Source organism: Electrophorus electricus, chromosome 18 (assembly GCF_041902795.1).
Source record: "Electrophorus electricus isolate QZ-2024a chromosome 18, ASM4190279v1, whole genome shotgun sequence".
NCBI lineage: Eukaryota > Metazoa > Chordata > Actinopteri > Gymnotiformes > Gymnotidae > Electrophorus > Electrophorus electricus.
In genome coordinates this window covers 19,328,064-19,400,152 of record NC_137514.1, presented here as the reverse complement: position 1 = coordinate 19,400,152, position 72,089 = coordinate 19,328,064, and the positions used below count along the sequence as shown (strand labels likewise).

General features: G+C 37.8%; 2 protein-coding genes and 2 pseudogenes across 2 annotated transcripts; 3 read left to right on the top strand and 1 right to left on the bottom strand.

The window, feature by feature from the left end:
• The first annotated feature begins 16,163 nt into the window (after window positions 1–16,163).
• LOC145651983 (uncharacterized) lies at window positions 16,164–17,380 on the top strand (annotated as a pseudogene).
• A 1,584-nt stretch (window positions 17,381–18,964) lies between these two features.
• On the bottom strand, window positions 18,965–31,841 carry LOC118242701 (NACHT, LRR and PYD domains-containing protein 3-like; annotated as a pseudogene).
• A 27,690-nt stretch (window positions 31,842–59,531) lies between these two features.
• On the top strand, window positions 59,532–60,770 carry LOC145651982 (uncharacterized). Its single transcript, XM_081700877.1, has one exon. It carries the CDS (start codon window positions 59,532–59,534, stop codon window positions 60,768–60,770), a length of 1,239 nt encoding a protein of 412 aa, XP_081557003.1.
• Window positions 60,771–66,942: 6,172 nt separating this feature from the next.
• On the top strand, window positions 66,943–68,812 carry LOC118242736 (uncharacterized). The gene is made up of 2 exons (XM_035535077.2): window positions 66,943–66,946; window positions 67,306–68,812. The coding sequence occupies exons 1-2, from the start codon at window positions 66,943–66,945 to the stop codon at window positions 68,559–68,561; spliced, it is 1,260 nt and encodes a 419-aa protein (XP_035390970.2). The 3' UTR covers window positions 68,562–68,812.
• Window positions 68,813–72,089: the final 3,277 nt, after the last annotated feature.

Below are 72,089 nucleotides of genomic sequence, written 5' to 3'. Positions count from 1 at the left end.
AGGTAGACTTAAAGCCTGAAAAACCAGCCTCAAAGAAGGCTCACACCTGTCTGACCTCTGGTAGTGAGTCCTGAGTTCACTCCCATCATGACTACAAGGTTCAAATCCTCATCTTCAAGATTTGTCCAGCACGGCTGGCATCAAGTGGCATGTCTAGCAGCTTTGAGTAGAAAAGAACACAAATATCAAAATCAGATGTGAGGCTAAGTTCATTTGAGAAGAGCAAAGTAAATGAGTGAGCACAGTGAGAGGAGACGTCCAGACCTAAGATCCAGCATCAAGATGGCGGACCAGAGGACCGAAGAGGAGGATGGACACGAAGATCTTCACGGTCATCCTGCTTGGGCAGGAGTGGCACCTCAACCTGGGTGCTCCGTTATCCGTGACTGCTGCGTCCTCAGGAGGGTTACGAGGTGCAGCTGAAAGGGACGTGACACATTCTGACCCTATTCCACACCAAAGCGTGTTGGTTGGTCATGAATTGTTTCTATCACTAGACTGAAAGCAATATCTCATATTGTAGGAACAACTGCACATTTGTGTCGAACTTGATGGCTAACAGATGTACAGGGGGGTAGTGGTGTTATAGCAACTGCTCACTTCAGACTTTTGTTATAGTTAAAACTGAATGAAAGGGCAAGGGGTTATGTAACAACCTCAAGAGGGATGCCAAAACAATGAATATGGATAACAGCACTATTGGTTTTGAAGTATCCCTGTTTTGTACACTTTTGTTCTTGCTCCAAGACTAGCACTGGGCAGCCAGGATCCCCGTCTCCTAAAGTTTCAAGAACTGCCTGGTCACTTGGTTATTTATTCAAGCTTGAGCTATGTCTGTCTTCAAATGTGAGCTACTCAGTATTTTCATCTCAGAAGATGAGTAATAAATAACAAAATAATATATTTTTAAAAGGAAAAATACATTGTAATCTATATGACAATCATCATTTAAAATTAAATTAGTGGTACAGACCTTGTGATGTTTGTTGAGAGAATCTATATAAAAATGTCCTTAACTCATTCATTCTAGTTTGGCTTGTCTGCTCTTTTTCTGAGTTATAAACACTTACACTTTTTTTAAAAGCATGTTTATACTTGCTGCCTATAAAATGAATACCTATGATATGAAACTGATAAAAAATAAAAAATAAAAAAAAAGCAATTTATGTGAATTTATTTCCCCTAGAAATAGTGCCATTAGTTAATGTCTGGGTATTTACCTCCTTTTATTTGAATCTTGACAAAAGTCTGAAGTTAGCCATCGCCATAACACTAAAGCACAGGCCCGTTCCTCTTACAGCTACACTAACAAATCCAGTTAGCTGGCTCCTACTTATCATGTTTGATGCAAACGTTATTTATGTATTTGTTTCTGCAATATGAGGAACTTGTTTTCATTAATTTATCGCTAGAAATATGTCACGTCCGGCCAAATAACCATAGCTAGCTGGCCACCTTTGGGTGAGCTTTGTTTTGCAGCCAATTATCAGTTAGTTGTCTCTGTATAGTGTTTTACCAGTTTATCGGACTCGGCGATTAACTCGTTTACAATGGCCCTAACCTCATTAAGGACTGAAGTACATCAGCTCCAGGATTGTGAGTTAATAGTAGTCGAGTGCAGCCATCACTCGTCGTGTCCGTCGACAACGCAAAATGAAGTTCCTCTTTACCTACAGCTGGAAGATGGCAATGGTGCTAACTCACTAACTAAACTTCTAGGTAGCTAGCGAACCTACTTGGCTAACCTAGTTAGCCAATTGCCTACTTAAAGTCCTTGTCCATTTAAAGTATGAAGTCCGAAGTACCTAACCATTGTCTCTATGTTAGGCGTCATAAACTGATAACTAGCTAGCTATCAAGTGCATGAAGTAATACATAAATTATTGAGCAAATTAACAAATATATGAATCCTAAAAAAATAAACAAACTTGAGCACTGGTTTATCAGCCGATAAGACCTGTAGTTATCTGGTCTGGTCTGACCTTGTTCGTGAGCGACTGGGTGAAGAAAGTGCAAGACTATGTTGACCATCAAACCCTGTAGGTGGAGCTCATTATCTTTCTATAAAGCGGCGCTTTCAACGCTGTTCCTGGGAGGCAAAAGCGGCATAAAAGTAAACTTACCAGCAATACGGGACGGATGACCTAAAAACTGCATTGTTCTGAGGGCTGACATTTCCAAAAGCGCACATTTGGAAGGTAAGCAGACGCCTTTTAAAAGTTCTGCATAGTTGGAAATTTCAGACCTTTGTTCACCGAGTTGTGTGGTGCTTGAGGCAGGCTGAGTGTTGGTGAGTGAGAATAGACTGTTAAACGTTAGAAACATTAAAAAATAAGTAATGGCTAGAAAAACAGCTGGTATACAAAAAAAAAAAGAAAATAAAGTGAAATGAAAACTGAAAACATGCTATAAAATTGAAAAGTTATAGAAAAAAAAACATGGCTTGATAAAAAAAACAGGTAACTGGAGATGAGAGCGCAGAGAGAGAGATAAAAAGACAAAAGCTCAATGCAAAAAGTGTGCAAAGAGATAAATGTTAAATATAGTTTGGTTTATTTATCTAAACGTGAAGTAAATGGCCTGTAAATGGTAATCTAAATGGCTTAGAACTGTTCAGAGACTTATTTTTCAGTGTATAAGGTTATTAATGTGTATGGACAGTTATATAATACACATTTTTAGTAAAGAGGAAAATTGTGGACCCAAAGGAAAGTAATTGATTAGGGTTGAATGTTGTTTGGATCTGAACAACATTGTCAAGGGATGACTGATTCAGCATACTCTCTTCCTTATCCTTTCAATTACAAATTTTGTTTTTCTGGCCATTTTAAGGTAAAGCTGCCCAGAAGAAGGAAACCCCCTGGCAGCACACTGATGTGCAGGTGATGGAAAGGCACATGAATCGATTCATCACATCTTGTATTGTACCAGCAAAGAGTGACACTGAGAAGTGTTTAAGAGCTGAACCAGAAGGTCTTAAAAAATAAATAAATAAAAATCGGGATTGGCAGAACCTGAGCTTGTGTCTATAACTGCATATTACAGCTTATAAAAGAAAACTGCAATGTAAATAGTGTGAAGTTTACTCTGGTATGCAATTTTTTACTTACATGTGTGTGTTCAGTTGAAGTCCATTTGACTTCCATTTGTTATGTTCATTTTGAAGTTCTGTTCTAAAGTTGAATACTATAAATTGAGTTTGTCTTGATGTTCAATTAGTAGTTCATTTCAGTACAATAGTATTTAACTGCTGGTAAAATTCTAAAAAAAATGTTTTTATTTTTTTAAAGTGACTGAGAAAACAATGAAAAATGGAAGCATTTGAAGGTTTGTGGGTATGTTATGGATTGTAAAAATTCTACTCTGATCCCTTTGTACATGAGTTAATATATTTCACTACTTCATCTATTAATATTCACTTTAATCACTAATATTCCAATCAAACCTACATGCACAGGACTAGTTGTACTATGCAACTGATGGCACCATTTGCAGACTTCACTCTACATTTCTACATTATTTAAGAACAACTAAGCTTAGCTAAAGTTTAAAAATGTACTCCTTCTGTATGTTAATTCTTCATATAAATGCTTGTCATTAGAAATACACTTATTGTAAGGTCCCCACTAATCAAATCTAAGTGTGTGAATTATGCAAACAAATATGTAAATGAGGTCCTCATCAACCAAGTTAACTAGTTTCTTCATAAGTCCCCATTTAGCAGTAATTACTTGATCAATTCCAAAGTTTGAAATCCTGTATAAGCCAACAACGTGCTAGTTAGTCTACATTATGTTTTTTTTATATAACTCTAGAACCTTTAGAAAGGGTGGTCCCCACAGGTGATGATCAAAAATTTGGTCCACATCCAGCATAGAAACCCGTATGTGTGTGTTTCGTTTCCAGTTCCAGATTCCATTACAGAGTTTAATGTTTGCAAGAAATCATGAGATGAGACTCTGCCTACCCCGAGGAGTAATAAAAGGAGGAAGAAGCTAGGGAGAGAAAGACTGATTCATTTGAGATGTTTGTTAACCCTCCTATTATCTTTGGGGTCAATTTGACCCCATTCAATGTTTCATGTCTTTAAATAAATGATTGACAATTTTTTAGCTTCGTATTTTATGACTTTTCCTAATTTAATGGAGACAATTGGGTAAACATAAAATTAACATGTTTTCATTATCCTGTACACATGTTGTACGCATGGGTGTTCTTTGGGGTCAATTTGACCCCAGGCTGTTTTAGCTGACTTTAGGGCCCTAGGACTTTAGAGCCCTAGCCTAACATAACCATATCTGTAGTAGTATGAGAACCACTGATAGTTTACACCACATGGGGAGGGGAAAACATTATTCTCGCGAGAACTTTGATATTCCCCATGCTGTGGGGGTGGGAAAATATTTTTCCTGCAAAGATATTGATAGTTCACACAACATAGGTGTGGAGCAAACATATAAAAGGTTTGCACAGCACCCTTATAAGTCATTTCTGTTGGCGCTCTGTGTGCTCTTTCTTTCTGCTCTCTTTCAACCAAAAATGACTTCTAAGGAAAGGTTTTCTGTCAATGAGGTTTTGTCACAGACCCTGATTATGAGGCATCCTCAGTGTTGACCCTCCTTTTGTCTCCCAACCACCAGCAAATACACTACCTTCTAAAAATGGAAAGTTATTATTGTCCCTCTCCCCACCTGAACAACATGGTAGACTGAAAGCTGCTAATATCGTCAAAATGATTCCAGGCCCCACCAGATACGCTGTCAGCTATGTCCAAGACAAAATCAGCTTTTGAGCTTTTCATAACACCATCAGTTGAAAAGGATATACATGAGATGACAAATTTAGAGGGGAGGCACGTGTATGGGGACAGTTGGAAAGACTTGCATACCTACATTGGGTTGCTCCTTTTGGCAGGAGTGTGCACTGCTCACAGTGACTGATATTAAACACAGAACCACGCTGACAAAGTACAGACTCAGTGAACACCGATATATGAAATCATGGCTTCCCAGAGAGCAGAGACTCTGCCAGCATTGCAACAAAGACACTGGCGAGACAGAGGTGCACTTTCTAACAATGTGAAACAATGAAATTTGTCAAAATTACTTCATAAAATTTGAGATGATCCACACCAACTTTGTCACCAACACTGACCAACTGCCCATCCTAGTGGGAGAAAATAACACTTTAGGTGGGTGATACATATCTGTCTGCCATAACAGAAGGGACAGTGAGTAGCCCACCCAAACACACACACACACACACACACACACACACACACACACACACACACACACACACACACACACACACACACACAATTGCCCAGTTTATAAACACCTTTATGTACTTATCTGGCATTTGCCAGACTCAACGAGGCACCAGTTGAGAAGCCTGTTAAAAGAGCTCTGGATATAGAGGACTGTTTTGTGATGCGTGAAATGAGCTAGGCCTTAGGGAGACCAGCAGCAGTAGTTAGCTGTATACCAGGGGGCAGAGCACCAGACATTGCAGGTAATCTCAAGGTTTTAGGCAAGCAGAGGTTCTCCAAGATGGGTATTCACATAACGGCAATATACACCTTTGCCAATCAGATTACAAACAGTAATATTGAAAAGTTGTGATGGTTCGCAAAGGCGATATGCGATGCTTTGGTCCCATCCTACTGTGGTGTGGCAAATTAATATACAGCCAGTTATCTTTGCTGATAATTTGCGACTAGGATACCCCCAAACCACACGGAACTTGATCATATAACTGAACTCTTAGAATCAATAGTCTGCTGCACATTCAATGATGCTGCTCCACTTAAGAATAAAAAAAATAAATAAATACCTGGGTATAATGATCACATTCACAATTTAAAACAAAACACTCAAAAAATAGAACATAAATGGTGCCACACTAACATTGTAGTCTTCCAGCTTGTACTGTACTTCTCGAGTATAGAAAAGCAATTATTACCACTCGAACCGCTTCTCTCTCACCACTAATAGAAAAAAAATCCTAGATTTATTTTTAGTACAATCCAACTAGAAATGAAACTGATACCAATGCTCAGATTACATCATACAGTAGTAATGAGTTTATGAATTTCTTGAATGAGAAAATTAACCACATTAAAGATAACATTAAGAGTCTTAACACGACATAAGGCAGCTACTTAGAGATCAGAACAAGCCAAAAATGACTATTATCCAAGAGCCAGAAATTGCATCTCTGATCACGTGCTCCAAAATCCTCCACTTGCTTTCTATATTCACTGCCCACACAATTTCTTAAGAAAATCCTACCTGAAGTAATTGAATCTTTATTAAGTTGAATAGGCTATGTTCCTAAATAATTCTCAGTGTTTTGCTGGTCATTGTTGTTTGATATCTGGTTCTGTTCTATTGTTTCTGCCTAACTTGCATTTTTCCTGCCTGATTATCATTTTGTGTTTCTCGCCTTGTTCTGTTTCTTTGCTCAACCTGTTTTATTTTTCTGCATCCTTACTCTGCTGCCTTCCAAAAATGCCATAGTTTCTGTGTACTGCATGCATACAAGTGGATGATTACAGGAAGTTTAAAAAGAAATACATATATTTTCAACTGATGTGCCTGGTTTCCTTACTCTCAGATATGCATGTAAAAGGATGACCCACTAGGGCCTCGATATTCACAGGCCCCAACATATAACTTAACAACAGTAGATATAATAATATTTTGTATTTGTGTAAAGACTCAGACATTCAAGTATCATTTAATAATAATGGTTATAATAAAAATAGTTATTTATGCACATTTCATACTGCCCCTATACTATCTGAATTCTACCCACCACCATACACAACTGGAATTTGATAAAAAAATATTCAAAAATAAACAAACATTGTCCCCCAATGTGTTAAAGAGGACACAGGAAAACTTTCTTCATGTCGTACCCAATATAGCTAGTTAGCAGATGTTGCTAGTTGTCTTAGCTAACTCTGTTAGGTGGTGTGTTGGCAAATGTTAACAGCAGAGACACTGTTAGCTAACTTGTTAGTTCGAGCTAGCAAATGAAACACGTTACCACACGCCTTTAGCTAGCTAGCTTGATGTGGGATCTGAGAACAATGGTAGTTGAAGTTACTCGTCTCAGTTAGCTAGCTAGCCGAATTACTCAATCTTCCCAGAAATTAGGTTGGTAGAATGAAAGGCCAGATTAAGGACTAACCTACCGAACTATAAACTGCCACTTTATCATCCAAAACACACAGGATTTTATGCTGACAAGCAGCCCAAGCTAAAACTTAGCTAGTGAGCTAATTAATGCAGATAAAAGGAAAACGTAACATGAAGTTATCTGTGAGCACAAGACCCTTTGGGAGAAACTGCTCAGAAGACCCAGCAGTCTGCAACCAGAGAGAAGATCATGTACTTCAAAGACATCCTGGACATGGCCGTCAATGTTAGCGATGAGTATGATCATTACCTGATGTTCAAGTCTATATTATTCATTTTGTTATTGTAAATGAGAACGTAATTTAAGCATATATGTGCTAAACATGGGCAACATGTTTCCAGAGAATGATGTCTTTGAAGAAGGATATGCCAAATACGACAACCAGACAGAAGTTTGGGATTTTGTGTGCGACCATTGTGATCTCTGTCACAAAATCTGTATCATAACAGCTCTTATTGGTGCACTTGGGATAGAAGCAGCTCTCAATGCAGAAGAAAAGCTGAAGAAGGAAACGGAAGCAGCTTCAAAGGGTTCAACTGCCATGTCTGAGAATGCACAGCACAAAAGGGTTTCTTATCCGCTCCTCCTCAGTATTTAGAGCAATACAGAAGAAGGTTTTGGGGTTTTGGGTAGTTCTTAGGCCAGTCTTGATATCTTGCTGGCCCATTTTTGCTTGGGGAAGAGACACTGCTTAATTATTATGCACACCTTGTTATAGGGTGTTAATCTCTTTAGGCCACCCCCTCCCTCATTACACAAATACACATTGCATGATATGCTTAAATCTAATAAGCATTCAAGTTTATACAGCTTGGAGTTGGAAAATATGCACAAAAATGATGATATGGTCAAAATACTCTCTTGCCTAATAATTGTGCACACAGTATAGACATGTAAGTATTTTATTTAGATTTTTAGATCACACACAATGCTCATTCTGAATTGATTAGCCATGTTTTCAAGGCAGTGAGTATTTCTGTAAGATGTTTGAATGTTGGAGTTTGTTGGGAATTTATTTTAGTTGAGTAGGTAGGTTTTTTATTTGATTTCCAATTGCTAAACAGATCAGTGGGCATTTTATGTTGAACACCTAATTTTTAGATCCTGGCCAATGCTAATCCTGAAGTGATTAGCCATGTTTTCAAGATGGCTAGTTTTACAGTAAAATGAATAGCATGGAGTCTATTTTCAATTTGATTAAACAGGTGTTTATCTTTAGCTTCCATTAGTAATTAGACAGGTAAGAATTTTATTTAGAACTCCTGATTTTTAGATCACACGTATTTCTCATTATTGTAGGGAAATGACAGCAGTTACGGAGCGACTAATCGGGCTATAACCCTGGAACAACAGGACAGCACACATGGAGCAACACACAAGAGCAATAATACCACACAGATAACAGGGAGGAAAATTTGGAGTAACAGCTGGCCCCATGGGTCTCACTGCTGCTGAAGTTGAGATACCCAAGATTCTACTTCTGGAGGGGGAGGTATACCGTCCTTCATGGCTGTAATTAAATCGGTTAAGTTGTGGTGAGCATCTGGAATATAAAAACAACAACACCTTGCACACTCCCCCTTCCTTTGCTAGAACAAACCTGTGTTGAAGGACAGCAGTGTGAATGGAGAACAACTCCCTGTCTATTGTTCCTAAAGCCACTTCAAGTTTGTTTTCTAAAATTTGTCTGCCTTGCCATCCTATTTATTTTTTGCAATTTAGCAGCGATGCTGCCGCCAGGTAGTAGGGCCCAACCCATTGTTGTCCCTGGGGTCGTCCAGGGATCCCACATATGATATCCATGCCAGGCATGGTCGCTTCTTGTTTTGTCTTACTTGAGCTTTTGTCCTGAACTGTCTCTGATGGAATGAGGACTGACTGGGGGAGCTACTAGTCTCTGGGCCCATCAGCGCCAATAACGCGAACGCTCCACTCTCACTGTCACGTGGTACAGCCCGCTGCATACAGTGGGAGTTTCTACTTTGATTGTAAACATGCCTACATGTCTGCACACACCTGCACCTAGTTAGCGTTGTTCTGTGTTTATGGATTTAAACCTCTTGTTGGTATGTGCATCAATGTCGGCCATTGCCTTTGTTCACACTGCCTTTGTTCGTGTCCGTTTTCACAATGTCAATGCCCTTGTTTGTGTTCATCGTTTACCTTGTAAACCCTGCGACACTTGGGCCATTACACTACAGTTATAGATGTCACAGAAAACTAGTTTTATGATGGTAACTTTAGGCCAGAGGCTAATGATTAAAATGTAAATCTTGGGTTTGAGATATTTGTTTACAATGCCATCAAATGAATCTTCAAAATGTTCATTAGGTTATCCATGATACAATTGTTACCAATATTAAATATCTCCATTTATCAAAATAGTATGGTCTGCAATTTCCTACATTGGACCACTTCAGTTTAATCCACACTGAGGATGAACAAATATACATGACCGTTGATAAATATCTTTTAAACCCAAAGTGTTCCTGTATATTGACAAGGCAAGAGGCAGGTTGCAGGTTCGAAGAGGGAACTTTAATAAATAAAAGCAAATACAAACAAAACCAAAGAATGTAAACCAAACGAGGCAATATGAAACACTTGGAAAATAGACTATAAAACCTAAGCATATACATAAATAAGAGTCGGGTGAATAAATAACATACAAACATCAATGAAGAGCACAAACTGCATAAGAAACCAAACGTGCAAAATAACCGACAACTTGGGTGACAGAACGCAGGGCTTAAATACACGAACTAATAACGTAACAACAAGACACAGGAGAAACAGATAACAGGCAGAGAACTAAATAGGGGACAGAGAAAAAAATGAAACCAAAACAAAGAAGCACATGTAACAAAGACCAGGCAGAAAACAAAACAGAACTCATAGCGGTGAAAATCGCAACGCCAGGGAGAGGGGGCAATCATCACAGTTCCATTGAAGTTTCTTATTGCTATGGTAACTGTTGGTAATGTTGTCACGGAACGCTCGCCTCCCGCGAGTCACGTGGGTTGGCCCGCCACGAGCAGTGGGGGGGTCGTTGTTTGTGACCACACCTGCACCTTGTTTTGTTTATGCATTTAACCCTCGTTGTAGTGTGCAGGATTGTTGGTTATTGTGGATGTAACGTTTTGATGTAGTGTTCCTTATGTTATTGCTAAACGTATGCATGTTTATTGTGCTTGTTTCTTGTTAACCGTTTCATGTTCATGTTAATGTTTGTAACGCTTGTGAGTAGCAATATCGTTTTGTGTTTATGTAAATAAATGTACTTCCCAGTCGCTGGATTCTGTGCGTCCTGCCCCTCGCCCTGCGGCACTCGGGCCACCACGCGTTATAAATGTATATGTCTCTGCATGTATTTCCAAATAATATGTCTCTCACTAAGATGTTAATTTAAAATTAGCTGCTTTCAGCTAGGTAGCTAATTAGCTAACTTGTTTATAAATGCAAAACAATTAGCTACAGTGGTGGGAAAAAGTGTATGAAAAAAAAACACTTTTCACACCACTCTAGGTGGCTACCTAGCAAGATAACTTATCCAAATTAACGTGCGTTTCAAATAGATTTCTTACTAATATATTAATAATTTATTCTCTTTGTAAATTACATTATAATTCCTAAAAATAATTTAAAAGGAATCTAAGATACACATTTACACACCCATTCTCCTGCCACCATCGTGACTTAACTCGTGTTCTTGTCTGGCTTTTTTTTCCCAGACCTGAGTAGCTCCCTTTCTGTTTCGCATTGCATTGTGGGTTGTTGTTGTCCATCCAAACCATACTCAAAAACCAACCAGTTCTATGTATGCTTTGTGGATTTTTGAGTTTACCCCACATTGACACTATTAACTCTACTGCATACTACATATTCAAATACTAGTTATCATCGGTAATTAGTACACAATTGGGATGCATCCTAACTTAAAAGCAGGGTAATGGAATGGCACAGAAAAACAAGCAAATCAGTTATATAGATAATATGCAGCAGTGTGTGTGTGTGTGTGTGTGTGTGTGTGTGTGTGTGTGTGTGTGTGTGAAGGGGCCCCTTCATCCCTTTACACTGTGTGCTCAGGAGAGGGGCGCCTGAACACAATTGTTGAGCTGCATGGCTGCAGCTGCTCAATGCTTCTCTCTGCGCCGGTCCAAGGGCCTGCAAGCTGAACAGAGCCCCCAGTGCCTCTGTGCCAGTGGGAGGCTGGGAACTCCTAGGTGACCCCACCCTGCTTCACCCACCATGTCCCCATCAGCACAGAATAGAAGCAGGAGGAGCATGTTGGATTTCCAGCAGGAGTGGGTGGGGTTTGTGTAGGACAGAGTGTGCTTCATTCATATTCATATTTCCTCAGGTCACTCATGTGTTCTACAGTGGTTCTAAAACAAATAAAACTACAGTCATTCCTCCTGATCTGCTGCTAACAACTAGGTGTTGCTTATGGTGAGGACAGTCTGTGTGTGTGTGCATTTGTGGTACTCAGTGTATGAGTGTTGCCTATAGTGTTATAGGTGGTATCTATGGTCTTCTGTGTGTGTATGGTACCTAAATTGTATACTGTTTCTGTGCAGAAGTGTATTGTGGTGGTGGGGTGGGGTGTAAATGTATTACATTTAGCAGAGAATAGTCAGGTGACTACTGATCCTCAGATTCTCAATGTTTATTTATTTATCTTCAGATCAATTTTTTTAGCATTAGTATGGGACAGCTAGTCTACTAGTTTAATAAGTGTGCAATAAAGGTGCTTTTATTTCTTTAAATCTTCTAGGTCTATCACAATTGGCTTATGTTACGCTTCCGACAGGAACAAGGCAAGAGGTAGAATGCAAAATGCAGGAGGTGGTTTATTAAATGAGGAAACATGAATGGTAAAACAAACAGAGGCTAAGGGGTGCTGGGGGTAATCTAACACACGGCTGGAGTGCACAGAAAAGCAATGATGATGATGACAACTATATGCTCCAATCACTTTGTCCAGGTTGTCTACACTTTTGTTTTTGCTGTAGTCCAGGATCATAACCAGCTTCCTGTCTTCACAATGTCGGATCTTAGCATCCTTGTGCAATGTACTCATGAGGATGATGTTTTTGTTTGTCTTTGGGCAATAAGAAACAAGCATGGTATTGGGGTGAAGGCAAACTTGGAAGAAAATATGTCTCTCTGCTTTGTTGTAAGGAGTGCAGCAGGGAGTTCAGGCTTGTTCTTTCTAACTGTGCCTACCATGCTTATCTTCATCTTCATTAAGTACTTGTCAAGTTCATATGATGTAAAAAAAAAATGTCACACGTAACAGATGTCAGACCTTCAGTCTTATCAAGAACAACACAAATCCCTTGATTCATCTCGGGGGCTCCACCCCTTGGCTTCCCTGTGTACACTTGCATTTTCTAAGTGTAGCGGCATTGTGTATCACAGGGAAGCCCAGATCTTGATTCCATACTTTGCTGGCTTGCTAGGCATGTACTGTCTGAAAGGACAATGACCTTTTGACAAAGAGAGACAGATTTCAATATCAGGGTCACAAAAAATGCAGAAAATTGCCCTTCCACTCTCAGCATCCTAAAGACGGGATGTGGCCTCCCCTCAGGATTTGTATACACCACCCAAGAATAGTACACCTATGTAGGCACGCAGGTCAATGGCATCCATCTTCTTCCAGTTTTCTCCATACTTGCGGAAACCCTACATATTTGTCATTTCAAGGATGATCTTTTCAATGTCTGGTGTAGTAAAGAGGCAGAAGGTTGAGGCAAAGTCCTTGGCATTGGACATAGCTAATCTTGTAAGCCCTTGAGTCATCTGCATTAGATTGTGTGCTGCCAGCCTGCCCTGATCAACAAAGAGTGATGTGGACCACAGCAAAGCCTGTACTTTGACAAAAATATCTCTCCCAGCTTGATGGTCTTCAGGGAGATCTTCCTCACATGAAGCTGAATCATCATCATCATCATCATCATCATCATCATCATCATCATTATCATCATCAGATATCACTTCTTTATCTCATCCATTATGACTTTGTTCCTCCTGTACATCTTATTAGGTCAGCAGGTCAAGGTCCTGTTGGCCATTGTAACATGTGCTCTTGGTTTCAGCAGAGAAAGAAACTGGGGTCCTGACATGAGCCTTTTATAGGAATATGACCACCGCGCCTATTACCTATTTCGTGCTAGAAAACGATGCTCTCCCAATGAGTACTGCTCTTACTTTGATACATTGTATGATAGTGTATGAGACAGGTGTGGGGGTCAGGTGTGAAGTTGGGCAATGCATAACACTATATATTCACTGGAAAGTTTATTCTTGAAGCATGTATAATTATATTTATTTTCTCTTATATCCCTGTGTGTATTAAAATTTATTTGAAATAATAAATAAATTTTATATTTTATTTATATGTTTATATTTATACTGTTTTTATCTTTTTAGTTGTTATAAATAATTTAGTAATGGTTCAATTTGCCTACAGATCATTGTAACGGCTGCCCGAGTGCCGCAAGGGCAGGACGCACAGACTCCCTCGACTTGATGAAACATTTATTAACAATTAGCATAAAAGACAATGGTGGCATTCATTCAATATCAACGTTAAACACGAACACACTTCACACGTTTAAACAGACCCTGTATCTAAGATAATAACAGAGGAATAGGTTGTCTTTTGTCTTGTTTTTGAGAGGTCCCTTATCCTTAGTTTCACAGACTATTCAGATATGCAGATCTATGAATCATTTGCGTTTGGCTAATAAGAACTGTTTTTCAACACAGACCCACCCCCTGCGGTTTCACCTGTGCATTAAATTCGCGGAAAAAACAGGTTCTTGTAAATAGACTAGTCTGTACAGGAGTAATGAATACATGCAAAAAGACATATGCGTCAGTGATAAGTAAGTAAAAACTTAAAGGTAGTTCCATTATTATTATTATTATTATTATTATTATTATTATTATTATTATTATTATTACAAAATAATAAGGTACAATATGTACACTCAAACAACACAATGACTTCAGTTTATTTGTTATGCACAGACTATAACTGTACATAATGAGCTGCCTTACATTTTACAGTGAATAGTAAGTTATTTCAAGGCAACTAATTAGATTTTTAATTAGATTTTTTTTTTTTTTTCTGTGGCTTGAAACACAGCTGGTGCCGCTATTATACTCTAAACTCATCTGACTGTACCAGAGTCCTGTAAACTGTTTGTATTGTGTATTAGTCTTCATTAATAATCTGGTCTTGACCAAGTTCAAACCAAGACTCGTTGCATTCAGACTACCCTTATACTTCAACATACCTTTATATTTGTCACTAATCCCCACTAACCAAATGAGAAAAGAATAAACTAACGAATGGCGTGAGAAAACGAACGAGTTCTGCAAGTTTCTCACTGGTCTTCGTAGTCCGAAATTTAATAAATGGGTATAAAGTACTTCTTAGTTTACTGCACCCGTGGACCAGATGGGAACGAGCAACTAGACGAAAACTAATCCATTTCACAGATTTTCGCTGGCTTGAAACACTCTCTTCAGGAGCTACTCTCCGCGGCAGTACTATCCGATTAACTGCAGTGCCTTTTGCATATCCCGTTTCTATAATGTATTTTTGCAAAGGTGGACAATAGCTGTATGGCTGTATTTAGGTACTGTATTTAAATATAATTTTGGGCAATTTGCAGTTTACTCAGGCATTATTAATGCTGAATAGGTAATCATGCTAAAAAGTGATTGCGTACATTTTCATTTAGGCCTTCAGAGTACAAAATTACAATATTATACTTTCCAATAACAATTTTAAATTTTAAAGCGCCCATAAATGTGGTAAAAAGCGTGCTTACGCATTTAGTCTGTCGACAATTTTCTGCCAGTTTGCATCTCTACTTTTATTAAACTAGAGATTATTTCCTTCTAATAATTACTTAATATTCTTCATGAGTAATTCCTGCTAATTCATAATTCATAAATATTAAAAATATTGCTTGCGCGCGTGATCTACCATTACAAATGCCTGGCTTGAAAAAGAGTACGGAGAAACCTTAATTGCATGCACGTTACAAAACGCACAGAAAATAAGAAATAAGGGAGACGCTGTAAACAGCATCATTGCCATTATTATTAGGGGTCCAGTGCTGTAACCCTATTATATGTTAGAGATTTGTTTAAGAATTCTTATTCAGATCCATTACTAAAACCAATCGCCCAGACGAGAACAAAGGTCCAACAGACATGAAATTCGGTAAGTAGGTAGCAGTCCCCTCCACAACGCCAGACCGATTAGATGATAGGTATGACTATAATACAAACGTATTCCATAACACTGTATATCACAGAGTCAAAATCCGCTCCCCCACCCCCCACCCCCACCCCCCAAGCTTGTAAATCCATTTCAACACTACTTGGATTCCACATGCCAATCAAAAACAGGTTGAGTGTGCATTGCATATCTTGTATATCTGGTCCCAACCCAGCACTGATAGACACTTTGGTACAGCTATTGAGTACGTGTATCTATGAAATGGCAACTCAGTGCACATACTTTACCCATAAATGGGTAAGTATAATGTCATTTATAGTAGAACGTTTGTTACAAGTACAACCTGTTTAGATTTTAGTGGTTAGTTCATGCTGAGCTTCTAATTCTAGGACAATAACAAGCCTGCTCACATCGCAGAACATTTTTTAGTCCTTGTTATTTTTTAATTCTTTAATTTTTTTGGTCACTAATTTTCCCATTATAGTGGAACATGTGTATACACGTGTATTCCGAAAATAAACAGAAACTGCTTGTAGTGGTTGTATTAATGCAATTATTTTGTTTCAATCTGCAGGTGTTTTTTTCTGGATAGTGGATTAAGATGGAAAAAAAGCAAGTCCCTCTTTTTGTTTTGATTGTAGTTTCTGTGTTATTAGGGGTCATCCTTACTCAAATGTTTACTGGATATACATTTATGGACATATTGCCATCTAGATTCAATGGTTCTGAAACAAACAAATTCAATTTGTTTTCCATAACCCCCATTAAACACTCAAAACATTTAATGGTGTCTGCATTCATCGATCACAGAATCAATAAGGCCATTCGAGTTATCAGCATAATCAGAAGGGACAGTCTGCAGCCTCTTTACTGCATCTACTGTAACAATGACCATAACTGCCAGACTGCTGAGGCTGAAGTCCAGATACACGTTGACCATTTTGGCTTTCCATTTGGAGCCTCAGATGTCCTGTGTCATGGCGCACACACTCAGAGTGCAACACGTGTAGCCATTTCAACCACTGCAAACATCTCAGAGATTCATAATGAAGATTTCTTGCCCATCAAGAATGAAAAGACCCATGAATCATTTATGTTCAATTTCACTGTCTGTATCTCCAGCCTTTTTGATAGCTACAATAATGTTTTGCAATTTGCCCAAACAGTGGAGATATACAAACTTCTAGGTGTTCAACATATAGTTATCTACAATACGAGCTGTGGACCTGACCTGGAGAAACTCTTACAGCATTATAAGAGGGAAGGAATTTTAGAGATTGTTCCATGGCCTATTGACCATTTCCTTAACCCATCTAAAGGATGGAACTTTGTGGAGCATGGTGGAGACCTTCACTATTATGGTCAGTTGGTAACCCTCAATGAGTGTATTTATAGAAACATGTATCAGTCCAAATATGTTCTTCTGAATGACATTGATGAAATCATTATGCCTTATAAGCATGCTAACCTTCCATTACTGATGGAGGATCTTCAACAGCAGCACAAAGACATGGGTGTGTTTTTCATTGAGAGTCACTTTTTCCCCAAGACACAATTTGAAGAGAGTGATCGATTCAGTCGGCCAGAATGGAGAAATATACCCGGTGTTAATATTATGGAACATATTTATAGAGAACCAGATAGAAAAGACTTAGACAACCCCAGAAAATGATTATCAATCCAAGGACTGTAGTGCAAACATCAGTGCACTACGTACCCCAAAAATATGGAGATGTCTTTTTTGTGCCTTTTGATGTATGTCGAATTGTTCATGTAAGATCACCACGACAAGGGACTCTTACCAAAGATCAACTGGTTGTTGATAAAAGGGTGTGGGACTTTGCCTCAGAACTCATACCAAACATTGATAAGACTCTACAGGCATCTGGTTTGATGGAAATTACAGATTGATATGATATTCATTTTAGTGTTTCTTTTTTTTTTCTGTGGCATTGCCTATGTCATAAATATATGTAAATGTCTAGAATAAAAAAAAAATATGTATAATTGTGTTACCAACATTTATATATGGCCTATATTGTAAATGTTATTTGACTGTCCTTTTACACTTTATTATCAACTTTCTTAATGCCACAAGTAGATACTCCAACCTTAGAAGGCTGCTCCCCGAATTTGAATATATATTACACATTTTTTTTCAAAGGCTTTTGTGTAGTCATTGCTGTCTCCTGCATGTATTAGCAAAATTGTTACATCAGCAAAAATTCCTTATGTATCCAAAGCCAGACAATAATTTCATGCAGTTTCTTCAATACATTAGATTGTAACAGAGTACATTTCAGAGGTCTGTTGTTGTTCTTGTATTCAGAAAATAATGCATTCATATAGCTCCCATACATTATGATTACATTTATATCTTACCTTATTTAACATTTGGATTTCAATTTACATTTTGGACCACTTTATTTAAAAAAGGGGACATTACAACCATGTGTAACTTGTTCATTACTCCAAAGTTTCATTGTGTTTATTTCTAAAAAGGTTTGCCAACACTCATTTGTTGAGGGGTATGCAAAATCAAGATTATCTAAATTTCAGTATTTCAAGAGAATCACAGGGATTGCTATATATGTACAAAAGGCCAAGAATAGCTTATTTGAAGTTCAGATTAATAACTATTTTAATCATTAAGTTACATTTTGTGGCTATGCACTAGTATTTAGCAACAATACAATAAATTTAGGCATCTGTTTGACCAGTTGACCAGGCCAATTTGTGTTCAGCTCGGATCACTGCCAATTGGTCCAAACTGTCACTGTTCACATTTGACTGAAGGTGTGTTTTGATACCTTTTAGCTTACTGAATGATCTTTGAAAAGATGCAACTAGCAAAGGCATTCTCATAAACACTCTAATTTGGACCAGAGTTTCCTGTAGCAGATCATTTAACTTGTCAATTGTCTTTTGCTGCCCTTTAAACCAACAAATGACTCATGTATAACTGACTTTTTGTGCATATCTGTGTGCTCATACCGAATTGTGATGGTGGCCTGTTACTGTTTTGAAATATCAAGTATGCAGTCAAGATTTTGCTAACAATGTACAGTCATGTCCAAAAGTTGAGACTAGCACAAATTTAGCTTTTCACAAAGTTTGCTGGCTCAGTTTCAATGGTGGCAATTTGCATTATCTCTAGAGTGTGAAGAGTGATCAGATGAATTGCAATTAACTAAAAAGTCAGTCATTCTTGGCCATGAAAATCAACTTCATCACAAAAATTACTCCATTCCAGCCACTGCATTTCAGCCCTTTTGCTGAATGCTTGCTCAAATGTTTGCTTAAGAACACTGCCATGAACAAGGAATGGTATCAAAACATCCTCCAAGAGCAACTTCTCCCAACGATCCAGGAGTAATTTGGTGATAAACAATTTTTTATTATTATTATTTTTTTTTCCAGTATGACGGAGCACCATGTCTCAGATCTCAATCCCCAGATCTCAATCCCATTGAGAACCTATGGTAAATCCTCAAAAAGAGGGTGGGCAAACAAAAACACAGAAACTGCTATCAACTCCAAGCAATGATTAGGAAAGAATTAGTTGCCATCAGTAAAGATTTTACCCAGAAGCTGATATCCAGCATGCCAAGGTGAATTGCAGAAGTCTTAAAAAAAGAAGGGTCAACACTGTAAATATTAAGTCTTTGCTTAAACTAGATGTATTTGTCAATAAAAATTTTTTTATAAAAAAACTTATCTATATCATATAAATATCGGACAAAACAACTGAGGCAGTAAACTTTGTGAAAACCAAAAGGGTGTGTGTGTGTGTGTGTGTGTGTGTGCGCGTGTGAAATATGGTCTGACATATCTACTAAGTAGTCTGAAAAATTGAGTCTTGAAAAATATTGAATTTTGAATCCTGCTGATACAAGATGTCCACAATATAAAGTAAGGTTTGTCTGATATTTCCCTGCACAACACAAGATATTCTATCTCACTCGCACTGAGGTACCAGAAGACACAGCCCAAAACCCAAACCCTGCATAGAGGGGCTCAGTGAATGTGGAGTGGAATGTATATAAATGGGTCAATGTATGTGTGTCCAAGGAGACATTGTAAAAGGACAGAGTGCCTGACGGCCAGTCCAGATACACTCCTACTCTGTTGGACCTGGAGGTAAGGACAGGTAAGAAAGTGTGATTCTTATTATGCCTGGCAATGTAACGCTCATTAGAGCAGATGAGACACCAGGACTTGTCATTGTATCCAAATGCACAGTCAGTACTGCCTCCTTTTGAGTTGATTCCTTTATATGCCACTGCTACAACAGACTCTCCACTCCCCCTCCACTCTGCTTCCCAGTAACAGCGTCCAGACACAGTCTCTCTACACAGCACCTGCTCACAGCCATCAAATCTCTCTGAATGATCAGGATATGACTGCTGCTCCTCCATCCATGTCACCTTACGGTTTCCCTCAGACAGATGGTGATGGGGGTGTGCTGTGTTTGGATCCAGTGTGAGCACACATGCGTCTGTGCACAAGAAGAAAGGTTAAAGGCAAGGACACAAATTGAGTGTGTGTGTGTGTGTGTGTGTGTGTGTGTGTGTGTGTGTGTGTGTGTGTGTGTGTGTGTGTGCATACAGTGAACCTACATTTTTTAAAGCCTTCTTTGATTCTGATCATCCCTGCATGTTCCATTCTAAAGACACACAGAAACACACACACACACACACACACACACACACACACACACACACACACACACACACACACACACACACACACAGTTTAATAATAATATGTAAGAATTATTAATTTCTTGAAAAGTATTTTCATTGACAGCAAGTTTTTATTGATCTTCTCACCCATCTGTCATTTCTCCCAGTGTAGTTCAACTATTTATTACTGCACTCATTCAGTATAGGTCTACATTCAGACTGTGGTTAACACAAACACACAGGGCTACATTAATTCAGCTTTTCCACTGGGAAACTGTTTAATTACAGATAGGGTTGGACGTATGAATTAGAACCACAGAGTCCTCAGTACTCAGGTTACATTGTAGAGGCATACACACATGTCCTTCATTCCAACCATTTTAGTCTATAATAGCAGTATACTATAATACTATAATAGTATAGTATAATAATATTATAATTTACCATGATAATTTAAACACATGCCAGTAATTTCTAAATTATTATTTCAGTGTTATTTTTTCTTTTTCTTTTTCCTTTGTGGGAACATGTCATTATCAATCAGCTGATATGTTTGTGTAAAACTGCATGTTTGCAGAGGAAATTAATTTGTCAATACTGTTACATTATTTAACTTATATAAAACATACAGCAGGCATGGTGGAGCTTTTCAGCATCCCCACTCTCCTGCTCCCCTGCACGTTCTGTTGCTTATCTCCAAGTTTGTAATATTGTTTCGCATTAACAAAAGGTTTGGTGTTGTTTTGTGCTAAATTAATAAAATTAAGAACTTCTGTACTTTATAGTTAAGATTTATCATAATCCTGTCTTACATAAATCTTTTTTTATTTCATTTTTGTCATGGTCATAGCAATAATAATGTTAAGTAATAGCCTATATAAACAAGATGTAACTAACTAATATTTTGTGGAAAGAAAATTGAAAAAATAAAAAATAAACCTACACATTTACCAGACTTTATATCATGTTTGCGGACCGGAGCTTCTCCTGTTTCCCTGGCTTCATGATCTCTTCCGTGTGTTCCAGTCCTTAGTTTCGTTTTCTCCACCTCCTCGTTTGTTTTCAACACCCGTCATTGCTTTCACCTGCTCCTTGTTTATATTCTTTTTATCTTTGTATATTTAAACCGTGTCACTGAATCTTAGGGTTGTTGGTCATTTATAATTTCATTTCTAAGTATTTTTGATGTTCTGACTCTTCTTCGCTTATGGTTACGCTGTAATCGTTCTTGGTGTTTCAAGTTAAGTTACTCTCTCTGTTTACTATTGTTATTCTCCTGTTAGTGTTATCTTTTGTTTGGTTCCTACATGCTTTCTCTTGGTATTCTAGTTTATGTTGCCTTCTTTGTCGATATTGCCTTGCCGGTTAATGTTCATTAAGTTGATTCTGATCTCCTGTCCGCTATAAATTATTTCTGTGTACTCTCCTAAGTTTCTTTCCTGATCTATAATCCCACGCTGTAGTCTAGTCTCTTTCCTTGTCGCTTTGCTCCCTTTAGGTTTCTTTCCCCTTCCTTTTTGTTTACCCTGTTTGTTTATGCTTCCTTGTTATCCCGTAGGTTCCCCTTCAATATTTAGTCTCTTTATTTATCCAGTGCTCACCCTCACCCTGAATTGGCCTCTTATCTTTTTGGTTTGTTCCTCGTGTTTCTGTTATTAAACTAGTCCATTTCTTTACATTGACCTGTTTATCATTCTCGATATGTCTTCCCCTGTTTTGGATTCTGCTCATTCTCAAGTCCAAGTCGCTGGTACTTTGCATGTGTATTCGCCCCCCACCTCACTCCCATTACACTTTAGATTTTGGTCATTAATGCTGGCATAAGCTTCAGTACGAAGCTCCTGAGAAGAACTGTGCTAAAGTATTCATTTTACAATAATTTAACATTTGTAGCAGCATGAACACTTCAATAAACTGGCAATTAATTATTTTAAGAGTGTTCAGTGCACCACCCTCATCCTTGTAATGCTGGGAGGCTTGGCAGGATGCAAAGACAATCTCATCTAACAGCACAGCTACACTGATGCTCACTCAGACTGTGTTATCTTGTATCTATTATTGTACAATAAATCAGACAATTCACTGACCAGCCAAAAGCCAAACCCAAATTTAAGCATATCATTGACACTACATAAAGTAACCTAAATAGACTAGTATCAATTTGAATATACCCCCTTATACATTTATACGGACACCACTATAGTTTCACATACTTAAGTGTGTCCAGTTTGCAGAGTGGATCTTCCAGTCTAGCAGAGAGCAGCTTCATTCCTGAGTCTCCTGGGTGGTTATAGGTCAGAACCAGTTCTTTTAGATGTGAGGGGTTTAAACTCAGGGCTGAAGCCAGAGAAGAACAGCCTTCCCCTGTGACCAAACAACCAGACAATCTGCAAAAAAGGAGAGGAAAACAAATAGAGACAAATTCAGTGACATAATTCACATGCTTCTCAGGCTGTACTGTCTAACTGCAAACATTTTTTGTTATGAAATTAAATAAAATGTTAAAATTAATAAACTTTTTTTTTCAACACTTATTTGTGTGTAACCTTAAAAACCAAGTCTAACCAAATATGGGTATTTTTGTTGTTATTTCCATGTTATGTATTTTAAAAGGCATAATGTATTTATATAGTTTTGTAGGACACCATGTTCTGAGAAAAAAAGACTTATGAGGTTGAACATATATCATGTGTCATCATAACACACTGTATGCTTAGTTGATACTTCCAGTCTTCCCATAGAATCAGTTAAACTTTATGATTTGGACTACAGCCATCATATTATCACTAAGTCTTTTTTGAATGCTACTGTACTAAGTGGAGCACTTGGCGAACTCTTCCAGAAATGTATGGGCACCTCATCACTGGTGTGCAGGTTACCCTATGTTTTACAAATCAAGCTTCGCTCAAGAGTTAGAACTTAAGTGCAGAGCAGAGACAGAGAATGAACAGAAATTTAAAAAAATAAATAAAAATAAGTAATAACCTAGAATATATCAGATAGAACAAAACCAGCTGAACATAACCTACAGCCATGTCATTCTGCCATTTACACGTGGTGCCATTTTATTTTGTTGGTTCTTGTATGGAGAACCAAAAGTAGCAAATCTCCACCTCCTTTAACATCATGCATGTACATTTACATGAGTATGCACAAACCTTGTTTTCCTCTTTCTCACAACACACACACAAGCTAATTTACACTATAAATAAACAGATTGTTGATTCTATTGGTTTTGACTTTGAGTAGCTTGTGTGTTATTAAATGTATAATTTATTTCCACCAAGTTGTCCACTAATGCAACAAGCTTATTGTTCCTATAGTTATTATTATATAGATTTTTGTAGTCAACAGTGTTAAAAATGGAAAACACTGTAAAATGTTGTCTGGCTAGCCTTTCACTGAAATACTCCCTCACTGTTCATTTGTCTTTTTTTCCTGGCTGCAAGAAATATGATGAATGTCAAGTTGGATTAATGCAAATTGATTAATTTTGCCACATTTGAGATATTGATCCGATTTTATGACCACATATGAAAGTGGCCCTAATTGGAAATGAACATAACAGAATAACTGTGGCTTTTGCTGTTCGTGCTGCTGTCCAAATTACAATTGTGCATCACATATAGAGTAAAAGATCAGATTTGTCCCATATTTACCTGCTGTGTGAATGTGGCCAAAAGTAAAGCACACTTATTTAATCCTTCAGAAATGAAATAATGTATGTTACTTTCTTTAGTTAAAAATTAAGGATTGTGATCAATATGATTTGACTGACAAATTAAGACTGATTTATTAATGAGATTAATAATTATGAGACATACAGTGGTGTGAAAAAGTATTTTCCCCCTTCCTGATATCTTATTTTTTTGCATGTTTATCACACTTAAATGTTTCAGAACATCAAACAAATTTAAATATTAGACAAAGATAACACAAGTAAACACATAATGCAGTTTTTAAATGAAGGTTTTTATTATTAAATGGAAAAAAAATCCAAACCTACATGGCACTTTGTGAATGACACACCCAGGCCTGATTACTATCACACCTGTTCTCAATCAAGAAATCACTTAAATAGCATTTGGCTGACAAGGAGAAATAGACCAAAAGATCCTAAAAAGCTAGACTGCATGCTGTGATCCAAAGAAATTCAGGAACAAATGAGATACAAAGTAATTGAGATGTATCAGTTTGGAAAAGGTTATAAAACCATTTCTAAAGCTTTGGGACTCCAGCGAACCACAGTGAGAGCCATTATCCACAAATGGCAAAAACATGTAACAGTGGTGAACCTTCCCAGGAGTGGCTGGTCGACCAAAATTACCCCAAGAGCACAGTGATGACACATCCAAGAGGTCACAAAAGACCCCACAACAACATCCAAAGAAATCCAGGCCTCACCTGCTTCAGTTAAGGTCAGTGTTCATGACTCCATGAAAAAGAGACTGGGCAAAAATGAAAGAGACTGGGCAAAAATGGCCTGCATAGCAGAGTTCCAAGACAAAAAACACTGATGAGCAAAAAGAACATAAAGGCCCATCTCAGTTTTGCCAGAAAATATCTTGATGATCCCCAAGACTTTTGGGAAAACACTTTGTAGACTGACAAGACAAAAGTTGAACTTTTTGGAAAGTGCATGTCCTATTACATCTGGCGTAAAAGTAACACAGCCTTTCAGAAAAGGAACATCATACCAACAGTCAAATATGGTGCTGGTAGTGTGATGGTCTGGAGCTGTTTTTCTACTTCAGGAGCTGGAAGACTTGCTGTGGTGAATGGAACCATGAATTCTGCTGCCTACCAAAAAATCCTGAAGGAAAATGTCTGGCCATCTCTTCGTCACCTCAAGCTGAAGCGCACTTGGGTTCTGAAGCAAGACAATGATCCAAAACACACCAGCAAGTCCACCTCTGAATGGCTTAAGAAAAACAAAATGAAGACTTTGCAGTGGCCTAGACAAAGTCCTGACTTGAATCTGATTGAGATGCTGTGGCATGACCTTAAAAAGGCAGTTCATGCTTGAAAACCCTCCAATGTGGCTGAATTACAACAATTCTGCAAAGATGAGTGGGCCAAAATTCCTCCACAGTGCTGTAAAAGACTCATTGCTAATTATCGCAAACGCTTGATTGCAGTTGTTGCTGCTAAGGGTGTCCCAACCAGTTATTAGGTTTAGGGGGCAATCACTTTTTCACACAGGGCCATGTAGGTTTGGATTTTTTTTTCCCCTTAATAATAAAAACCTTCATTTAAAAACTCCATTTTGTGTTTACTTGTGTTATCTTTGCCTAATATTTAAATTTGTTTGATGATCTGAAACATTTAACTGTGACAAACATGCACAAATAAAATAAGATATCAGGAAGGGGGCAAACACTTTCACACCACTGTAGTTACTTTTATGTGGCGTGAGGGGGAAAAAAAAACTATAATTCTATATTTATACTTATATTTTATATTTATACTTAATATTTACATTTTTAGCTCACCTGAGTATCTCCAGTTTACAATGTGAACTCTTCAGTCCAGCAGAGAGCAGTGTCACTCCTGAATCATGCAGATCATTGTTAGTAAGGTCCAGTGCTCTCAAGATTGAGTTTGTCAGTTGCAAAGCTGATCCCAAATTTTCACAAGTCTTTTCCCCAAGATTACAGATAGGTAGCCTACAAAGGCAGATCAATATGACAGATTTTACAATATATTTAATGACTCAGAATTATAATTTTGCCAGATGGTAAACAAAGGTGGTAAAATGACCTTAAGGACTGTATATTTATTTTTAGTCCAAAGTGATTTGTACAGTAACTGTTGACCAAAATTGGTATGAAAGAGTGATATGTGAAAGCTTTATTACCAATTCATTAATAAATAAGCAAATATCAGACTTTTTCTGTGCAGCCATAAAAATAACATTCCAAACAGAACACTCGTATGCCAGGTGAACACTTGAAATATATGAAATAAGACAACATATCAAAGAACAAAACAAAGCCAGTAAGTAATAAAAAAACATACAAATGAGGAAGGCTTATTAAGAAGGTGTAAGTATGTAACACGTAATCTGCTTAGTACAATAGGAAAAACATCTATTTAATGTATTAGGCTGAAAACTAAAGTCAAAAGGTCAAGAGTCGGTGTTTGTGTATCACTACTGAATGCTAGTGGTGCCTTTTATTTCTCCTTGTACAAGCTACTTAACTGACTGTACAATTAAAGTAAAGAGGGAATGCACTGTTGCCTAAAGAGAACAAAATACATTTAAAAAAAACAAAAAACAGAGTGACAAATTTATGATTTGCTTATAATGGTCATTTATTTTACTTTCTGATAGTATGGGAATGGAGTGTTCAACAGTATGGAATTGATGGGAGTGTTTGTATGGTAACAGTAAGAAAGAAACACACCACCCCAAATCTGATCATTCACTGTCCAGACATGGAACCATCCAGGCATCTGGAGCTTTAAAAATAAAATACTACCCCTCTCCAGCTTTTCAACACATTCATCTGTGTATATTTAACCCCAGGATGACAGAGAAATGAATGACCAACATTTCCCATTTAAAAATGCATTTGGAGACCAAACAAATGTCTCCATCTTGTGGATGTTTCAGAGAACAACCACCCAGCCATTCTATCACATAACTTTTTTTTTTTTTCTTTTCATGGGACACATTTTACGCAGCCTTGAACGGTATAGCTTGTTTACACTATTTTAATGCCCCAGACTGAACATACATTAAAACACAATACAAAAAGAGGTCCAAAGCCTGGAGGACTGTTACAATACAGCCCCTCCCTCCTCCTCAAACATCTGTGTGTGTGTTTGTTAGTCTGTAGTGTCACGCTGTCTCTTGTCACCCACCTGATCTGATCCTTGTGTGTAATTGTCGAGTGTGTGTCTCTTGTGTCGTCATATGTTTGTTGGTATTTGATGTAATATAGTATGTGTGGTGAGTGTAGGTGTTTTGTGTTAAATAAAACATTTGTCTCAACGTGCCTCATCCCTACATCCTGCTTAAGCCTTGTTCCGTAACAGGACTATTAGAGCTGGGGCCTAATTTAAGCAGTAGGTCTACTGTCTAGACATGGGCCTAAATTTAACTTTAAAATAAAATAATAAAAAACAACAACAACTCATAATCAGGATCATAAATAATATCAGGAGAAAAGTGATGGTCAAGCAGACAAGGTTTTTTTCAAGAAAACAGGGGCAATCAGAGGTGAGAAGGTGCTTACTGGCAGGCTTGGACCTAAACATCTGTAAAGCTGCTTGTGCCTGTTGTAAAAAGCACTATATAAATGCATTTTGATTGATTGATTGTTTACTTTTGGTAATACTATCATTTTGATAGAAGATATTCTGTCAATGAGGGTTGGCAGTTATCATTTTTAGATGTGAGTATGGATTAAAATTAAGATTAGGCAACTATGAAAGATATCTGGAGATTTTTATACTCAAATATGTGATGTGCTGAGTGCTTAGAGGCATGAGCTCATGTTGAGTGATTTGGTCCAGTTAATATATTTGGAGATTTTGGAATGTATTTCTATAGTTTGGATAGTTTGATGAGAGATGATTTTGCAGGAACAGTAATATATCATCTGCATATAAACTGATTATATGTTCTGCATTATGGGTCTAAACACCCTTGACATTTGTAGTTTGTTATATAACTGCTGCTAATGCTTCCAAAAATAATGAGAACAGAAAGGATGACAGTTCAGATATTGAGTGAGCAGCCACTTTGATATTATTAGCTTCTACTGCATGTAGTCATGTCCATGATTAGGTTTATATTTATTGTTAACACACTTTAATCATACATTTTATAAACACAATCCCCATCAGTGGGGAATTAATGCATTTATAAATCTCAAACTAAGTAATGTGCTAAGACACTTGTGGTGCGACAATTTAACTTTAGTTAATTTTTATAACCCATAAGCTCTATCAGTGTAAACAAGCAAGTTTAAAGTTGTGTTAAATTACACTAAGTAAAACTGTAAAATAATTTCAGCTCATAGCTTCATCCCATTCCTAGTAGGTTCTACTGATATCTATTGCTTATCTTAAAGTTTGGTTAGATATTTTAATCCTTCTAGAGTAGCCCTGCATTGCGGGTTTTATTGTCTCCTGCTCACCTATTTTATAATGACCATTCATTTCAGGTGTTAAATTATGGTTTGAAGAAACACAATCAGTGCCAGAATCCAAGAAGGATGACATATTTATCTAATAATAGCAAATCTGCTTGTGAAAACAAATGTCTTTATCATGCCCTTGCTATCATTATTTCCCTTGGGGAAAATCATAACCATCTTAAGGCCACTCCATTACTTTAACAGCAACTTCAAGAGCAGAATTTGCCCCAAAGTCAATGCTTAATTTCTATATTGAGACCCAGGGATATTCATAAAAATATCACGGCCTTGCCTTCACACATTACAATGAACTTGTTTTAATTCAGGTATTAAATGATAGAAGGCTTACCTGAGTATCTCCAGTTTACAGTGGCAACTCTTAAGTCCAGAACAGAGCAGCTCCAATTCTGAATTTTTTAGGTTATTGTTACTCAGTTGCAGTTCTCGCAGGGGGTAGTTTGGAGACATCAAAGTGTAGGAAAGAGTTTTAATGCAGTCTGTGGTGAGATTATAGCCATCTAGTCTGCAAAGGCAGTGAGAATTAAGTGCAGAGTACAGTTAAAACAGGCTGATGGAAACAGGTAACACAGAAATTGCTTGGATAAGCTGAAGAGGAAACCACATAATTATGTATAAACAAACAAGCAGTAGAAATTTTGATAAATCACAAAACTGTTAAGCACTTAAAACCAATGATATGATTGACCCCCCAGGGGGTGGTAAAAGGATGACAGTGTATAAGAAAAGTCAAATTTCTTCCTCCTCACCTATTATTTACCCATAATAATGCTGTACTGTCAACACTGCATATTATAAAAATATGGTTTCTCCTATAGCTATAGCTCTGTCCTCTACTTCTTTCTGGTTTTGGACTACATTCTTTAACATTTCCCAATGTGAAACAAGAAACTAAATGGGAAACATTAGTATGAATAGTTTTTTTTTTCTTTCTTTCATTTTTTTTCCCCCCAAGAGTGTGTCCAACTGCATATTGACTATAGAATTATATATATATTATATACTGGTTATTATAAAACATGATAATAACTAATGTCATGTATAACAATACACTTGTTTTTCATTTAGACCCTTTGAAACATTTACTTTATTGTATGTAAAGGAAAAACATTTAATTTTAGTATGAAATTTGCATTTGGTCCACAGACATATTTTAAGTATTGTATACAGCATACATTCATCCAGTCATATTCCAAACCAATCTAATTCTGGGTCATGGGGGGTGGAGCCTATTCTGATAGCACAAGATGGGAACTAACCCTGGGCAGTGTGCCAGACCATCACAAGGCATGATGAATTAACTTAAATGTGGCCAGTGTTCACATTTATCCTATTTTTAAAAAATATTCATGACATTATACTCATTCACATAACACTCACAGAGCTTTTCTGCAGTTGTACACAGCTGGTATCAGTCTCCTGTAACCCTCCTCTGATGTATTGAATTTCTTCAGGTCCACCTCATCCAGCACTTCCTCTGACATCTGCATTAAGAAAGCTATAGCTGAACACAGCCCAGGAGAGAGCTTGCTTTGGGATTCTTTATCTGATTGTAGATATTGCTGAATCTCCCTGGAGAGGGACTGGTCATGTATTTCAGTCAGACAGAGGAAGAGATTGTTGGATTTCTCAGTAAGAATGCTTTCTGTTTTTATGTTTTTTGATGTACTGGACTGCCTTGTTGATGCTCTTTGAACAGTTCTGTGATTGTATCAGTAGGCCTTGTAGGAGTCTCTGATTGGTCTCCAGTGTTATGCCCAGCAGGAACCGGAGGAAAAGATCCAGGTGTCCATTTTGACTCTTCAAGGCTTTGTCCACTGCTCCTTCCAGCAGGTCCTCCAGTAGAACATTCTCAGACCGGTTTCTGTACCAGCCCCAATGCTGAGGCATAAAAAACTGCAGTGCCTCAATGTCCTTGTTCACACAGCATTGAAACACATAGAAAGTAGCCAGGAACTCCTGAAAGCTCAGATGCACAAAGCAGTGGACCTTTGTCTGGTAGAGCACAGATTCCTCTCTAAATATCTCAGTGCAAATCCCAGAGTACACAGAGGCCTCAGTGACATCAATGCCACACTCTCTTAGGTCTTCTTCATAGAATAGTACATTGCCCTTCATCAACTGCTTAAAAGCCAGTTCCGCTAGTTTCAGAATCAAAGTTCTGCTGGATTCCAGAAGGGTTTTTAGATCTCTCTCATTTTTCTCTTTGTACTTTGCATTCTTCGTGTGTAACTGAGTCCACATAAAGTTTATACACATCTCAGTCAGAGTTTTAGGGATTTCTGTATCATTATTTTTCTTAATGATTTTCTGAAGCACCGTGGCTGAGATCCAACAGAAGACCGGTATGTGGCACATGATGTGGAGGCTCTTTACTGTCTTAATGTGTGAGATGATTTTCTTGGCTTGGTCTTGATCACCGATTATTTTCCTGAAGTACTCCTCCTTCTGTGCATCAGTGAATCCCTGAATTTCTGTCAAACGGTTTATGTACTGAGGAGGGATTTGACTGGTTCCTTCTGGTCGGGAGGTTATCCAGATGAGAGCAGGGGAAAGCAACTCTCCTTTGAAGAGGTTTGTGATCAACACATTCACTGATGATATCGTGGTAATGTCAAATACATTTTCACACCATAGAAAGTTCAGTGGAATTGTGCTTTCATTTAAACCATCAAAAACGAACACACATTTGTGTGTATCATATGTCCTTAAGGCAAGATCTTTGATCTCAGGATGGAAGTTACACAGAAGTGTATGAAGACTGTACTGCTCATCTTTAATCAAGTTCAGCTCCCTGAATGGAAGCACAAACATGAAATCTACATCCTGATTGGATTTTCCCTCAGCCCAGTCAAGAATGAATTTCTGCACAGAGACAGTTTTCCCAATTCCTGCAATTCCTTTAGTCAGAACCGTTCTGAGCTTTGGCATTTCTGGTCCTTTATCTTCTTTTTCTTCTGTGTGTCTGACACCTTCAGCCATCACAGCTCTAATGTTCTCTTCTTCCATTTCTTTTTTAGGATCTTGTACAGCTTTAAAGATGTCAGAGCAGTTGATTGGAATGTCTTGTAACAGTTGTTTCCTGAGTGTTTTCTCCATCTGTAAAACCTCATGTTCTTCATCCACACTTTCACTCTCTCCCTCTATGATGTAGAGCTGTGTGTAAATCTGGTTCAAGAGGGTTTTATTCTCTTGTGTATTGATTCCCTCAAATAAGCTCTCATACTTGTTCTTCATGCTGGTTTTGTGGGTGTGTAAGACTCTATGCAGTACATCATGCACTGGAGTGTGACAGTCGTGCTGCATGGCCTCTTCCATGTCTTTGTGTGGGTGTAGAAGAGGACGGGTTCTAGATCTCTTTCTGCACTGTGGACAGCCAAACCCTCCTGATGAAGAAGACTGGTCCCAGTAGCTGCTGATACACTGTCTGCAGAACCTGTGTCCACAGCTGATGGAGACTGGATCTGTCAGAAGCTGCTCACACACTCCACACCTGGACTGATCTTGTAGTTCATCATCTTCCCTCCTGTTAATAGAAACAAAGAGGAAGAGTCAGGATGAAAGAGAGAGGATAAAATAAATACATGAATCAGACTGAAACACAAGGCATTTTATTCATTATTTCATATATACATTGTGATACACTCTGACATTGCATGTGTGTGTGTGTGTGTGTGTGGGTGTGTGTGTGTGGGTGTGGGTGTGTCTGTTTTAGTATATACCGCACAGGACACAGCACTTAATAACATGTCCAGTTCTACAGGCAGCATATCTACTGCTCACTCAGGATCAGCGTTTATGCTCTGGGATATGAATGACTACTAAGCAGAATAGACATTTTTTTAAAAGGACACAGAATCTCTATACTCCTTTATGTTTTATGTTATTAACATGACTAATTCAATGTTTAAATCTCTTTTTCCTGTAAACACGCTTTTTATTACCTCAGAGGGAAAAGCTTGGAGCTGTCACTTTTCATAGACATACAGCTTGGATCTGGAGATTCTGCTCTCTGGTTCCCCCATCTGGTGATATTAGATAGAAAATAATTCAGATGAAGTGCAGCATGAGGACTGAAAATAATACACTTGATAATAATACACACATTAGGCGGTTCATCAGAGGAGGCAAGGGAGGATGTGCCCGGTCAAATGTCTGGTTTAAATAAGCAATCCAATCCGTCATGTGTTATCATGCCTATGTAGGAGTGTGGTGTGGTCAAGTATTGTCTACTGTGCGGAAACACAACCAATGAACCAGCGAATGATTAAAATGGGTCGAAAATGCTGTAACAGTTCTTACCCGGAGTGAGGAACAATTGCTTCAGAGTAACTGTGATGCACGGAGTTAAGAGGGAGCACATATGTAGTAACGAGGACATTAGTGTGGGTACAATGAAAGGCTCGTTTATTTTATAGACTGACCATACCAAGCCAGCTCACATGGCAACTAATGTTCTATATATACATAAAGGAAACAGTATGAAGCACCATAACGGCATTACTGAAAATGCTAAGAAGGCTAGAGAACAATACAGTGACAGCGTCCAGCTCTCTTTCCCAAATGAGCTCTCTCCCCTCTCTCACAAGAGATCGCCAAAATACACGTGATCATAAAGACGAACTAGCGACCTCTTAAAGACAGCATACATGTTACACTGCATGTCATTAACAGTAGCCTACTTAAACGGGTACTTTTGTTTCAGTATACTCAGAGCAAGAGACTTCACAAACAGAACTGTACTGCTGAGAACCGCTGAAATAAGGAACTTATTTAAAGACTGTCTGTTTCGTGGCTGTTTTTTTCTTATTTTATTTTTTAAATTTATTTATTTGTTTGTTTTAAATGTTCATGAAGACAAGCCTTTCCTGTCCCCTGAATCCATCCTTCCTTGCAGATTCAGCACACTTTCTAAAATCTAATTTTAGAAAATGTTTCCCTAATCCAGGGACATCAAGCATTTCCAAAATAATCATGTATTTTCCTATAATTTCACATAGATATTCAAAGTCTTTGGGAGGATTGTTTTAAATCTTTACTTTCACAGCCTAATTTTACAAAATGTTAGTTCTGGAGCACCATTCAGCTCTTAAAAAGTCCAACAAGCTGCTAAAAATGCTACTGCTATTATAAGTACTCCATCCATAATGATAGCCAACCAGATTAAGCATATTACACCATATTAGAGTTACTGGATGAGCCTGTTGTGATATATACATTACTATCTGTTTGGTTAGGTAATAAAAATAACTCTGATTAAGCTAGTGTTCATCTACACATCAGCCTCCCCAGGAATCTTCCTCATACTGATTCAGTACACATACACAAATTCATGTGACTATATTTAATTTCCTGTTTATGAAAACCTACCTAGGTTTTTGAATGGCTAAGACATCACCCCAGTGGAATGCCCTTAAGCCTTGTAGGCATGTCCTGAACAACTGTTTGTTTAATACTAATGATTTCAAAACTGAGGACCTACTATCCATAGCAGACATGTTTGTGTTCGTGTTTTACCTCAGGTCAGTGCCAGCTCCACTACTGAAATGATAAGGATTCTCCATGGAACCCTCCATGGCCCTCTTCTAAGAGATACACTCTTACTTATGATATGGTTGGCTCTAATAAGTGCCGGTGGTTTCGTGTTGTTTGATATCGAAGTTTAACCCAAAAGAGTGGTGCCTGGCATTTCAGAGCAAAAATCACATCCAAATAGGTGACGGTGTTCCTCTTCTCGTGCTCGATGTAGGTAACTGCATCCCTGATAACGTTCTCTAGGAACACTTTCAGCACAGCACGGGTCTCCTCGTAGATCAGACCGGAGTTACGCTTGACGCCGCCACGACGGACCAGATGGCGAATAATGGCATTAGACATGACCTGCATGTCGTCACAGCGAACCTTGTGCTTAGTTCCGCCTTTGCTGCGATTTCTTTTACCTGACATAGCTAGTCGAATAAAAGTGAAACACTGGAGCTGCAATTCCAACATGCCTGTATTATTTTCCTCTAAAGGAGCTGGTTGGAGACAACCAGGTGGTGGCGCGGGTAAATACCATACTCCTCCAGTTCTTATTCTTCTTGAAACTATGATTATTTTATAACTATTGCTTTTTTTTTTTTTAACTCATTACCGGGGCCCACTAGTTTGTTTCACAGTCATTCTAATAGCAAGAATTCCAGCTCATCAGCTAATTATGAAACTCTTCTTAAATTTGATCATGCAAGCAAAGTTTAAAACTGCAGGTTAATGAGTCCTCAGAACTGGTGTTGAAGAACTGTTGCTGAAAACCCCAAAAATCGAGGACTCCCGTTTTAAAATAGGGAAATGACATACACACTGCTAATGTATTTTTTACTAGGCTGCTTGGGACTTCATAGCATCAAAGAACCATGGGTTATCTGTTATTGAAGCATGTCGGTTTTCCAAATGCTATGTTGTAAACTCTAATTAAAGCTAATAACAGAAATTGATCGAAATGAGGGGTTAGAGTGTTGTACTGACAAGAAACTTAAAAAAAAACATAAATAGATGGCAGTATGGCCAATGGGATTAAGGCCTATATTTTTAAATAAGTAATTCAAATTACTTTACCAAATATAAAAACAACTGCAAAAATGAATCTGACAGGATTAAAAAAACTTTGGATGAATAAAATGAATATGTGGTCCAATTTATTTTCATCTATCAAAAACAAAGAAGCAACTATTTTGATCATCCCTAGACAGTCTTGTTTCTTGTAAGCATAAAATGTCAAATTTGGCCATCAAAATATTTCCTTTTTGCAGTAGACTGAAGTCCACGGACATTTCAGCTTACAACTGCTATGTCAAAACGTCCTTTTGTTTAAAGTACATTTTCCAGACCTTCGCTCTCTCAAAGAATCCTTGTTTCTTTTCATCTCCTTCATAGCAGAGGTCCAAGGCTTTTCCCTTCCTTTTGTCTGGTAGCTTTTTTTAATGTTGAGAATTTTGTTTTTAATTGCATCATTTGTTTTGTAACTGGAGTTAGCAAATCCATATTAATTAGCCAAAACAAAATACATTTGAAATATTGTAGCATTTATTTTCTGTAATTCTTATCATAAGCTATTCATATGTTATACATATTTATGTAAAATTGTAATAAATATTTTGAGGCTTCTGAGGTTCTATTATTTGTTTGACTGAACAAATGATCGTGTTCTTTTTCTTTCTGCCTAAGCTAACAATTTTTAATTTTCATGTAAACATAGATCAGTCTGGAGTAGCTCTGACCACCACAGCTCAGTGACCCAGCACAGACCACCATAACTCAGACTGTTCTGGGAAAGACCACCACAGCTCAGAGTGACCCAGGAGAGACCACCATAAATCAGAGTGACTCTGGACAGACCACCACAGTTCAGAGTGACCCAGGACACACTATCACAGCTCAGAGTGACCCAGGACAGACCACCATAATTCAGAGTGACTCAGGACAGACGACCACAGCTCAGAGCGACCCAGGACAGACCACTACAGCTCAGTTACCCAGGACAGACCACCATAAATCAGAGTGACCCAGGACAGATCACCACAGTTCAGAGTGACCCAGAACACACCACCACAGTTCAGGGTGACCCAGGACACACCACCACAGTTCAGGGTGACCCAGGACACACCACCACAGCTCAGAGTGACCTAGGACAGACCACCATAATTCAGAGTGACTCAGGACAGTAATTCAGAGACCCAGGACAGACCACTACAGCTCAGAGTGACCCAGCACAGACCACTACAGCTCAGCGTGGATGATCTGTCAAAGCACAGGCCCTACATAGAATTAATGATTTAAAGTAAAAGTGCTTGATTTTTGTTGATGTGCAAATTGGAAAGTCTTCTTTTGTTCCTTTCCATTTTATACAATTGTAAATTAGTATTATGTATTTATGACTTACAAAAGTTCTTTGTCATTTACTAATAGAATGTATCCTAGCCAGTACAGTAGGTTAGAGTTCAAGATATCATTGAAATACTGTTGAAATACAGGGATCAATGCTTATACCTAGAAGTGAAAAACATGCATAACCTCTATCTCAGGCAATGAAAAGTGCAATAACAAGAGCAGCCAAGGTGCATAAGCGACTTTTACCAGAAACCCCTTACTCACCTGCAAAAAGGAAACAATGTCATGTCAGCAGATGTTCAGGAAACAAAACGTATTAAATCTGCCAGACATGTAAGTGTCACGGTTAGCTGACCATCCAGCAGGAGGGACATGCTCACTCCTCCTAGGGATCTTACCAAACACCCACACTGCTCCCAATCCCCTGACTACTGATTAGTTTCACCTGTTCCTTCTTGTCTTTCACTTATATAAACCCTCAGGCTTCAGATGATAGCTCTGCACATTAGCCGACCATAGACTGAGAGTCTACCTGCTCCAGTGCTAAAACTCACAGAGAGGATTACTTTGTTTCGTGGCATCAGTGCTTCTATTGGTGATTCCCTTATGGAAAATAAAGAGCACTTCCTCACTACCCCACCTCCTGCAGTAAGAGACTGGTCTGTGGTAAACACTCAAACACTGCACCCAAGCTGTGCTTTGAATGTTAATAAAGTGCTGCACAATTCAAACGGAACTTAAGTTGGGGGGAAAAAAAAAAACTTATGACATCTCCAAATGACACCTGTAAGCCCCAAAAAATGTAAGCCATTGAATGGGGACAAAAAATTGGATTTTTTGTTTGGTTCTCTAAAGTAAATTTTGATAGACATTTGCAGATCATCAAAAACTTCACAGTCCTTGAAGCCTGCAGGCAATAAAAGATAAAACATGGTTGTATGATTTGCATTAAACTGAAATCAATGTTTTTCATCATGATCAGTGATGCAGGTTGATAAACATTCCAGAACAGCTGGTGAAACTCTAGAAGATCAGTGGAGGAGTGTCCTGTAGAAGTTCCAGTGGAATCTGATTAACAGTGTGGAAGATTACAAATGCATTTCAAATGCTCAGCTGAAGAAAGCAGGCAGAAATTATATTGTGTATAAGATGGTGGTGCACTACAGACCAGATATTGTAGTGGAGATCACACCGGCCATCCTGAAGAACATGAATCACAACAAACTGGCTGAAGAACTAATGAAAAAACCCAGAGAGAATTAACATATTATCTGTTTAACCACATAAACAGTAATGCTCAAATCATATTTACTACTTACACTCAGAGTAACGCCACTGAATCTATATTCACACTTTAAACTCAGAGGCCTTGATTTACAAATGAATATGAATAAAGCACACTCTGTCCTACACAAACCCCACCCACTCCTGCTGGAAATCCAAAATGCTCCTCCTGCTTCTATTCTGTGCTGATGGGGACATGGTGGGTGAAGCAGGGTGGGGTCACCTAGGAGTTCCCAGCCTCCCACTGGCACAGAGGCACTGGGGGCTCTGTTCAGCTTGCAGGCCCTTGGACTGGGGCAGAGAGAGGCATTGAGCAGCTGCAGCCATGCAGCTCAACAACTGTGTTCAGGCACCCTCTCCTGAGCACACAGTGTAAAGGGATGAAGGGGCCCCTTCATACACACACAAACACACACACACACACACACACACACACACACACTGCTGCATATTATCTATATAACTGATTTGCTTGTTTTTCTGTGCCATTCCATTACCCTGCTTTTAAGTTAGGATGCATCCCAACTGTGTACTAATTACCGATGATAACTAGTATTTGAATATGTAGTATGCAGTAGAGTTAATAGTGTCAATGTGGGGTAAACTCAAAAATCCACAAAGCATACATAGAACTGGTTGGTTTTTGAGTATGGTTTGGGTGGACAACAACAACCCACAATGCAATGCGAAACAGAAAGGGAGCTACTCAGGTCTGGGAAAAAAAAGCCAAACAAGAACACGAGTTAATTCGCGACGGTGGCAGGAGAATGGGTGTGTAAATGTGTATCTTAGATTCCTTTTAAATTCTTTTTAGGAAAAATAAAGTAATTTACAAAGAGAATAAATTATTATTATATTAGTAAGAAATCTATTTGAAATGCAAGTTAATTTGGATAAGTTATCTTGCTAGGTAGCCACCTAGAGTGGTGTGAAAAGTGTTTTTTTTTCATACACTTTTTCCCACCACTGTAGCTAATTGTTTTGCATTTATAAACAAGTTAGCTAATTAGCTACCTAGCTGAAAGCAGCTAATTTTAAATTAGCATCTTAGTGAGAGACATACTATTTGGAAATACATGCAGAGACATATACATTTATAACGCGTGGTGGCCCGAGTGCCGCAGGGCGAGGGGCAGGACGCACAGAATCCAGCGACTGGGACGTACATTTATTTACATAAACACAAAACGATATTGGTACTCACAAGCGTTACAAACATTAACATGAACATAAAACGGTTAACAAGAAACAAGCACAATAAACATGCATACGTTTAGCAATAACATAAGGAACACTACATCAAAACGTTACATCCACAATAACCAACAATCCTGCACACTACAACGAGGGTTAAATGCATAAATAAAACAAGGTGCAGGTGTGGTCACAAACAACGACCCTCCCACTGCTCGTGGCGGGCCAACCCACGTGACTCGCGGGAGGCGAGCGTTCCGTGACAACATTACCAACAGTTACCATAGCAATAAGAAACTTCAATGGAACTGTGATGATTGCCCCCTCTCCCTGGCGTTGCGATTTTCACCGCTTTGAGTTCTGTTTTGTTTTCTGCCTGGTCTTCGTTACATGTGCTTCTTTGTTTTGGTTTCATTTTTTTCTCTGTCCCCTATTTAGTTCTCTGCCTGTTATCTGTTTCTCCTGTGTCTTGTTGTTACGTTATTAGTTCGTGTATTTAAGCCCTGCGTTCTGTCACCCAAGTTGTCGGTTATTTTGCACGTTTGGTTTCTTATGCAGTTTGTGCTCTTCATTGATGTTTGTATGTTATTTATTCACCCGACTCTTATTTATGTATATGCTTAGGTTTTATAGTCTATTTTCCAAGTGTTTCATATTGCCTCGTTTGGTTTACATTCTTTGGTTTTGTTTGTATTTGCTTTTATTTATTAAAGTTCCCTCTTCGAACCTGCAACCTGCCTCTTGCCTTGTCAATATACAGGAACACTTTGGGTTTAAAAGATATTTATCAACGGTCATGTATATTTGTTCATCCTCAGTGTGGATTCAACTGAAGTGGTCCAATGTAGGAAATTGCAGACCATACTATTTTGATAAATGGAGATATTTAATATTGGTAACAATTGTATCATGGATAACCTAATGAACATTTTGAAGATTCATTTGATGGCATTGTAAACACATATCTCAAACCCAAGATTTACATTTTAATCATTAGCCTCTGGCCTAAAGTTACCATCATAAAACTAGTTTTCTGTGACATCTATAACTGTAGTGTAATGGCCCAAGTGTCGCAGGGTTTACAAGGTAAACGATGAACACAAACAAGGGCATTGACATTGTGAAAACGGACACGAACAAAGGCAGTGTGAACAAAGGCAATGGCCGACATTGATGCACACACCAACAAGAGGTTTAAATACATAAACACAGAACAACGCTAACTAGGTGCAGGTGTGTGCAGACATGTAGGCATGTTTACAATCAAAGTAGAAACTCCCACTGTATGCAGCGGGCTGTACCACGTGACAGTGAGAGTGGAGCATTCTGTGACGTAGAATTATGCTTAAAGAACCTGAATGGTCTCCCAATCACTTGCTAAATGCTGATGTTAGTGTTAGTGTTTGTTAATGAACTAAGTGTCGGGACCAGCTGTGTGAGGGGACTCTTTTCTCATCTCAGGGCTTTGTAGTGGTGGGAATGGAGTTTACCATTTTTTGTGTGTGGCCAATATTTAATAGTCCTTTTTTGAGTTATGAGTAATAGTGGCACTTGGCCTAATTCAGCTCTACATGCATTATATTTTGTTTTCCTGTGCACTTTCAGGATATTTTTTACAGAATTCAGAGTGCTGTGTGTTTGTTCCATTGTTCAAAATTTTGATTTAAGAGTGGCCCCCATACTTCACAACCATTCATCAGAATTGGTTGATTTTATAATCCAAATCTGTTATCATATAATCCACTGTGCTATTGCCAAGAGGTGAACAAAAAATGTATCTCCCCAAAGAGTCCCCTCGTAACCTACCATTGACAATGTACAGACCCAGACATTGACAGAGCTGAAGGAGGATCAAAGTCTGTGTCTAAAGCCAGAAGAGCAATACAAAAACCAGGTAGTAAATCCAAAAGGGGGTCAGGCAAAATCAGCAATGAGAGACAACATAAGGTTACAGTACACTGGAAGCTAGTCAAAGAAAATAACACTCAGTATGCTTAGAAATCCTAGAGGCAATACTTCACAATGAATGAGTGCTTGAAACATTCTTATATACAACAATTTCTCTGAACACACAGGTGAGTTCCATACTCCGGTGATGACGATCTTATTGAACATCGCTGATTGGCTGAGTTGTTGGCTGGGTGATAAAGGCTGCTGGGTAGTGTAGTGTGGTAGAGTCGAGCGGTATGACAGTTACCTTGTTCTGTGTTGGAGTCAAGTAGAGATCCAGTACACTGAGAGCGCCACAGATCAGCACACTTCCCTGGGCCTGGAAGCCACCGATCTGATCATGGAGACTGGGAAAAATGTCTTCATTATAATAAGGGGATTCACTGGGAGGAATGTAGATTGTACAAAGAAATATATTTGAGTGTTTGTTTATCTTTTTTTTTGTTGATTTTAAGACAAATATGTAATTTTTCTAATTTCAGAGGAATTATGAATTTAGACAATTCTGATTTATACCAGATAGTAATTCCATCTGAATATCTCCCTCTTTTAATGTCAGGGTGCTTAACAGCAGAGAGGATGATTTCCTTGTATCTTACAGGACAGTGAGTCACCCAATCAGATTAACACCAGGTTTCCTGGAAAATTATGATGTCGTTATCTTTTGTTATTTGTGAATTCAGTGTTTATACTTTTGTACCCAAACAGGGATGACTTTATGCCTTGAATGTTCCATAGAGAGATTTCATTATTTAAATTATGTATTAAAGGAAAAATACAAATAGGTTTAAAGTGAGATAAACCTGTAAAAGTGAAGGATTGTTATTAGATGTACATTCATGTATATAAACAGGGATATTTATTTATTTGTTTGTTTGTCTATTTATTCATTTATTTATTTTTAAATTGCAGAATTCTACAGACGACTGGACAAACTGATTTACTCGGGCTCATTAGAAATAATTAATGATCAAATTAATTTACTCCAAACAGGCTAAATACCTAAGGGGAAATGGCACACCAAGGCCAAGACGGTTTTACCTTCTTCCAAAAATACACAAACCTCTATACACACACACACACACACACACACACACACACACACAGACACAGGACTTCAAACAAAAGGTCAGGAACACGACCTTAGAACAGAAAACCCTACTATTCTCTATAAATGATTTTTATACCAACATAGAGACAAACATGGACTGCAATCTCACAGACATTGCTTTAACCAAAACACAGATGAAAACAGACCAGATGAGGTGTTAAATCAAGTTCAAGTTTGGTTTATTAATCTACTAGAACTAGAACGAGAACTAGAACTAGAAATAGAACTAGTCTTTAACTTTCTTTATGTTTCAGTGTTTGTTTTCTTTAGTTTTTTTTTTTTTTTTTTTTTTTACCTTTAAAGCCCATTCTGTTACAAAGCTTTTTAGGGCTGAACTACTGCTTTACAACCTTTGATTTTTTGTGTCTCTGTATCATGTTAAATTTCCACGGAACCCTGATTGTTATATTTAAAGGGCTTTGAAATTTCTTGCTCTTTTTCACCCCACTAGCAGGACTTTTCTAACTGATATCTCCAGTTAGGTCTTCTGCTCTAACACACTGTTCTTTGTTTTTGGTCTTCTCCATCTGTCTGCTGTTTTCATCTCCAGTAGTTTAACCTACCCTCCCAAATTTGACAATCTCTTGAGAAAACTTTAGGAAAGATCTCTGAAATAAACAAAATGCATCTGAGGATAGTTTTTCATTCTTTGTTGTGCTTCTGTTTCTTAGTGTCCTTTTTGTAGTTCTCCTTTTGTAATGTCATTTCATTTTTATAACAGTGCTGCTGCATAAATAACCTAAAACATCTGCTAAATGTACAACTGTATAACCCAAGTGAATCAGAACACTGGATAAAGCTTAGATATATTTGTGTAATTAATTTTAACCAGTTTGCCCAGAGATTACATACATGCCCAAAAAGTCACCAGAGTTGGTGCATGCAGCCAAGGATCTTTTTTTGACAACTGAAAATATCCGCACAAAGCTTCGGAAACTCTGTTTCTATGTCCATGATTTGTACAAAAAAGACTACTAGAACTGAGGTAATAGAGGAAAATTGTCCTTCCCCCACGAATATGAATTGTGGATATTAAAGAAATTTATTTCATGTTTTAATTACAAACTACAATTACATTACAAAGTCTCATTATTTACTAGCCATAACTTTTTTTTTTTTTTTTTTACATTTCAGAAATATGTACCCATATTAGGAGACTATTAGGTCTTAATGTCTTCCATGTCTTTAAAAAAAAACAACCAAAAAATAAATAAATAAATTATGTATATATATATATATATATATATATATATTTATGTATATATATATATATATATATATATATATATATATATATATATATATATATATAAATATAAAAGACCATATGCTTTTAAAATGTTCTATTGGAAGCCATTGTAGAAATTCATGTAAACTGTAGGAGGAATGTTAGCCATTCACACAGGAAAAATGGTGTTTCATGCGGTGTCACCTGTCTCTTGTGTAAGGCAGCATTTGAGATCATTTCACCATGTCACAAACAAGTCTGAGTTATACCTACTGCTGATTAGACTCAAAGTTTTGTTAAGAACCTAGGTGACAATGTCTTTTGTTAAAAGCACTATATAACTAAATTAATTCAGTTCTGGACAAACATCTACAAAATGTTCACCATGATCTTCAGGTTAGTGTTTTTTGACTGTGGAAACAGATTGTGACTGCATGATAATAGTGTTGTCATAAGAACAATGCTGTCAAAACCAAAAGAACTGCTAGCAAAAGAGGAAAAAGCAAATGTCTGCAAAATCCAATGCAACAACTGTGACAAAAACTACATGGGTCAAGCAGGGAGAAAATTATCAACGAGACTGCATGAACATCAATTGGCCACTAGAAGACATGATCCACTTTCCCTAATCTCAGTACACGAGGACCAAGAAGGACACAAGTTCAACTGGGATACAGCAAAAATCATAACGGGAGCAAGGACAAGGAAAGAAATAATTCCTTGAAGCTTGTTCTCCACCAAAAAGTCAATAAACAAACATATTAGTATCGAGCCAATCTACCAACCTCTTAGACTCAGAGAAATGTAAAAAGCCTTGGTAAAACCCTAAGAAACCACATATCAATCGATTTCGTCTACGCTGCTCGGTTACTAAATTTAGTAACCTGAACGTGGACCAATTGAAATTCAGGAAACCAGACCAGTGCAGCACATTCTTTTGAACCATTCCTGACTGCCTATTTCTGACCACGACACCATAACTTAAAAATTGAACCAATCAACTGTCGAATCATAACATCCAACACCACCAATACCCTATATAAATGCAAGTGGTCAAAAGAAACAACACCTCTAAGTGCACTGATGTCTACTCAATTGGTGATGAAACATTTGCAATCCAATTGCCAAGGTCGATGAACAACCCAGAATCAACCAAACCAACAGGGCTACCAATATTCCAAATTATTAGCGTATTGTTACATACTGTCTTTCCAGAAATCACAACAAAAACTTGTGCTGAAGAAGGCTTAAAAAAAAGAGCTCGGATGCACATATCCGGAACCTCCAATGGTGAGCACATTGGACTTAGATCAGCAGAAAGCAGTTCAAGTAAAGAGGGAATAAGGAACAGTAATATTAACAAAGTCTGTCAGGAAACCAGGTATGACAATCTGTGCCCAGCAGTGTCACCAGTGCATAGATCTGCGACGAAGTATCCGGAAACAATGCTTTTCTTATTTTCAGTTTGATATATTTTCAAATTAGAATTTTTTTTTTTGCTGATTTTTGTAACCTTTCCAAAGAAGCTCTAGGGATAAAATAATTCCAACAAAAGTGATCTGATCATTCTTTTTTATTTTAATTATTTTTATACCTGGAAATTTGAGAATTTTTATTTTTATATGAAGTGGAATGGAAAGAAAAGTATAATAATTGCAACATATAAAATATGTTTTAAGGTGTGGGAATAATAAAATGCATTTTTAAAGTATTATTTTTATTCATTTATTTTATTGATAAATTATCATGTTTTAAACAATGGTTACATTACCCTCCCACGAGGAGAACATACAAACTCCACAAAGAGAGGATTCAGGTCATCCTGGGAATGCCTGGGAATCAAACCTGTTATTCAAGTCCAACACCTCCTTGCAATTTGTTTGCCTTAACCAAACCCTTTTGCCTTTCTAATTTCTACCAAAATTCAACTGGGTTTTTGCTCCCAAAACAACATATCTGAGTTCCATAGCGCCAAGTGGCCAGGAACTCCAAGTAACCTTGAGGAGCATTTAGAAAGCCTCGAATACCTTAACTGAGATTTGTGTTCTTTTTCAAAGAATTTCTAAATTTGGTGGTTATCAAGTGGTAAATTCACCAATAGCTGTGCTCAGTCCTGGACTGCTCTGAGGATGGCTTTGAGGTGGTGGTAGAAAGGAGAGCTCTTAAACTCACAACTATTCTGAATAACACCTCACACCCCCTCCATGACCTACTGCTCAGTGAAGCACTTTCAGCAACAGACTTATTCAGCTCCACTGTAGCAAAGAATAGTAAAAGAGATCATTTCTTCCAGAGGCAATCGCACTTGTACTCAACTTAAAAAATTAGCACCATTTCTTTGTGTTGTAAAATGCAATGTTTGTTTCTTCTTGATCCATTTTCAGGAAACCTCGTGAGGTGGCGGTCCTCTGGTCCTATTATTATCCCTAGGCCTGGCTAGCCAATGCTTTTTTTAGGTAGACTTAAAGCCTGAAAAACCAGCCTCAAAGAAGGCTCACACCTGTCTGACCTCTGGTAGTGAGTCCTGAGTTCACTCCCATCATGACTACAAGGTTCAAATCCTCATCTTCAAGATTTGTCAAGCACGGCTGGCATCAAGTGGCATGTCTAGCAGCTTTGAGTAGAAAAGAACACAAATATCAAAATCAGATGTGAGACTAAGTTTATTTGAGAAGAGCAAAGTAAATGAGTGAGCACAGTGAGAGGAGACGTCCAGACCTAAGATCCAGCATCAAGATGGCGGACCAGAGGACCGAAGAGGAGGATGGACACGAAGATCTTCACGGTCATCCTGCTTGGGCAGGAGTGGCACCTCAACCTGGGTGCTCCGTTATCCGTGACTGCTGCGTCCTCAGGAGGGTTACGAGGTGCAGCTGAAAGGGACGTGACACATTCTGACCCTATTCCACACCAAAGCGTGTTGGTTGGTCATGAATTGTTTTTATCACTAGACTGAAAGCAATATCTCATATTGTAGGAACAACTGCGCATTTGTGTCGAACTTGATGGCTAACAGATGTACAGGTGGGTAGTGGTGTTATAGCAACTGCTCACTTCAGACTTTTGTTATAGTTAAAACTGAATGAAAGGGAAAGGGGTTATGTAACAACCTCAAGAGGGATGCCAAAACAATGAATATGGATAACAGCACTATTGGTTTTGAAGTATCCCTGTTTTGTACACTTTTGTTCTTGCTCCAAGACTAGCACTGGGCAGCCGGGATCCCCGTCTCCTAAAGTTTCAAGAACTGCCTGGTCACTTGGTTATTTATTCAAGCTTGAGCTATGTCTGTCTTCAAATGTGAGCTACTCAGTATTTTCATCTTAGAAGATGAGTAATAAATAACAAAATAATATATTTTTAAAAGGAAAAATACATTGTAATCTATATGACAATCATCATTTAAAATTAAATTAGTGGTACAGACCTTGTGATGTTTGTTGAGAGAATCTATATAAAAATGTCCTTAACTCATTCATTCTAGTTTGGCTTGTCTGCTCTTTTTCTGAGTTATAAACACTTACACTTTTTTTAAAGCATGTTTGTACTTGCTGCCTATAAAATGAATACCTATTATATGAAACTGATTTTTTTTTTTTTAAAGCAATTTATGTGAATTTACTTCCCCAAGAAATAGTGCCATTAGTTAATGTCTGGGTATTTACCTCCTTTTATTTGAATCTATTTGAATTAGCCATCGCCATGATAACACTAAAGCACAGGCCCGTTCCTCTTACAGCTACACTAACAAATCCAGTTAGCTAGCTCCTACTGATCATGTTTGATGCAAACGTTAGTTTTGTATTTGTTTCTGCAATATGAGGAACTTGTTTTCATTAATTTATCGCTAGAAATATGTCACGTCCGCTCAAATAACCATAGCTAGCTGGCTACCTTTGGGTGAGCTTTGTTTTGCAGCCAATTATCAGTTAGTTGTCTCTGTATAGTGTTTTACCAGTTTATCGGACTCGGCGATTAACTCGTTTAAAATGGCCCTAACCTTATTAAGGACTGAAGTACATCAGCTCCAGAATTGTGAGTTAATAGTAGTCGAGTGCAGCCATCACTCGTCGTGTCCGTCGACAACGCAAAATGAAGTTCCTCTTTACCTACAGCTGGAAGATGGCAATGTTGCTAACTCACTAACTAAACTTCTAGGTAGCTAGCGAACCTACTGGGCTAACCTAGTTAGCCAATTGCCTACTTAAAGTCCTTGTCCATTTAAAGTATGAAGTCCGAAGTACCTAACTAAACTTCTAGGTAGCTAGCGAACCTACTGGGCTAACCTAGTTAGCCAATTGCCTACTTAAAGTCCTTGTCCATTTAAAGTATGAAGTCCGAAGTACCTAACCATTGTCTCTATATTAGGCGTCATAAACTGATAACTAGTTAGCTATCAAGTGCATGAAGTAATACATAAATTATTGAGCAAATTAACAAATATATGAATCCTAAAAAAATAAACAAACTTGAGCACTGGTTTATCAGCCGATAAGACCTGTAGTTATCTGGTCTGGTCTGACCTTGTTCGTGAGCGACTGGGTGAAGAAAGTGCAAGACTATGTTGACCATCAAACCCTGTAGGTGGAGCTCATTATCTTTCTATAAAGCGGCGCTTTCAACGCTGTTTCTGGGATGCAAAAGCGGCATAAAAGTAAACTTACCAGCAATACGGGACGGATGACCTAAAAACTGCATTGTTCTGAGGGCTGACATTTCCAAAAGCGCACATTTGGAAGGTAAGCAGACGCCTTTTAAAAGTTCTGCATAATTGGAAATTTCAGACCTTTGTTCACCGAGTTTTGTGGTGCTTGGGGCAGGCTGAGTGTTGGTGAGTGAGAATAGACTGTTAAACGTTAGAAACATTAAAAAATAAGTAATGGCTAGAAAAACAGCTGGTATACAAAAAAAAAAAAGAAAATAAAGTGAAATGAAAACTGAAAACATGCTATAAAAGTGAAAATAAGTTATAGAAAAAAAACATGGCTTGATAAAAAAACAGTTATATAGTTTGATTTATTTATCTAAACGTGAAGTAAATGGCGTGTAAATGGTAATCTAAATGGCTTAGAACTGTTGGGTTTTGAGGAACATGTGAAAAACTTATGGATAGAAATGTATTGAATTTGAACTCATTTATGGTTTGAGAGAGGCTTTGGCAGTCGTTAGAATTGGTGAATGCCCAACTTTGCCTATTGACTGAGTGAAATAAATAAGGCAGAAACCACTTTTCCCTCACTTGAAATTAAGGGAGCGAATGCGCCATTGATACCAGTGTTTAACTTGTTTAACCAGCCATCATTAAAGGCGATATTAGGTTTGGAACTTTTGCCATAGGGGGCAGGTGAACTGTTGCCAACACCAGGAGATGGTACACAGCTCAGGAAGTTAGAAGCACAATTAAAAAAGGGAAGTGATATTTGAAAAGACTAGCTACATTATTACTGGCATCCAGAATTAATTTAGTGAGCCCAGGATATTGTTGGGAATGACCTTAGCAGAAAGCTGTGATGGTTGAAGAACACAGTAGCGGTTTTAAATTGGAATGAAGATGGCCGTTTCTAACCCTGCAAATTTGCAGAGATAAACAGCTTCAAGAACATAGAGATTGGGAACAAGGGGATAAAGTTGAATGGCACACCAGAGACTTATTTTTCAGTGTATAAGGTTATTAATGTGTATGGACAGTTATATAATACACATTTTTAGTAAAGAGGAAAATTGTGGACCCAAAGGAAAGTAATTGACTAGGGTTGAATGTTGTTTGGATCTGAACAACATTGTCAAAGGATGACTGATTCAGCATACTCTCTTCCTTATCCTTTCAATTACAAATTTTGTTTTTCTGGCCATTTTAAGGTAAAGCTGCCCAGAAGAAGGAAACCCCCTGGCAGCACACTGTGCAGGTGATGGAAAGGCATATGAATCGATTCATCACATCTTGTATTGTACCAGCAAAGAGTGACTGTGAGAAGTGTTTAAGAGCTGAACCAGAAGGTCTTAAACAAAAATAAAATAAAAATTGGGATTGGCAGAACCTGAAATTGTGTCTATAACTGCACATTACAGTTTATAAAAGAAAACTGCAATGTAAATAGTGTGAAGGTTACTCTGGTATACAATTTTTTATTTACATGTGTGTGTTCAGTTGAAGTCCATTTGACTTCCATTTGTTATGTTCATTTTGAAGTTCTGTTCTAAAGTTGAATACTATAATTTAAATTGAGTTTGTCTTGATGTTCAATTAGTAGTTAATTTTAGTACAATAGTATTTAACTGCTGGTAAAAATCTAAAAAAAACTTGTTTTTGTTTTTTTAAAGTGACTGAGAAAACAATGAAAAATGGAAGCATTTGAAGGTTTGTGGGTATGTTATGGATTGTAAAAATTCTACTCTGATCCCTTTGTACATGAGTTAATATATTTCACTACTTCATCTATTAATATTCACTTTAATCACTAATATTCCAATCAAACCTACATGCACAGGACTAGTTGTACTATGCAACTGATGGCACCATTTGCAGACTTCACTCTACATTTCTACATTATTTAAGAACAACTAAGCTTAGCTAAAGTTTAAAAATGTACTCCTTCTGTATGTTAATTCTTCATATAAATGCTTGTCATTAGAAATACACTTATTGTAAGGTCCCCACTAATCAAATCTAAGTGTGTGAATTATGCAAACAAATATGTAAACGAGGTCCTCATCAACCAAGTTAACTAGTTTCTTCATAAGTCCCCATTTAGCAGTAATTACTTGATCAATTCCAAAGTTTGAAATCCTGTATAAGCCAACAACGTGCTAGTTAGTCTACATTATGTTTTTTTTATATAACTCTAGAACCTTTAGAAAGGGTGGTCCCCACAGGTGATGATCAAAAATTTGGTCCACATCCAGCATAGAAACCCGTATGTGTGTGTTTCGTTTCCAGTTCCAGATTCCATTACAGAGTTTAATGTTTGCAAGAAATCATGAGATGAGACTCTGCCTACCCCGAGGAGTAATAAAAGGAGGAAGAAGCTAGGGAGAGAAAGACTGATTCATTTGAGATGTTTGTTAACCCTCCTATTATCTTTGGGGTCAATTTGACCCCATTCAATGTTTCATGTCTTTAAATAAATGATTGACAATTTTTTAGCTTCGTATTTTATGACTTTTCCTAATTTAATGGAGACAATTGGGTAAACATAAAATTAACATGTTTTCATTATCCTGTACACATGTTGTACGCATGGGTGTTCTTTGGGGTCAATTTGACCCCAGGCTGTTTTAGCTGACTTTAGGGCCCTAGGACTTTAGAGCCCTAGCCTAACATAACCATATCTGTAGTAGTGTGAGAACCACTGATAGTTTACACCACATGGGGAGGGGAAAACATTATTCTCGCGAGAACTTTGATATTCCCCATGTTGTGGGGGTGGGAAAATATTTTTCCTGCAAAGATATTGATAGTTCACACAACATAGGTGTGGAGCAAACATATAAAAGGTTTGCACAGCACCCTTATAAGTCATTTCTGTTGGCGCTCTGTGTGCTCTTTCTTTCTGCTCTCTTTCAACCAAAAATGACTTCTAAGGAAAGGTTTTCTGTCAATGAGGTTTTGTCACAGACCCTGATTATGAGGCATCCTCAGTGTTGACCCTCCTTTTGTCTCCCAACCACCAGCAAATACACTACCTTCTAAAAATGGAAAGTTATTATTGTCCCTCTCCCCACTTGAACAACATGGTAGACTGAAAGCTGCTAATATCGTCAAAATGATTCCAGGCCCCACCAGATACGCTGTCAGCTATGTCCAAGACAAAATCAGCTTTTAAGCTTTTCATAACACCATCAGTTGAAAAGGATATACATGAGATGACAAATTTAGAGGGGAGGCACGTGTATGGGGACAGTTGGAAAGACTTGCATTCCTACATTGGGTTGCTCATTTTGGCAGGAGTGTGCACTGCTCACAGTGACTGATATTAAACACAGAACCATGCTGACAAAGTACAGACTCAGTGAACACCGATATATGAAATCATGGCTTCCCAGAGAGCAGAGACTCTGCCAGCATTGCAACAAAGACACTGGCGAGACAGAGGTGCACTTTCTAACAATGTGAAACAATGAAATTTGTCAAAATTACTTCATAAAATTTGAGATGATCCACACCAACTTTGTCACCAACACTGACCAACTGCCCATCCTAGTGGGAGAAAATAACACTTTAGGTGGGTGATATATATCTGTCTGCCATAACAGAAGGGACAGCGAGTAGCCCACCCAAACACACACACACACACACACACACACACACACACACACAATTGCCCAGTTTATAAACACCTTTATGTACTTATCTGGCATTTGCCAGACTCAACGAGGCACCAGTTGAGAAGCCTGTTAAAAGAGCTCTGGATATAGAGGACTGTTTTGTGATGCGTGAAATGAGCTAGGCCTTAGGGAGACCAGCAGTAGTTAGCTGTATACCAGGGGGCAGAGCACCAGACATTGCAGGTAATCTCAAGGTTTTAGGCAAGCAGAGGTTCTCCAAGATGGGTATTCACATAACGGCAATATACACCTTTGCCAATCAGATTACAAACAGTAATATTGAAAAGTTGTGATGGTTCGCAAAGGCGATATGCGATGCTTTGGTCCCATCCTACTGTGGTGTGGCAAATTAATATACAGCCAGTTATCTTTGCTGATAATTTGCGACTAGGATACCCCCAAACCACACGGAACTTGATCATATAACTGAACTCTTAGAATCAATAGTCTGCTGCACATTCAATGATGCTGCTCCACTTAAGAATAAAAAAAAAAAAAAAAAATACCTGGGTATAATGATCACATTCACAATTTAAAACAAAACACTCAAAAAATAGAACATAAATGGTGCCACACTAACATTGTAGTCTTCCAGCTTGTACTGTACTTCTCGAGTATAGAAAAGCAATTATTACCACTCGAACAGCTTCTCTCTCACCACTAATAGAAAAAAAATCCTAGATTTATTTTTAGTACAATCCAACTAGAAATAAAACTGACACCAATGCTCAGATTACATCATACAGTAGTAATGAGTTTATGAATTTCTTGAATGAGAAAATTAACCACATTAAAGATAACATTAAGAGTCTTAACACGACATAAGGCAGCTACTTAGAGATCAGAACAAGCCAAAAATGACTATTATCCAAGAGCCAGAAACTGCATCTCTGATCACGTGCTCCAAAATCCTCCACTTGCTTTCTATATTCACTGCCCACACAATTTCTTAAGAAAATCCTACCTGAAGTAATTGAATCTTTATTAAGTTGAATAGGCTATGTTCCTAAATAATTCTCAGTGTTTTGCTGGTCATTGTTGTTTGATATCTGGTTCTGTTCTATTGTTTCTGCCTAACTTGCATTTTTCCTGCCTGATTATCATTTTGTGTTTCTCGCCTTGTTCTGTTTCTTTGCTCAACCTGTTTTATTTTTCTGCATCCTTACTCTGCTGCCTTCCAAAAATGCCATAGTTTCTGTGTACTGCATGCATACAAGTGTATGATTTAAAAAGAAATACATATATTTTCAACTGATGTGCCTGGTTTCCTTACTCTCAGATGTAAAAGGATGACCCACTAGGGCCTCGATATTCACAGGCCCCAACATATAACTTAACAACAGTAGATATAATAATATTTTGTATTTGTGTAAAGACTCAGACATTCAAGTATCATTTAATAATAATGGTTATAATAAAAATACTTATTTATGCACATTTCATACTGCCCCTATACTATCTGAATTCTACCCACCACCATACACAACTGGAATTTGATAAAAATATTCAAAAATAAACAAACATTGTCCCCCAATGTGTTAAAGAGGACACAGGAAAACTTTCTTCATGTCGTACCCAATATAGCTAGTTAGCTAATTAATGCAGATGAAAGGAAAACGTAACATGAAGTGATCTGTGAGCACAAGACCCTGTGGGAGAAACTGCTCAGAAGACCCAGCAGTCTGCAACCAGAGAGAAGATCATGTACTTCAAAGACATCCTGGACATGGCCGTCAATGTTAGCGATGAGTACGATCATTACCTGATGTTCAAGTCTATATTATTCATTTTGTTATTGTAAATGAGAACGTAATTTAAGCATATATGTGCTAAACATGGGCAACATGTTTCCAGAGAATGATGTCTTTGAAGAAGGATATGCCAAATACGACAACCAGACAGAAGTTTGGGATTTTGTGTGCGACCATTGTGATCTCTGTCACAAAATCTGTATCATAACAGCTCTTATTGGTGCACTTGGGATAGAAGCAGCTCTCAATGCAGAAGAAAAGCTGAAGAAGGAAACGGAAGCAGCTTCAAAGGGTTCAACTGCCATGTCTGAACATGCACAGCACAAAAGGGTTTCTTATCCGCTCCTCCTCAGTATTTAGAGCAATACAGAAGAAGGTTTTTGGGTTTTGGGTAGTTCTTAGGCCAGTCTTGATATCTTGCTGGCCCATTTTTGCTTGGGGAAGAGACACTGCTTAATTATTATGCACACCTTGTTATAGGGTGTTAATCTCTTTAGGCCACACCCTCCCTCATTACACAAATACACATTGCATGATATGCTTAAATCTAATAAGCATTCAAGTTTATACAGCTTGGAGTTGGAAAATATGCACAAAAATGATGATATGGTCAAAATACTCTCTTGCCTAATAATTGTGCACACAGTGTAGACAGGTAAGTATTTTATTTAGATTTTTAGATCACACCCAATGCTCATTCTGAATTGATTAGCCATGTTTTCAAGGCAGTGAGTATTTCTGTAAGATGTTTGAATGTTGGAGTTTGTTGGGAATTTATTTTAGTTGAGTAGGTAGGTCTTTTATTTGATTTCCAATTGCTTAACAGATCAGTGGGCATTTTATGTTGAACACCTAATTTTTAGATCCTGGCCAATGCTAATCCTGAAGTGATTAGCCATGTTTTCAAGATGGCTAGTTTTACAGTAAAATGACTAGCATGGAGTCTATTTTCAATTTGATTAAACAGGTGTTTATCTTTAGCTTCCATTAGTAATTAGACAGGTAAGGATTTTATTTTGAACTCCTGATTTTTAGATCACACGTATTTCCCATTATTGTAGGGAAATGACAGCAGTTACGGAGCGACTAATCGGGCTATAACCCTGGAACAACAGGACAACACACATGGAGCAACACATAAGAGCAATAATACCACACAGATAACAGGGAGGAAAATTTGGAGTAACAGCTGGCCCCATGGGTCCCACTGCTGCTGAAGTTGAGATACCCAAGATTCTACTTCTGGAGGGGGAGGTATACCGTCCTTCATGGCTGTAATTAAATCGGTTAAGTTGTGGTGAGCATCTGGAATATAAAAACAACAACACCTTGCACACTCCCCCTTCCTTTGCTAGAACAAACCTGTGTTGAAGGACAGCAGTGTGAATGGAGAACAACTCCCTGTCTATTGTTCCTAAAGCCACTTCAAGTTTGTTTGCTAAAATTTGTCTGCCTTGCCATCCTATTTATTTTTTGCAATGTAGCAGCGATGCTGCCGCCAGGTAGTAGGGCCCAACCCATTGTTGTCCCCGGGGTCGTCCAGGGATCCCACATATGATATCCACGCCAGGCATGGTCGCTTCTTGTTTTGTCTTACTTGAGCTTTTGTCCTGAACTGTCTCTGATGGAATGAGGACTGACTGGGGGAGCTACTAGTCTCTGGGCCCATCAGCGCCAATAACACGAACGCTCCACTCTCACTGTCACGTGGTACAGCCCGCTGCATACAGTGGGAGTTTCTACTTTGATTGTAAACATGCCTACATGTCTGCACACACCTGCACCTAGTTAGCGTTGTTCTGTGTTTATGTATTTAAACCTCTTGTTGGTGTGTGCATCAATGTCAGCCATTGCCTTTGTTCACACTGCCTTTGTTCCTGTCCGTTTTCACAATGTCAATGCCCTTGTTTGTGTTCATCGTTTACCTTGTAAACCATGCGACACTTGGGCCATTACACTACAGTTATAGATGTCACAGAAAACTAGTTTTATGATGGTAACTTTAGGCCAGAGGCTAATGATTAAAATGTAATTCTTGGGTTTGAGATATGTGTTTACAATGCCATCAAATGAATCTTCAAAATGTTCATTAGATTATCCATGATACAATTGTTACCAATATTAAATATCTCCATTTATCAAAATAGTATGGTCTGCGATTTCCTACATTGGACCACTTCAGTTTAATCCACACTGAGGATGAACAAATATACATGACCATTGATAAATATCTTTTAAACCCAAAGTGTCCCTGTATATTGACAAAGCAAGAGGCAGGTTGCAGGTTCGAAGAGGGAACTTTAATAAAAAATAATTTGTTCTTTTTGCTCATCAGTGTTTTTTGTCTTGGAACTCTGCTATGCAGGCCATTTTTGCCCAGTCTCTTTCAGTAGATTTCCTACTTTTGGTTCTCCATACAATTACCAAGAAAATAAAATGGCACCACGTGTAAATGGCAGAATGACATGGCTGTAGGTTAAGTTCAGCTGGTTTTGTTCTATCTGATATATTCTAGGTTATTACTTATTTTTATTTATTTTTTAAAATTTCTGTTCATTCTCTGTCTCTGCTCTGCACTTAAGTTCTAACTCTTGAGCGAAGCTTGATTTGTAAAACATAGGGTAACCTGCACACCAGTGATGAGGTGCCCAGTGTGTGGGCAGGGAGGGATACATTTCTGGAAGAGTTCGCCAAGTGCTCCACTTAGTACAGTAGCATTCAAAAAAGACTTAGTGATAATATGGCGGCTGTAGTCTAAATCATAAAGTTTAACTGATTCTGTGGGAAGACTGGAAGTATAAACTAAGCATACAGTGTGTTATGATGACACATGATATATGTTCAACCTCATAAGCCTTTTTTTCTCAGAACATGGTGTTCCTACAAAACTATATAAATACATTATGCCTTTTAAACTACATAACATGGAAATAACAACAAAAATACCCATATTTGGTTAGACTTGGTTTTTAGGTTACACACAAATAAGTGTTGAAAAAAAAAGTTTATTAATTTTAACATTTTATTTAATTTCATAACAAAAAATGTTTGCAGTTAGACAGTACAGCCTGAGAAGCATGTGAATTATGTCACTGAATTTGTCTCTATTTGTTTTCCTCTCCTTTTTTGCAGATTGTCTGGTTGTTTGGTCACGGGGGAAGGCTGTTCTTCACCTGCCAGCCTGCCCTGATCAACAAAGAGTGATGTGGACCACAACAAAGCCTGTTCTTTGACAAAAATGTCTCTCTCAGCTTGATGGTCTTCAGGGAGTTCTTCCTCACATGAAGCTGGATCATCATGATCAGTTATATTCATCATCATCATCATCATCATCATCATCAGATATCACTTCTTTATCTCATCCATTATGACTTTGTTCCTCCTGTACATCTTATTAGGTCAGCAGGTCAAGGTCCTGTTGGCCATTGTATCATGTGCTCTTGGTTTCAGCAGAGAAAGAAACTGGGGTCCTGACATGAGCCTTTTATAGGAATATGACCACCGCACCTATTACCTATTTCGTGCTAGAAAACGATGCTCTCCCAATGAGTACTGCTCTTACTTTGATACTTTGTATGATAGTGTATGAGACAGGTGTGGGGGTCAGGTGCGAAGTTGGGCAATGGATAACACTATATATTCACTGGAAAGTTTATTCCTGAAGCATGTATAATTATATTTATTTTCTCTTATATCCCTGTGTGTATTAAAATCAATTTGAAATAATAAATTTTATATTTTATTTATATGTTTATATTTATATTGTTTTTATGTTTTTAGCTGTTATAAATAATTTAGTAATGGTTCAATTTGCCTACAGATCATTGTAACGGCTGCCCGATTGCCGCAAGGGCAGGACGCACAGACTCCCTCGACGTTGTGAAACATTAACAATTAGCATAAAAGACAATGGTGGCATTCATTCAGTATCAACGTTAAACACGAACACACTTCACACGTTTAAACAGACCCTGTATCTAAGATAATAACAGAGGAATAGGTTGTCTTTTGTCTTGTTTTTGAGAGGTCCCTTCTCCTTAGTTTCACAGACTATTCAGATATGCAGATCTATGAATCATTTGCGTTTGGCTAATAAGAACTGTTTTTCAACACAGACCCACCCCTTGCGGTTTCACCTGTGCATTAAATTCGCGGAAAAACCAGGTTGTTGTAAATAGACTAGTCTGTACGGAATTAATGAATACATGCAAAAAGACATACGCGTCAGTCATAGGTAAGTAAAAACTTAAAGGTAGTTCTATTATTATTATTATTATTATTATTATTGTTGTTGTTGTTGTTGTTGTTGTTGTTACAAAAATAATAAGGTACAATATGTACACTCAAACAACACAATGACTTCAGTTTATTTGTTATGCACAGACTATAACTGTACATAATGAGCTGCCTTACATTTTACAGTGAATAGTAAGTTATTTCAAGGCAACTAATTAGATTTTTATTTAGATTTTTTTTTTTTTCTGTGGCTTGAAACACAGCTGGTGCCGCTATTATACTCTAAACTCATCTGACTGTACCAGAGTCCTGTAAACTGTTTGTATTGTGTATTAGTCTTCATTAATAATCTGGTCTTGACCAAGTTCAAACCAACACTCGTTGCATTCAGACTACCCTTATACTTCAACATACCTTTATATTTGTCACTAATCCCCACTAACCAAATGAGAAAAGAATAAACTAACGAATGGCGTGAGAAAACGAACGAGTTCTGCAAGTTTCTCACTGGTCTTCGTAGTCCGAAATTTAATAAATGGGTATAAAGTACTTCTTAGTTTACTGCACCCGTGGATCAGATGGGAACGAGCAGCTAGACGAAAACTAATCCATTTCACAGATTTTCGCTGGCTTGAAACACTCTGTTCAGGAGCTACTCTCCGCGGCAGTACTATCCGATTAACTGCAGTTCCTTTTGCATATCCCGTTTCTATAATGTATTTTTGCAAAGGTGGACAATAGCTATATGGCTGTATTTAGGTACTGTATTTAAATATAATTTTGGGCAATTTGCAGTTTACTCAGGCATTATTAATGCTGAATAGGTAATCATGCTAAAATGTGATTGCGTACATTTTCATTTAGGCCTTCAGAGTACAACATTACGATAATACACGTATTTACGTAAACAGCACATTGCAATTCATATTTATTCATTTTAAATATAAAAGCTGAAAATTGTCGATTATCATTAGTTCATAAGTGAATGGATACAACTGCTGGCGATACAGATTCGCTAAAATGTAGGCTACAGTAGATTGAGGCGCATTTTTAAAACAGAACTGCCTACTCTAAACCGTAGTGTGTTGGCCCGTTTAAATTGGATTATGTTGTATTATACTTTCCAATAACAATTTTAAATTTTAAAGCGCCCATAAATGTGGTAAAAAGCGTGCTTACGCATTTAGTCTGTCGACAATTTTCTGCCAGTTTGCCTCTCTACATTTAATAACACTAGCGATAGTTTATTTCCTACTAATAATTACTTAATATTCTTCATGAGTAATTCCTGCTAATTCATAATTCATAAATATTAAAAATATTGCTTGCGCGCGTGATCTACCATTACAAATGCCTGGCTTGAAAAAGAGTACGGAGAAACCTTAATTGCATGCACGTTACAAAACGCACAGAAAATAAGAAATAAGGGAGACGCTGTAAACAGCATCATTGCCATTATTATTAGGGGTCCAGTGCTGTAACCCTATTATATGTTAGAGATTTGTTTAAGAATTCTTATTCAGATCCATTACTAAAACCAATCGCCCAGACGAGAACAAAGGTCCAACAGACATGAAATTCGGTAAGTAGGTAGCAGTCCCCTCCACAACGCCAGACCGATTAGATGATAGGTATGACTATAATACAGACGTATTCCATAACACTGTAAATCACAGAGTCAAAATACGCCCCCCACCCCCCACCCCCCAAGCTTGTAAATCCATTTCAACACTACTTGGATTCTACATGCCGATCAAAAACAGGTTGAGTGTGCATTGCATATCTTGTATATCTGGTCCCAACCCAGCACTGATAGAGACTTCACTACAGCTATTCAGTACGTGTATCTATGAAATGGCAACTCAGTGCACATACTTTACCCATGAATGGGTAAGTATAACGTCAATTATAGAAGAACGTTTGTTACAAGTACAACCTGTTTAGATTTTAGTTGTTAGTTCATGCTCAGCTTCTAATTATAGGACAATAACAAGCCTGCTCACATCACAGAACATTTGTTAGTCCTTGTTATTTTTTAATTCTTTAATTTTTTTGGTCACTAATTTTCCCATTACAGTGGGACATGTGTATACACGTGTATTCCGAAAATGAACAGAAACTGCTTGTAGTGGTTGTATTAATGCAATTATTTTGTTTCAATCTGCAGGTGTTTTTTTCTTGATAGTGGATTAAGATGGAAAAAAAAGCAATTCCCTCTTTTTGTTTTGATTGTAGTTTCTGTGTTATTAGGGGTCATCCTTACCCAAATGTTTACTGGATATACATTTATGGACATTTTGCCCTCTAGTTTCAATGGTTCTGAAACAAACAAATTCAGTTTGTTTTCCATAACCCCCATTAAACACTCAAAACATTTAATGGTGTCTGCATTCATCGATCACAGAATCAATAAGGCCATTCGAGTTATCAGCATAATCAGAAGGGACAGTCTGCAGCCTCTTTACTGCATCTACTGTAACAATGATCATAACTGCCAGACTGCTGAGGCTGAAGTCCAGATACACAGTGACCATTTTGGTTTTCCATATGCAGCTTCAGATGTTCTGTGTGATGGTGCACACACTCAAGATGCAGCATTTGTATCCATTTCAACTAGTAGAAACATCTCTGCCATTTATTCTGAAGATCTCTTACTAATAAAGAACACAGTGACCAGGGAATCATTTAAGTTCAACTTCAGTGTATGTATCTCAAACCTCTTTGGAAGCTATAATAATGTTCTGCAATTTGTACAAACCATGGAAATGTACAAGCTTTTGGGTGTACAACATGTAGTGATCTACAACACAAGCTGTGGTCCTGACCTGGAGAAACTCTTACAGCATTATAAGAAGGAAGGAATTTTAGAGATTGTTCCATGGCCTATTGACCATTTCCTTAACCCATCTAAAGGATGGGACTTTATGTACCATGGTGGAGAAATCCAGTATTATGGCCAGTTGGTAACCCTCAATGAGTGCATCTATAGAAACATGTATCAGTCCAAATATGTTCTTCTGAATGACATTGATGAAATCATTATGCCTTATAAGCATGCTAACCTTCCATTACTGATGGAGGATCTTCAACAGCAGCACAAAGACATGGGTGTGTTTTTCATTGAGAGTCACTTTTTCCCCAAGACACAATTTGAAGAGAGTGGTCGATTCAGTCGGCCAGAATGGAGAAATATACCCGGTGTTAATATTATGGAACATATTTATAGAGAACCAGATAGAAAAGCCTTAGACAACCCCAGAAAAATGATTATCAATCCAAGGACTGTAGTGCAAACATCAGTGCACTGCGTACCCCAAAAATATGGAGATGTCTTTTTTGTGCCTTTTGATGTGTGTCGAATTGTTCATGTAAGATCACCACGACAAGGGACTCTTACCAAAGATCAACTGGTTGTTGATAAAAGGGTGTGGGACTTTGCCTCAGAACTCATACCAAACATTGATAAGACTTTACAGGCATCTGGTTTGATGGAAATTACAGATTGATATGATGTTCATTTTAGTGTTTCTTTTTTTTTCTGTGGCATTGCCTATGTCATAAATGTATGTAAATGTCTAGAATAAAAAAAAAAAGTACAATTGTGTTACCAAAATTTATATATGGCCTATATTGTAAATGTTATTTGACTGTCCTTTTACACTTTATTATCAACTTTCTTATTGCCACAAGTAGATACTCCTGAACTGTCTCTGATGGAATATTGACTGCCTGGGGGAGCTACTAGTCTCTGGGCCCATCAGCGCCAATAACGCGAACGCTCCACTTTCACTGTCACGTATTACAGCCCGCTGCATACAGTGGGAGTTTTCTTATTGCTATGGTAATTGTTGGTAATGTTGTCACGGAACGCTCGCCTCCCGCGAGTCACGTGGGTTGGCCCGCCACGAGCAGTGGGAGGGTCGTTGTTTGTGACCACACCTGCACACATCTGCACCTTGTTTTGTTTATGTATTTAACCCTCGTTGTAGTTTGCAGGATTGTTGGTTATTGTGGATGTAACGTTTTGATGTAATGTTCCTTTTGTCATTGCTAAACGTATGCATGTTTATTGTGCTTGTTTCTTGTTAACCGTTTCATGTTCATGTTAATGTTTGTAACGCTTGTGAGTGCCAATATCGTTTTGTGTTTATGTAAATAAATGTACGTCCCAGTCACTGGGGTCTGTACGTCCTGCCCCTCGCCCTGTGGCACTCGGGCCACCATGCGTTATAAATGTATATGTCTCTGCATGTTATTTCCAAATAATATGTCTCTCATTAAGATGTTAATTTAAAATTAGCTGCTTTCAGCTAGGTAGCTAATTAGCAAACTTGTTTATAAATGCAAAACAATTAGCTACAGTGTTGTGAAAAAGTGTCTGAAAAAAAAAAAAACACTTTTCACACCACTCTAGGTGGCTACCTAGCAAGATAACTTATCCAAATTAACATGCATTTCAAATAGATTTCTTACTAATATATTAATAATTTATTCTTTTTATAAATTACTTTATTTTTCCTAAAAAGAATTTAAAAGGAATCTAAGATACACATTTACACACCCATTCTCCTGCCACCGTCACGACTTAACTCGTGTTCATGTCTGCCTTTTTTTTCCCAGACCTGAGTAGCTCCCTTTCTGTTTCGCATTGCATTGTGGGTTGTTGTTGTCCATCCAAACCATACTCAAAAACCAACCAGTTCTATGTATGCTTTGTGGATTTTTGAGTTTACCCCACATTGACACTATTAACTCTACTGCATACTACATATTCAAATACTAGTTATCATCGGTAATTAGTACACAATTGGGATGCATCCTAACTTAAAAGCAGGGTAATGGAATGGCACAGAAAAACAAGCAAATCAGTTATATAGATAATATGCAGCAGTGTGTGTGTGTGTGTGTGTGTGTGTGTCTATGAAGGGGCCCCTTCATCCCTTTACACTGTGTGCTCAGGAGAGGGGCGCCTGAACACAGTTGTTGAGCTGCATGGCTGCAGCTGCTCAACGCTTCTCTCTGCCCCAGTCCAAGGGCCTGCAAGCTGAACAGAGCTCCCAGTGCCTCTGTGCCAGTGGGAGGCTGGGAACTCCTAGGTGACCCCACCCTGCTTCACCCACCATGTCCCCATCAGCACAGAATAGAAGCAGGAGGAGCATGTTGGATATCCAGCAGGAGTGGGTGGGGTTTGTGTAGGACAGAGTGTGCTTCATTCATATTCATATTTCCTCAGGTCACTCATGTGTTCTACAGTGGTTCTAAAACAAATAAAACTACAGTCATTCCTCCTGATCTGCTGCTAACAACTAGGTGTTGCTTATGGTGAGGACAGTCTGTGTGTGTGCATTTGTGGTACTCAGTGTATGAGTGTTGCCTATAGTGTTATAATTGCCTATAGTGTTATAGGTGGTATCTATGGTCTTCTGTGTGTGTATGGTACCTACATTGTATACTGTTTCTGTGCAGAAGTGTATTGTGGTGGTGTTGGGGGGGGGGAATGTATTACATTTCGCAGTGAATAATCAGGTGACTACTGATCCGCAGATTCTCAATGTTTATTTATTTATCTTCAGATCAGTTTTTTTAGCATTAGTATGAGAAAGCTAGTCTACTAGTTTAATATCTAGCTTAAGGTAAGTGAGCAATAAAGGTACTTTTATTTCTTTAAATCTTCTAGGTCTATCACAATTGGCTTATGTTACGCTTCCGACAGGAACAAGGCAAGAGGTAGAATGCAAAATGCAGGAGATGGTTTATTAAATGAGGAAACATGAATGGTAAAACAAACAGAGGCTAAGGGGTGCTGGGGGTAATCTAACACACGGCTGGAGTGCACAGAAAAGCAATGATGATGATGACAACTATATGCTCCAATCACTTTGTCCAGGTTGTCTACACTTTTGTTTTTGCTGTAGTCCAGGATAATAACCAGCTTCCTGTCTTCACAGTGTCGGATCTTAGCATCCTTGTGCAATGTACTCATGAGGATGACATTTTTGTTTGTCTTTGGGCAATAAGAAACAAACATGGTAGTGGGGTGAAGGCAAACTTGGAAAAAAATATGTCTCTGTGCTTTGTTGTAAGGAGTGCAGCAGGGAGTTCAGGCTTGTTCTTTCTAACTGTGCCTACCATGCTTATCTTCTTCTTCATTAAGTACTTGTCAAGTTCATATGATGTAAACAAAATGTCACACGTAACAGATCTCAGACCTTCAGTCTTATCAAGAACAACACAAATCCCTTGATTCATCTCGGTGGCTCCACCCCTTGGCTTCCCTGTGTACACTTGCATTTTCCAAGCGTAGCGGCATTGTGTGTCACAGGGAAGCCCAGATCTTGATTCCATACTTTGCTGGCTTGCTAGGCATGTACTGTCTGAAAGGACAATGACCTTTTGACAAAGAGAGACAGATTTCAATATCAGGGTCACAAAAAATGCAGAAAATTGCCCTTCCACTCTCAGCATCCTAAAGACGGGATGTGACCTCCCCTCAGGATTTGTATACACCACCCAAGAATAGTACAGCTATGTAGGCATGCAGGTCAATGGCATCCATCTTCTTCCAGTTTTCCCCATACTTGCGGAAACCCTACATATTTGTCATTTCAAGGATGATCTTTTCAATGTCTGGTGTAGTAAAGAGGCAGAAGGTTGAGGCAAAGTCCTTGGCATTGGACATAGCTAATCTTGTAAGCCCTTGAGTCATCTGCATTAGATTGTGTGCTGCCAGCCTGCCCTGATCAACAAAGAGTGATGTGGACCACAACAAAGCCTGTTCTTTGACAAAATTGGCTCTCCCAGCTTGATGGTCTTCAGGGAGTTCTTCCTCACATGAAGCTGAATCATCATGATCAGTTATATTCATCATCATCATCATCATCATCAGATATCACTTCTTTATCTCATCCATTATGACTTTGTTCCTCCTGTACATCTTATTAGGTCAGCAGGTCAAGGTCCTGTTGGCCATTGTATCATGTGCTCTTGGTTTCAGCAGAGAAAGAAACTGGGGTCCTGACATGAGCCTTTTATAGGAATATGACCACCGCACCTATTACCTATTTCGTGCTAGAAAACGATGCTCTCCCAATGAGTACTGCTCTTACTTTGATACTTTGTATGATAGTGTATGAGACAGGTGTGGGGGTCAGGTGTGAAGTTGGGCAATGGATAACATTATATATTCACTGGAAAGTTTATTCTTGAAGCATGAATATTTATTTTCTCTTATATCCCTGTGTGTATTAAAATTTATTTGAAATAATAAATACATTTTATATTTTATTTATATGTTTATATTTATATTGTTTTTATGTTTTTAGTTGTTTTAAATAATTTAGTAATGGTTCAATTTGCCTACAGATCATTGTAACGGCTGCCCGAGTGCTGCAAGGGCAGGACGCACAGACTCCCTCGACGTGGTGAAACATTAACAATTAGCATAAAAGACAATGGTGGCATTCATTCAATATCAACGTTAAACACGAACACACTTAACACGTTTAAACAGACCCTGTATCTAAGATAATAACAGAGGAATAGGTTGTCTTTTGTCTTGTTTTTGAGAGGTCCCTTATCCTTAGTTTCACAGACTATTCAGATATGCAGATCTATGAATCATTTGCGTTTGGCCAATAAGAACTGTTTTTCAACACAGACCCACCCCCTGCGGTTTCACCTGTGCATTAAATTCGCGGAAAAACCAGGTTGTTGTAAATAGACTAGTCTGAACGGGAGTAATGAATACATGCAAAAAGACATACGCGTCAGTGATAGGTAAGTAAAAACTTAAAGGTAGTTCCATTATTATTATTATTATTATTATTATTATTATTATTATTAGTAGTAGTAGTAGTAGTAGTAGTAGTAGTAGTAGTAGTATTGTTGTTGTTATTATTATTACAAAATAATAAGGTACAATATGTACACTCAAACAACACAAAGACTTCAGTTTATTTGTTATGCACAAAATATAACATAATGAGCTGCCTTACATTTTACAGTGAACAGTAAGTTATTTCAAGGTAACTAATTAGATTTTTAATTAGATTTTTTTTTCTGTGGCTTGAAACACAGCTGGTGCCGCTATTATACTCTAAACTCATCTGACTGTACCAGAGTCCTGTAAACTGTTTGTATTGTGTATTAGTCTTCATTAATAATCTGGTCTTGACCAAGTTCAAACCAAGACTCGTTGCATTCAGACTACCCTTATACTTCAACATACCTTTATATTTGTCACTAATCCCCACTAACCAAATGAGAAAAGAATAAACTAACGAATGGCGTGAGAAAACGAACGAGTTCTGCAAGTTTCTCACTGGTCTTCGTAGTCCGAAATTTAATAAATGGGTATAAAGTACTTCTTAGTTTACTGCACCCGTGGACCAGATGGGAACGAGCAACTAGACGAAAACTAATCCATTTCACAGTTTTTCGCTGGCTTGAAACACTCTCTTCAGGAGCTACTCTCCGTGGCAGTACTATCCGATTAACTGCAGTGCCTTTTGCATATCCCGTTTCTATAATGTATTTTTGCAAAGGTGGACAATAGCTGTATGGCTGTATTTAGGTACTGTATTTAAATATAATTTTGGGCAATTTGCAGTTTACTCAGGCATTATTAATGCTGAATAGGTAATCATGCTAAAATGTGATTGCGTACATTTTCATTTAGGCCTTCAGAGTACAACATTACGATAATACACGTATTTACGTAAACAGCACATTGCAATTCATATTTATTCATTTTAAATATAAAAGCTGAAAATTGTCGATTATCATTAGTTCATAAGTGAATGGATACAACTGCTGGCAATACAGATTCGCTAAAATGTAGGCTACAGTAGCTTGAGGCGCATTTTTAAAACAGAACTGCCTACTCTAAAACGTAGTGTGTTGGCCCGTTTAAATTGGATTATGTTGTATTATACTTTCCAATAACAATTTTAAATTTTAAAGCGCCCATAAATGTGGTAAAAAGCGTGCTTACGCATTTAGTCTGTCGACAATTTTCTGCCAGTTTGCCGCTCTACATTTAATAACACTAGAGATAGTTTATTTCCTACTAATAATTACTTAATATTCTTCATGAGTAATTCCTGCTAATTCATAATTCATAAATATTAAAAATATTGCTTGCGCGCGTGATCCACCATTACAAATGCCTGGCTTGAAAAAGAGTACGGAGAAACCTTAATTGCATGCACGTTACAAAACGCAGAGAAAATAAGAAATAAGGGAGACGCTGTAAACAGCATCATTGCCATTATTATTAGGGGTCCAGTGCTGTAACCCTATTATATGTTAGAGATTTGTTTAAGAATTCTTATTCAGATCCATTACGAAAACGAATCGCCCAGACGAGAACAAAGGTCCAACAGACATGAAATTCGGTAACGCCAGACCGATTAGATGATAGGTATGACTCTAATACAAACATATTCCATAACACTGTATGTCATACAGTCAAAATCTGCACCCCCCACCCCCCACCCCCCAAGCTTGTAAATCCATTTCAACACTACTTGGATTCCACATGCCAATCAAAAACAGGTTGAGTGTGCATTGCATATCTTGTATATCTGGTCCCAACCCAGCACTGATAGACACTTTGGTACAGCTATTGAGTACGTGTATCTATGAAATGGCAACTCAGTGCACATACTTTACCCATAAATGGGTAAGTTTAACGTCAATTATAGTAGAACGTTTGTTACAAGTACAACCTGTTTAGATTTTAGTGGTTAGTTCATGCTCAGCTTCTAATTATAGGACAATAACAAGCCTGCTCACATCACAGAACATTTTTTAGTCCTTGTTATTTTTTAATTCTTTAATTTTTTTGGTCACTAATTTTCCCATTACAGTGGGACATGTGTATACACGTGTATTCCGAAAATGAACAGAAACTGCTTGTAATGGTTGTATTAATGCAATTATTTTGTTTCAATCTGCAGGTGTTTTTTTCTGGATAGTGGATTAAGATGGAAAAAAAGCAATTCCCTCTTTTTGTTTTGATTGTGGTTTCTGTGTTATTAGGAGTCATCCTTACTCAAATGTTTACTGGATATACATTTATGGACATATTGCCATCTAGATTCAATGGTTCTGAAACAAACAAATTCAGTTTGTTTTCCATAACCCCCATTAAACACTCAAAACATTTAATGGTGTCTGCATTCATCGATCACAGAATCAATAAGGCCATTCGAGTTATCAGCATAATCAGAAGGGACAGTCTGCAGCCTCTTTACTGCATCTACTGTAACAATGACCATAACTGCCAGACTGCTGAGGCTGAAGTCCAGATACACAGTGACCATTTTGGTTTTCCATATGCAGCTTCAGATGTTCTGTGTGATGGTGCACACACTCAAGATGCAGCATTTGTATCCATTTCAACTAGTAGAAACATCTCTGCCATTTATTCTGAAGATCTCTTACCAATTAAGAACACAGTGACCAGGGAATCATTTAAGTTCAACTTCAGTGTATGTATCTCAAACCTCTTTGGAAGCTATAATAATGTTCTGCAATTTGTCCAAACCATGGAAATGTACAAGCTTTTGGGTGTACAACATGTAGTGATCTACAACACCAGCTGTGGTCCTGACCTGGAGAAACTCTTACAGCATTACAAGAAAGAAGGAATACTAGAGATTGTTCCATGGCCTATCGACCATTTCCTTAACCCATCTAAAGGATGGAACTTTGTAGAGCATGGTGGAGACCTCCACTATTATGGTCAGTTGGTAAACCTCAATGAGTGTATTTATAGAAACATGTATCAGTCCAAATATGTTCTTCTGAATGACATTGATGAGATCATCATGCCTTATAAGCATGCTAACCTTCCATTACTGATGGAGGATCTTCAACAGGAGCACAGAGATGTGGGGGTATTTCTTATTGAGAACCACATTTTCCCCAAGACACAATTTGAGGAAACTGGTAGATTCAATCGATCGGAATGGAGAGGTATACCTGGCATGAATATTATGGAACACATTTATAGAGAACCAGACAGAAAAAATGTTTTCAACCCCAGAAAACTGATCATCAACCCAAGGAGCGTGATACAAACATCAGTGCATTCCACCCTGCAACAATATGGGGATGTTTATTATGTACCTTTTGATGTAAGTCATATTGTTCATGTGAGAGTACCACTACAGGGGCATCTTACCAAAGAACAACTGGCTGTTGACACAAGGGTGTGGGACTTTGAGCAAGAACTGATATCAAATGTTGATAAGACTCTACAGGCTTCTGATTTGCTGAAGATTACAGATTGATATGGTATTAATTTTAGTTCTTCTTTTCTTCTCTGGTATGTCAAATTTCTATGTAAATGTATAAAAAATATGTAAGATAATGTGTATTTAACAGCAGTTATATATAACCTGTTTCCAAACCCTATGTGACTGTGGTTTTGTACTCAAGGCTGAGACCATCCAAAGCTGCGAGAACATAGATGCTAATCAGATCATCTTGGAAAACTAATCATCGACAGTGAGGATAGCGGTATTGCCTCTACATTCTGGGAGATCAGTGATGACTTCCACTGCTATGTGGGACCAAGGCCTGTCTGGCATAGGTAGAGGGAGCTGTTTACCAGCCGGTTGCAAAAGGGCCATCTTTCTCTGAATGCAGGTGGAGCAGGAGGAGATCTTCTTCCTTCTGCATCTAGAGCCACCAGTAGCATGTGGAATCGCAAACAGAAAAGGGACCACTGGGCCTGGGGAGACAGATAATGAACACTTCATATGGTCTTTCATGGCTGGTTGATAGTCGAAGTACAACTCACATTGTACTATGAATCCCTCACTGTTATATGCTTCCAAGATAATGAAGAGGTATTGCTGATGGTTGAGGGAAGTGGAAAATGCATAGACGTTGAGCATAAATATGGATCATTGCAAGAAAATTTCTTAGCATAGCCATAAGCATAGCTCTGTATGTAGCTATGTATGCCCTGTAGCTGAACTGGTCACCACGGTCATGGGTTTGATTCTTATAGAGCACATATACTGTCATACTGAAAAATGCATTGCTCTGAATTAGAGTGTCTGCCAAATGATGATGTAAATGTCAAATGCACAGAGCTATTGGTTCATATTACAGTGAGTATCACAATTCACTTCAACAGCTGTGACTGTACACTCAAGTAAATTGTATTAGCTGGCTAGCTAATACATTAATGATAAATGATCACCAAACTGTGTCTGTACTGAGAATCTAAATCGACTTTTAAGAGTAACTTGACAAAGCAGAGACTGGCCAGGTTGCTGCCTGATAAATAACTTTTATGTTTTGGCACTCACCATTGCCCCCATTGTATTGTACTACACCAGGAGAGAATCACCACTCCCACTGTCCATCAGTAAGGATTCCTGGACTACACCATGGTCTACATAATATCAGGATATGTATTGTAGTGGTATATAGGAATTTATGTATTCTTTCTTTTTATTTCTATATCCTTGTCTTTTCTTTTATATCATTGTGTAATAAAAGCAGATAATGGGTTTCTTGGTTTACCTGTAGAAACTTAAACGTGTTTAACAACAAGACATGCACAACTCATTTGATGGATTTGTGACACCAGATGTTTTGTGTGTTTCCTGAGAGAGCTCCTTATCTTGGTGATTCTCATGCTCTGTGTGACTCAACAGAAGTTTGTTAAATAACACCAGGTGCTCCGTACCTCTCCTGGGGGAACTGTGTGACATTAGGAAGGGGCACAGTCCTTGTAACCAGGTATAAAGAGCCACTCCATGGTTGGCACATTAGAACTGGAGAAGATTTGAAACTAGAACTGGGACTGGGACCGCTCTGTTGTAGACAGATATTGAGCTTAATAAGCAACACTCTGCCTCCATTTTGTCCTGACTCTTTTCTCTGCATTAAAAAATAAATAAATAAAAAATCACAACAGGTATGAACACCTCAATAAAATGTAAATCAAAATTATTACGATTATTTGGGGCACCACCCTGATTAGCAGGAAAAATACATTTTAATTAAAATGTATTAAATTGATGAATATGTCAATTCAGTATCAAATCATAAATGTTGCAAGTTCTACAGGTTGATTATTTCTTTATCCAAAATTAGGAATACAAGCCAGCCAAAAGCATCACAACTAATAGAATGTTTTATTGATTGATCAGCAAAAATATCCTAAGGTAATGAAATTTAAACTGAATTTAATTAAAAGGGAATGAGTAATAGTTGAAGTAATGACCAGAGGTATTGAACTCCCTAAACAAGAGCAATAACAAAACAAAAATTAACAACTTACTTTTGTAATAACAATTAACAACTTACTTAACCAAACTTAAATTAAGATTTTTGATGAACCAAGCACTATTAAAAGAAAAAAAAAGTATATTAAAGCATATTAAACATATTAAGTATATTAAGTATATTAAAGCATGCTGTGAGGGGAAATAACTTGGCCTGAGTAGAATACATAGCAGAATAGAAGAGAAAGGGGTTTACATAATCCAATTATGATATATAAAAATATGGTGACCTTACTGGTGGCAAACTACTGAATGTATGAAGAGTAGCAGGCCTCACACGTCGTTGGAATCAACCAGGTCAGAACCGGCTGTTCGAGTGAGAAGAGTGGCTTCTTGAGGCAGCGCTGTTGGGTTTACAAGCTTGTGTGCACAATGTAGGGCCAATGGACACAGAAACAACCCAGCTGTTCCTGACTCAGTTGGCTTGATTCCCAAAGCTGGCTCAGTCAGAAAGCCAGCTGTATTGGCATTGTAGGCCTTTCTGGATGGTGACGTAGTGGGAGTCTTGGTACCTGTAGGTTCTGAAGGCTATTATATTCTTGTCTATGCTAAAGATCCTGGAACTGATTCATTGATGGCCACATGGAAAAAAAAACACATTTTTCTCTGTCAGTACCAAGACCAAAAATGATTCTGAAATATAAATTTAGTTATGGAGATTTGTAAAGGAAACATTATGGGATTTTTAATGTGTTTTATGTAATTTTCTACAACAAAATACTATTAGTTCCTGTTTCTTTAAGAAATTCTGAGCATATGCTGTTTTCTGTTTGTTTTGCTTTTTACATTTTTTTTGTTTATTTATTTAGGGGGAATACAACATGTCAAGGCTTCAGTTCATCAAATAAGTGTTTTCCCTTTTCTGTAAATAACCTATCCTTTAATTAGAAGTGCTTAATTTTTTCTTTTGCTTTCATGTTTTGCTGTCTTGTTTATTTTTAGACAGTTGATAAACCATGTCCAATATGGTCCTTAGTTAGCGATAGACGAATGTCTCATTTTTGATCTGCATAGCATGTCATGTCTGAACATGTTGCACTTGCTATATCAATGACATATTTCCACTTACTCAAATTTACATTTTTTTTTCCATATATTCAAAGACTTTGTTCTCTCTATATATTATTTATCTCTGAATAAAGCATGCATGCATAGAGTTTTAATTCGTTTTTTTTTCTGTGGCTTGAAACACAGCTGGTGCCGCTATTATACTCTAAAATCATCTGACTGTACCAGAGACCTGTAAACTGTTTGTATTGTGTATTAGTCTTCATTAATAATCTGGTCTTGACCAAGTTCAAACCAAGACTCGTTGCATTCAGACTACCCTTATACTTCAACATACCTTTATATTTGTCACTAATCCCCACTAACCAAATGAGAAAAGAATAAACTAACGAATGGCGTGAGAAAACGAACGAGTTCTGCAAGTTTCTCACTGGTCTTCGTAGTCCGAAATTTAATAAATGGGTATAAAGTACTTCTTAGTTTACTGCACCCGTGGACCAGATGGGA

Coding starts and splice junctions, on each gene's coding strand:
- LOC145651982 (XM_081700877.1), top strand. CDS start 59,532: ATGTTTACTGGATATACATTTATGGACATTTTGCCCTCTAGTTTCAAT.